The sequence below is a fragment of the Tenrec ecaudatus genome, chromosome 8 (assembly GCF_050624435.1).
Source record: "Tenrec ecaudatus isolate mTenEca1 chromosome 8, mTenEca1.hap1, whole genome shotgun sequence".
In the NCBI taxonomy this organism is placed as follows: domain Eukaryota; kingdom Metazoa; phylum Chordata; class Mammalia; order Afrosoricida; family Tenrecidae; genus Tenrec; species Tenrec ecaudatus.
The window spans coordinates 8,541,587-8,612,473 of NC_134537.1; the positions used below are offsets into that span (position 1 = coordinate 8,541,587).

The 70,887-nt window shown below is 52.4% G+C and overlaps 1 protein-coding gene across 1 annotated transcript; it reads right to left on the reverse strand.

Moving 5' to 3' along the window:
- Positions 1-1,757: 1,757 nt before the first annotated feature.
- On the reverse strand, positions 1,758-34,399 carry VIPR1 (vasoactive intestinal peptide receptor 1). Its single transcript, XM_075555858.1, has 14 exons — positions 34,367-34,399; positions 33,426-33,575; positions 19,312-19,420; positions 15,028-15,135; positions 10,890-10,996; positions 9,582-9,688; positions 9,120-9,252; positions 6,786-6,939; positions 6,031-6,091; positions 5,793-5,859; positions 5,194-5,285; positions 2,810-2,939; positions 2,598-2,639; positions 1,758-1,949 (listed from the first exon to the last, which is right to left on the reverse strand). Exons 1-14 carry the CDS (start codon positions 34,397-34,399, stop codon positions 1,758-1,760), a joined length of 1,485 nt encoding a protein of 494 aa, XP_075411973.1.
- Positions 34,400-70,887: the final 36,488 nt, after the last annotated feature.

A 70,887-nucleotide genomic window follows, 5' to 3' on the forward strand; every position in this document is an offset into this window, starting at 1 on the left:
GAAACAACCCAGGGGAGCCCTGGCGGCATCGTGGGTTATCCACTGGGCTGCAAGCCTCAAGATGGGCAGTTTGAAACCACCAGCCACCCTGCAGGAGAAAGAGGAGGCTTTCTATCCCCAGGGTGGGGCACCTCCGGGGAGGGAGCTTGCCTCTCCTGGCCATACTGGGCCATGGATCAAAGAGGGTTGGCTGGGGCTGGCCTTACCTGCCTCTCAGACCCTCTTGTCCCGCGTGACCACTCAGAGCGTGAACCTCTCCAAGGGGCTCGGTGGGCTGGAACAGGGCTTTGGAAGAGCTTTTTTTTGGTATATCTGAGCTTTGGGGGTTGGGAGAGAAAGATAGGCTGTTGGTTCCCATCAAGAGCAACAGTCTCCGACACTCACAGGGGCAGTTCTACCCTGTCCTCTAGGGTCACTATGAGTGGGCATCGACTCAACGGCAGTGGGTTTGCTTTGGGGAGTTGAGCTCTTACCACCTCCCATTCTCTTTTTATCAGCTTGGCATCTCTTCCTGGCTCCAGCCGGGGCGGCTGCCTTGCAAGTTCGTAGGGTGTTCGCCCAGGTTCATGGCGATCACATGCCAAGTGGTAGCTGTTTCTCAGCCTTCCTCTTAGCCAGACTGCCTCTGCTTCCTCCCTCATCTCCCTGGCACCTGCACCCTCCTCTACCTACCTGCCTGGCCCCATGACACGCCCATCTTGCACCCCATCGCGGGCACCTTCTCTGCAGGCACGATGAGGGCCTTTAGAATGAGCATCCTTGACCTTGTCAGGGACTCCAGCTGCTCTGCCAGCGGCGTTGTTGGAACAAAGACTAGAACTACCTCCTCTCAGCCACATGCAGGGCCATGAGGCTTGGGGGAGGGGTGGAGGTGTTGGCTTCTTCTGGGGGCCCCCTCTGGCATGCCTTGGTGGCCATCTCCTCACAATCAAAGTTCGCAGGGTGCTTGGTTCCCACCACAGGCAGTCTGGGACCCCCAGGCCTGTTTCAGAGGGGACTACAGAGGTGGCTGTGCACCTGCCCATAGAGAACTTCAGTGCTGCCTCACACCTGCAGCTAACTGCCTGAGCCAGTGACTCACTCACTCATTCACTTACCTGCCTATCACCTCATACCTAAACTGCTTGAGCCAGTGACTGACTGACTGACTGACTGACTGACTGACTGACTGACTCACTCACTCACTCACTCTCACTCACTCACTCACTCACCCACCCACCTATCAACTCACACCTGCAACTGCCTGAAGCAGCGACTGACTGCCTCACCTGACTACCCAGCAGCTCAGAGTTGAGTGGGTGTTGTGGGGTGCAGCTTCCGAGGGATGTATCATGGCAGTGCTTATCTCAAAGCAAGGCTGGGGCAGCAAGGTGGGGCAGCGCTGGTGGAATTTCAAGCACTTCAGAAGCAAGGTGGAGGCAGAGGGGCAGTGAGTGGCCTTTGGTTTTTTCTGGGCAAGGTCTTTCTCCACCCTCTCAGCTCACTACAGCATGGTCCCAGGATGGGAGGCTGCCTTCCATCTTTTGGTCAGGAGAGACACCCAGGACCAGGATAAGGTATGAAGATCCCCTGCCCTGGCACAGGGCCCATCGGTGCACCTTCCCGTCAGCTAGGCACACCAGGAAGGTGGGACACCAGGGCTGCCTCTGAACTCAGAGCTGAGTCCGGCAGCTCCCGGGAAGACCTCCGTCCCCAGTGCCACCTAGGGGGGTGGCTGGAAGAGGGGGAAGGCCACCCTGCACCGCCGGCCAACGGGGTCAGAGCAGAGAGCCCTCGGCCTGGAAGCTGGAGGAGCGGCGCGCACCCGGGCTGACGCGAGTCAGCATGGAGACCTGGGTGCTGCAGGTGGCACCGTTGCTACCTCCCGAAGGGTGCTGGAATTTGGAGTTGCAGCTTCGGAAGCCCTGGAGGTGCCAGCGCCGCCACTTCCGTCGAAGCTCAGCCTGCACCTGGGAGAAGGACGGGAGGTCAGGCCCCGCCCTGGTGCGCCCTCTGCTGCTGATTAGGCAGCTCTTGATTTGGGACACTGAGCCAGCCAATCATATCCTTCTCTGGGGGTCACACCGGAGAGCCCTGGCTGCTGCTTTGGGGATTGGGACTAGGGCTTTAGATTTGGGGCCGCAGACTAGGAAGGAGGCTTTCAGCTCCCATAAATTATGGTCTCAGAACCCCACAGGCCCTGCAGGGTCACTCTGAGTTAGAATGGAGCGAGGCAGCGCATTTGGTTTGGGCGCACACATTCTGTGTCTCCTAGCAGCAGCTCAGCCCTTGCTTGGTGGCCCTCCCGTCCTCCCTCACCCCCACCGCCAGTCAACAAGATGCTCCCCAAACTCTTATCTGTGCCGGAAGTTTGGCGGTGAGGGTGGGGGCTTCATTCCTTTTCCAATTCTGAGCCTGCAAGGCTGGAGTCAGCTCAAAATGCTGCATTTTTCACATGGTCCCCGGTCGGTCGGTCACGGGGAGGCTGCTAGGCTGAGAACCACGGGTGGGCGGGCGGGTGGGCTTGCAAAATTTGACCCGTCTTGTCTTTGTTGGGCACGGCCTCCCATTGGAATTTCAGTGCCCCCCACCCTCGAGGTCTGGGGGGGGGGACTTACCTCACCATTGAGGAAGCAGTAGAGGATGGCCACAAGAAAGCCCTGGGAGCAAAGAGGCAAGAGGGAGGTGGAGGAGACTGCGCTGCCCTGCCCTGCCTCCCCCCCCCCCCCCCCCCCCCCGGTGAAACACACTACAGGTGTTAAGGGAGGGGCCCAGGTGGAAGTCACTTAAAGGCCTGAGCGAAAGGCAGCCTTCCACCAACAGTTCCTACCTGGAAAGAGCCCACGACGAGCTCGAAGACCAATTTCACTTCAGCCTTAAAGTTGTCGGGGAAGAAGGCGAACATGATGTAGTGGACGCCAAACAGGGGGATCAGCAGGAGCGTGGACTTGGCCAGCCTCCTGGGGGACAGGGAAAAGGGCAGTCAGTGGGTCTGTGTGTCCGCCTGGCTAGGGAAGATTGGGCCTGGTGTATGGGGCAGCTGGGCACGGGGGTCTAGAAGATGGAGACAAGGACTCAGACTTGTGAGGACAGACTTGGCTCCCTGCCACCCCTCCTGAACTGGAAGGAAGCGCCAGAAGGAGCCCCTCGTTCAAGCGCTCAAGCGGTGAGGCTATAGAACAGAGGCTCTGGGGATACCGAGAAGTGGAGGCTCAGACACTGCAGCAGCTAATGATAGCCTCAGGCCACAGGAGATCCCCATTCTTCCTTCTCTGGCCTCACTTTCCCCATCTGTATAACACGTGTCCATGTACTCTCAACCTGGGCAGCTGGCAGATCCTGCAATCGCCCCTGTTCTGACTGCGGTGAAGTACCGTGCACCCTTGAGGCTCCCGTTTCTGACGGGAGGCCACTGACTTCTGGGAAGGAAGCCTTTCAAACAGGGGCTCTGGCTACATGTGCCCAAGGACACTGGGTAGGGTGACGGGCACCCAGCTGGCACTTGGTCACCAGGGAAGACTCAGGGTCCTGTTGTATCTACTGACATCTCCAGGGGTCACCACCTTCTCAGGGATCGCACCCTCCGGCACACAAATCGTACACCCCTCACCAGCCTGTGTGCTCGGCAGAGTCGGAATCCACTCCAAATGAATTGTCCCTCTCCCCCGGAGCAGGGCTTCATCCTGGCTTAGGCTTCCCACCCACCTGATCTCATAGCTGGTCCAAGGAGTGTGGGCCTATTGGTTTCCTGTTGGGAGAACCCTGGCGTGGGCGCTGGGGGGTGTCTCTGCTTCTATCTCTCCTGCCTTGGCAGTCTACCCGTGAGGCTGTGCCCTAGGCCTGAGGCCCCACAGCCAGCTGGGAACAGAGGAGCTGGCTTTGCCTTCCAGGGCATCCTGATTGTGGATCCCAGCCACCCCAAGATCCCCCCTCTCCAGATGGCTGCAAACCTATCCTGCCTGCCTGAGGCTGACAGATGGAGATTTTCTTTAAAGTGAAAGCTTATGGGGAGGAGGAGAGTGGGAGCTGACAGTGCCTCTGTGGGGAGGGGGTGCCCCACCTTCTACCCACCCCCCTTCTGCCTGCAGACAGCTGTTCAATTTCCATCTCGCCCACACAGCCCTGCTGATGACCAACTCCCCTACCCTGGATGCAAGCAGCTCTGAGTGATTGTGCATTGGGCAAACAAGGTCCCCCAAAGAAAGGAGAGGATGAGCGTGTGTGGGCCCCCGCTGTGCTGACCCCCGGGATATAGCAGGCTGAGACAGGAGTTGCAGCTGCTCCCCCCGCAGGGGAGAATTCTGCCCCCTGAGGAATGTGAGTCCCAGCCGTGTCAGAGCCGACCCTTCACAACGTTCCAGATAGAAGCCCAAATGCAGCAGTGCCAGACATCTCTGAAGGAGGAATCAGGCCCAGAGAAACTTCTAGAATGCAGGGCGGGAAGACCCTTGTGGAATGGCCCAGGCCTGTCTCATCTGCACAGCATGGTTACCAACCAGTCTCCTGGGTGTGCAAACCCCTCCACCCCCGCCCACCACCCGCCTCCCCCATCTTCATGTTTCTGCCAGTCTCCCTGCTCGCCTTGTTGCTCCCAAGAACGCCCACTTATTTCTCTAGCAACCCCCCCACCCAACCACAGAGAGCAGCCCCCACCATGCTGCACTGTCACATTGATACCACCCGTCTGCCCTGTGGAGATGGGCAGGCGCTCTGCTGAGGAAGAGGGAATGCCTATCAGCTTCCTCATGGGTAAAATGGGGATTTTTTTCACATGGGTGGGGGGAGGGCGGCTATGTGGATGAAATGCAGTGAAATACATGGAAATACCTTAGCCCGCGGCTGGCAGCCAGTCAACTGTAGTGGATGTCCTTCTTAGGACTGGGGACACTGAGTCCCGAGCACCCAGTCAGCTGTGGCCGTCTTTCTTATGGCGGGGGCATACGGAGTCCTGAGCATGGCTGTGTCTGTAAATGTCCCTCCCCCAGGACATTTGTCTACTTGTGGGGTCAGTGTCAGGCATATGCCAGGCCCTGGGGCCATGGTGTGAATGGGACACAGGGTACCTGCTGTCGTCTGAACCCCTAGATCACCAGCGTGGTGAGTCTAGGAGAAACAGACCTGGGCCTGGGAGGCAGTCTGGTAAGTATTAGGGCTGATTTGAGGACCTTGGGGTCGGGGTGCTGGGAGAGGTCAAGGCACTGGGCCCACACTCACGAGTAGGCACAGCTATCTTTCTTGCCGATGTCTGGGGGCCGCAGTTTCTGAACCAGGATTCGGATGATGCACATGAACAAGATGAAGTTCACCTGGTGGGTGGGGTGGTGGTCAGGAGATTGGGAGACAGAGGCATCCACCCCCCGGGGCTGATAATGAGCTGCTTTCTTCCTCAGGTCCCTGCTGCCCTCCCATCTCACTTGCCCCTGGCCCCTGAGATTCGGCCCCCTCTCCACAGCCAGTCAGGAGCTCACTTTGGTCTCGGGCAGTGGGAAGCCTGGGGTTGAGTTCTGATCTTAGACACCAATTCTTCTATGACTTGAGGTGACAACTCACTACCACCGAGTCGATTCTGACTCATTGCGACCCCATAGGACAAGGTAGAACTGCCTTGTGGGCTTCCGAGACTGTAACTCTTTATGGGAGTAGAAAGCCTCCTCTTTATTCTTCGGGGTAGCTGGTGGTTTCTGACTGCTGACCTTGAGGCCAGCAGCCCAGTGCAGAGCCCACCTTGCTACCAGGGCCCTGACTTGAGGAGAGCTGCCTCTGTCCTGTGGGTCTCAGTTTCCCCATCTCTAAGTGGTAGGAGGAGGCCTTACCAAGATGGAGGTGAGGATGGGGGTCTTGATGATCCACCACAGGGAGGAGCTGATGGTGTCCCAGCACCTGGGCAGGGATGGTGAGGGAGAAAGAGAGGGCTTGTCCATAGCCAGGGGGAGCACCAACGGGGCAGGCCCTGGGCAGAGTCCGTTGCTACCCTGGGCAGGGTGCCCTTCAGTTGCAGCCCTCCTCCTGGAACCAGTGTTGTATTGCTGGCCCTGCCAAGCCGGGGCTTACCCATAATCCTCCAAGTAGATCCTGACGATGGTCCATACCATTATGAAGGTGCTGGGGACCCCTGTCAGGGTCAGAGGAGAGAGAAAGCGAGGGGAGGACCCAGGAGCAGGTGGGGACAGGGGGGTGAGAGAGATGGACCAGAAGGACAATGCCGGAGACAGGGAGGGAGGGAGAGAGAAGAGGCAGGATTCAGACCGACACCTGCGGCTACTTAAGCTCTTGGCTCTGTCCACCTAGAACAGCAGTTCTCAACCTGTGGGTCGCGACCCCTTTGGAGATCGAATGACCCTTTCCCTGGGGTTGCCCAACAGTAGCAAAATGACAGTAATGAAGTTGCAACGAAAATAATTTCATGGTTGGGGGTCACCACAGCACAAGGAACTGCATTAAAGGGTCCGGGCATCAGGAAGGTTGAGAACCACTGCCCTCAAGGGTCTTCCTCCAATTTTGACAAATGCACCTTCTGGACAACCAATGGCCCTTTCTGTTCAGGGGTGGTGGTGGGAGAGATGCTGAAGGGGGACATGAGAGGATGCCCCCAGACCTTGTCCGTCCCCTTAGGTGCAGTCTCCGGGCACCTGCCAGGGCTCAGACATTTGGGAACCAGGATTTACCTTTGGTCAAGAGCCCTATCAGCAAACCTACAGCCCAGCAGATCATTAAGTTTGAGGGCTGGGCTGGCCCCCTTCCCCAAGTGAGCTCCCCAGCCCTGCCCACTATGTCCCACTGCTTGGCAGCCCTCCCGGGTACCATACCCCAGCCGATGACTATGTACCCCCAGAAGTACTTCCGCTCGGAGAAGAAGGAGACGGCGAGCAGGGTGTGCAGGTAGAGTCCCTCCACCAGCAGCCAGAAGAAGTTGGCCATGACACAATACTGGAACAAGACCACGGCTGCCTTACAGCCCACCTATAAGGAAGAGGGGCAAGGAAGACGCTGGCCGGGGTCCCTGCCTCTCCTTCCCACATCTCTCTCTGAGGGGCAGCCAATGACATCTGCTTGCCTTGTATTCTTTCCTTTAAAAGGCTTCTGTGATGTCCCCATCATCCCTGATTTTGAGCATCGGATGCTTTGGGAGACGTTGGCGATGTTAGTTGTCCACTCATTGTCTTTTTTACCTTCTCCTCTGTGTATCCATCTATCCACAGCCCCATCCAACCATCCATTCACCTACCTAGCCGTCTACTTCTTCACCAGACATGCATTACCAACTCACTCACTCACTTACCCATCATGTTTTCATCTTCTCGCCTGTGAATCCACCTGCCCACCTATGTCTCCATTCACCTACTTACTCATCTACTAGACACCTGCTTGAAACCCACCCACTTAACCGCCCATCCATCCTGTCATCCACCCATCCATCTGTCTACCCACTTAACCACCCATCCATCCTTTCATCCATCTGTCTACCCACCGACCCCAATTCCTATCATCTCTTCAACCTTACTCAGTCTTCCACACATCTACTCATCTGCTTAACCATGCCCTGGCCAACCAAGCCATGCATCTTCTTCCTGTTAGAATGGAGGATACTGGAAGAGGCATAAGGGAGAGTTTTTGCTTGAGTTTGCAAGAGTGTACTGGTTTCATGGTGCCATGGACTCTGATGGGGAGCCAGAGGGATGTGGCTGAGCAGAGCTAGGGACTGAGAAGCAGGCAGTGGAAAGGAAGAGAAGAGAGGTGGGCGGTCAGTCTTCCCAGAGCAGAAAAGTGGATGAGCATGACAGAGGAGTCAGCAAGGCCCCTGAGTGGGGCAATCTAGGGGCTCCGGCTGGCCCCCATGGCACAAATGGGAGATCTTCAGGGTCCTCCGAACTCCCTCAGGAACAGCTTTCCATTCCCATTGAACACAGATTCTCTGAGTCAGGCCTTAAAGACCCCCCCCCCCTTGCCGGAAGCTTCTAGCTCCCTCTCCTCCCTTAACCCAGAACATGGTTTCTCACCCTGGGCTTCGAGAGCCTCGGAAAGCAGCCTGTTTTCTCTGATAGGACAGCCCTCCCCAGAGTAAAGGTCGGTCTCTCTGGATACAGCCACTTTCATTCTCTCGCTCTCTCTCTTTTATTTTCTTATTCTACCCTCCCCCCCCCCCCATTTGCTTTCCAACAAGAATAAGTCAACCCTCTAACAGGCCAACGATCTGTGCTTTCTCTACCCTAGAAAAGTTTCTCAGAGACACAAATGAGTTGGGAAGCTGGTCTCCGTGATGATCCTCGAATGAAGGGTGCTCCCTGGCTCCTGGGCTCAATCCCACCCATCTGATCGGGAGCCCAGACCCTCTGAGGAGTGATGGGAATGGCCACTGCTGCTTTCTGGGGTTCCCTTTCCCCACTGTTGAGATGCATCGGAGGTTTGTTCCTGGGGGGAGAAGGTACGGTTGACTCTGGGCATCTTGTGTGGCTCTGGGGTCACCGGGGATGGCAAGGACTCCTTAACCAGAAGGAATGGGCCAGAGCCAGGCCTGGTCTCTGGCCCGAGCTTGGGGTAGGCCCTGGGATCCGTGGACACTCTCTGATGATGAGCTGGTACTCACTGAGAGAGGGACCCCTTAGCCACAGGGGTGAAGTCATTAGACGGTCCCTTGGTCTCCCTCCCATTGGAAGGCCCAGACTGGACTGACCGCAGGAGAAGAGCAGGAGATGAGGGTGGCATGCGTGTCTGCACGTGAACCTCACCACCCAGAGGGCAATTGGTGTGTGTATGTGTGTGTGTGTGTGTGTGTGTGTGTGTGTGCAGCGCTGGAAGTGAGGCATGCTGAACAGAGCCTTAGGCAGAGTTGGGATGTTGGAAGTCTTTGCAAGTGAGTCAGGGAGTTCCCCAAGGTGTTGACAACAGAAGTGGGGTGGGGTGGGGGGGAGGGTATGGCAAAGGCCCAGCAGCAGGGGTGGGGTTTGAGGAGCTGTCAAGAGGGGATGGTGGTGGTGGGAGGTGTTGACCACTCTTGAGGGGTAAAGAAGGGAGAAAGGTGGGCAAAGATGAAAGAGGAGGGGAGGGGGCAGGCAGAAGAGAGGGAACAGAGGGAGAAGGGAGGTGAGGAGGGATTTGGAGGGCAGTGGGGTGGGCATCAGGGCGGGGTTGGGGATCCTCACCGAGCCACCAGTGCAGGGGTCTGACTCCCCACTTTCAAAGAGGGCCAAGTCTTTGATGAAGACAGCTGCCGCCCTCAGGATAAAGGAGGTGAAGAGGTGCATGTGGATGTAGTTCCGTGTGCAGTGCAGCTTCCTGCGAAGGGGGTCGGGGGTCAGGGGCGGAGCTGGGCGGAGGGGCAGCAGGGGCCTTGGACCCCCGACCCCGACCCACACCATTCCGAGTTCTCAGCAAAAGTGGGCTAGTAGGGCAGAATGTAGGTCCCGCCCCAGGGGCCCAGTGCCTAGGTGTAGCCCCACCCGCTGGGACCCTCTCCCCCAGGCAGCTCCGTGCGCGCAGAGTTGGGTGTGCTGCTTGGAGGGGTGGGCGACTGTGGAGGGGACGGAGCATGCGCAGGCTGGGCCCCGTGCCGGAGGGGGTGGCTGGCCCTCCTGGGAGACCTGCTGTCCCGCTCTGGGCCTCACCTGAACAAGCTCAAGATAGCCATCGCCACCAGAAGGGCTGCCAGGGACAGGCTGTAGCCGATGGTGTAGCCCGTCTTCACAGCGCTGTAGAAAGCCGCCGCCTGCTGCTGCTAGAGGGAGGCGGGGCTGAGGGGCTGGGTGGGGGTGGGCTCTCCTGGGAGGGGCGTGGGCGTTTTCCAGAGGCGGGGTGCCCCAGGCACCGCCGCCTCCCCCCTGCCTTGCCTTGGGTAAATGAAGAGGCTGAGGGGCCTTCTTCAGTGGCCTGACCCCTGTAACACTCCAGATCCCATGGACGGGGCAGGATGGCTCCCCAGGGTCGGGGGGAGGGAGTGGACTTCAATTCCGTCTTCTGGCTCCTTCAGGAGGGCTTTTGCCAGGGGAAGGCCCTTCTGTTTCATTGCTGGAGCATTTGTTTGCTCTCCAGCCGTGGGGTCAGCACCCTTTTGCTGGCCAGCTCTGGGCCCAGCAGGCTAATTTCTCAGGCAATCTGAGTTTTAGGGGATGGGAGGGAGGTGGGGGATAAGGCAGATAGGTCTGGGCTGCTAAGGTCTTCACAGTTAGCTCTTTCTCCCCACACTCTCCTCATGGTTAAGCATTCACAGCGACAAGTCTCTGGGCCAGGTCCCCTTGTCCAGTCCCTCTCTCCTACTCCCCCTGGTTAGAGGCTAGTGGTAAAGGTCCCCCCCCCCACCGGGCTTGGGGGGGGGGTTGCTTTCAGAAGCCTCCTGCCATGCTGCTGCCTCCTTGGAAGAAGTGGTAGCTCCCTTTGAGGAGGTCGTTTGGGGGGTGGGAATGGGCAGGGAGGCTGCTACCTGAGGTACCCTCCACTGCGGCCCCCATCACCATCCCTAGAGACTGAGTTCACATCCCCTACACTGAACCTGCCCAGGGACTGAGGACCACAGGCTCTGTGCCTGGGTCCTGGCCCTGACCCTGACTGGCCCTGGGGCTGGGGGCCGGAGGGAGTGGGGGCAGCTGTAGCTGAGGCTGGTTCCCTCCAGAGCTGCGTCCCAGGTCCCCCTTGGATGTGATGGGCATGATGCCATCTGCCTGCCCTGCCACCTCTGGGGCTAGAGCGAGGCTCCCAGGAGGCAGCAGGGCAGTCTAGCCCAGGGATACTGCTTCATCTTCCTGAAAGCCCCTCCCTCCCTCTGTTGCAGATAGCCAGAAGGTTAGCCCCAGATAGGCTGCCTGGGAGAGGGAGGCATCTTGGGAAGGGGCAGGCCTCAGGAAGCCTGGCTCCCACACAGATAGCAATCTCATCCCTTGGGGGGCGGGGGTGGGGTGCTCCAGGGTGCCAAGGCCCACCTGGTGCAGGCTGAACGTGTTGTCATCAAAGCCACAGGCGCCACGGTAGGATTCGGGCTGCAGTTGTGTCCAGCCTACTTCTGTGCAGTTTCGACTCACGTTGAGGCCTGGGGCAGGATGGAGAGGTTAAACCTAGTCTCTGGAATAGGACATGGAGCCTGGTTGTCTAAGCCTGACTCTCACCAGCTCCTGGTGCTGCCAGGCAGGTCTTCAGACCATCAGAGGGGACCCTGGAGCAGGGGACCCCTCCAGGACCACTAGGGGACTCGCGGACACAGGAGACAGAGACAGACCATGTCCCTCAGCTCAGCCTTGATAGGGTCCAAACCTGACCCTCACAGCCGTCCAGCCGATTCTGACTCACAACAACCCTACAGGGTAGACTAGAACTGCCCCGTGGGGCTTCCAAGGTTGAACAATCTTTACGGGAGCAGAAAGCCTCATCTTTCTCCCTATTAGTGGCTAGTGGGTTTGAACTGCTGACCTTAACGATGAGTCATCTAACACATAACCCACTATGCCAGCGGTTCTCAACCTGTGGCTCAAGACCCCTTTGGGGGTTGAACGACCCTTTCACAGGGATCACCTAACCCCATCGGAAAGCACATATTTTTGAAGGTCTTAGGAACCGAGATATCGATCCTCTATCCATCTCCAGGTGGATCCATGTGGATCCACCCACGTGAAGATATGCTGATCTGGTGAGAAAGAAGCTATCTCAACCTTCACACTGACCTTGACTTTTTAAGAATACAGTTGCAAAATGTGGCAATATAGTTCACTGTTGTTATATTAAGACTGTTACCCATGCTACACCATGTTTCAAGACAGAATTTCATTTGTCATTAGAAGTAAATATTTCACAATATATAACTACAATGTGCTTTATACAAGTGATGTATGTATGGATTGTGATAAGAGTTGTATGAGTCCCTAATAAAATGTTTTAAAAAATTCCTAATAAAAAATAATTACATATTGTTTTTGTGATGAATCACGATTTTGTGTTCAATTTTTAACGATGAAAATACATCCTGCATATCAGATATTTACATGATGATTCATAAGAGTAGCAAAATGACAGTAATGAAGTAGGAACAAAAACAATTTTATGTTTGGGGGGGTGTGGGTTACCACAACATGAGGAACTGTATGAAAGGGTCGCAGCCTTAGGGAGGTTGAGAACCACTGCACTATGCCACCAGGGTGCCTTATACCTGATCCTAGGTGCAGTATAAACTGGTCACACACCAGCCTGGGTCCTTATCACAGAAGAACATCTGACACTTGCCTCTGGCTGCCCCTTGTCACAGACAGAGGCTGGACTGGCCTCAGGCTGTGGAGTGCTAGTGTGCCGGAGTGGCAGGGGGCTTTCTTTGTGCTGTGGGTTAGATGGTAGCCATCTGGCTGGGTTGGCCTAGTCTTCCTTGGTCAGCCTGCCTGGGGCCTTGGGTCTGGGTTACCTCCATACCCAGTAGGGCTCAGAGGTGCTGGAGATAACCGTTGGGTGAGGGAGACCCACTGTTAAGGACACAGCTCCTCTCTCATCAGTGGAGAAACGGGCTTCTGGCTGCATGTGCAAGGGGAGCGGGTTGCAAGTCCCTGCAGGGTCTTGGGGGTCAGAAACATGCTCAGACAGAGGCTTTGGGGCAGCCATGCTCCCTGAAGTCCTGCCCCACAGCTATAGGAAAGGGACAGGTCAGCTAAGGAGGCCCCCCTTCTCCCATCCTGAATGGACAATGGATAAGCCAACAAAGAATCCTCCCTCCACCCCAGGACTCATGAAAGGATCTCTCTATGACTTGACAGCAGTGAGTCTGGTGTTTTTTTTTTAAGTCCAGAAACTCTTATGATGTGGTGACTCACCACAAGAAATTCTTGTCACCCCACTTTATGCAGGAGGAAGTGAGGAACAGTGAGAGGACAGAAAGGACAGCAGGCAGGGGCCGTCCCTGGGGCTGGGGCTCTTTCTAGTGCAGGGCCCTGGGGGAGGGCAGGAAGAGGTATTGCGTTGGCCTGGTTTCCTTCCTTGGCAGCCTCTTCTCTGTCCACATGAGCTAGCTACACGGGGCAAAGGGAAAGTCCCCGGAGACAAGTCTTCTGCTGCCCCCACCCTGCCCCCAGGCTGCCCATCACTGCAGCCATCCACTGACCCTGCCTGGCTAGCACCGAAGTACTCACTGAGCTGCCTGCAGGAGGCCAGGCGAGGTGGGGGTTGACCTGGGTGATTATGGCAAACCTTAGGGAGGACCTGGGTCAAAGAGGTCTCTCCTTCCAGGCTCAGGTGGCAGCACCCACCACTGGAGGGCACAGGAAGGACAATACAGTCCACTCCAGAGAAATGATTGGGTCTACCTCCCACCCCCACCCCACAAACTTGGAGACTGAGGTCCAGAAGGGGAAGAACCCCAGAATGGGGCCCAGCCGTCTTTGTGCTCACCCTGGGCTCACCCTCTGAAGCAGTGGTTCTCACCCTTCCTAAGGCCGTGGCCCTTTCATCCAGTTCCTCATATGGTGGTGACCCCCCAACCATAACATGATTTTCGTTGCAACTTCATCACTGTCATTTTGTGACTGTGATGAATCAGGCGACCCCTGTGAAAGGGTTGTTTGACCCCAAAGGGGCCTTGGCCCACAGTTTGAGAACCGCTGCTCTGAATTCTTACGCCCCACCTCTCATCAATGGCCCCCCTTTGTCCTATTCCTTACCAACCTTCCCACCTGCTCCGCTCCTCTCCCTATTGTCTGCAGCCCATGCCTGCTCCTTGGGAGAGAGTCCCCCTCCCAATCTTCCTCCTTTCCAACACTCTCCTCTTAGTCCTCCTCACCTATCCTCCCCTCCTCCCCACCCCAGTCCTGCCCCTTCCTCCCCCAGTTCATTATACCCAAAGCTGGGTGGCCACCACGGTTGAGTCTACTGTCCTCCTGGCTTTGTCCCACGTTCACTCCATAGACAAGTCTCTCTTCCACTGTGGATGGGCTCCGAGCTCAACCATCACCATCTCCTGTCTGTCTGTCTGTCTGCTGACAGGGGCTTCTGGTTTACCCGAGAGCCTTTGAGTACAGAATCTGGAGCTCTCAGTTTCAGCCACACCAACCTTGAGTTTCCTTGAGTGCCTGGGCCATTAGATATTACTCTCTATCCCTCCCCCCAACCCCCATGGTATCTGGGGAGCCCAGGGAGGGTGGCTCCTTCTCACCCTCAGGTCTTCAGGGGACAGCTCAATGTCACTTCCTCAGAGAGACTGAATGCCAATGGCCTTACGTATCCTCTCCTGCCATCAGGTCGATTCTGACTCATAGGGAGCCCAAACAGGGTGCCCAAGGCAGTAACTCTTGACGGGAACAGACAGCCTCATCCTCTTCCTCATGGAGTAGCTGCTGGGTTTGAACTGCGGACCTTGTGGTTAGCAGTCCCCTGCTTGTTCAACTGCATTACTCTCCCTCCTGGCACTTCTTACTGTTTATGACGAAATAGCTCCCTGTGGGCTTGCTAAACCGCTCCCCAGCGAGAACCTCAGCTCTGTGAGTGCAGATGGGGACCTCGAAGGTGGTGTTCTGTCCCCAGCCTCGACAGGGCTTGGCCGCCCAGCCCAGAGGTACCTTAGTAGGTGCTCAGTCACTTTGCATGGGATACAAGAAGGGCTGAGTACACGCTAGCAGGAAGTCTCTTTAGACTCAAGAGCAAGAAAACCCACTTCCTAAAGAGCTTCACCTTCTTTTTTGCTGCCGTACACGCAGACATCCGCTTAAGCAGCACACAGCAAGGGGTGTAAGCCAGGCGCAGTTACAGCCCCAACGAGGCCCAACGCTCATCCGTCCCAGGAAGCTAGTGACAGAATCTCGACCAGCCCAAGACAATGGGAACGTGGGAACCACCATTGAATCAAGTACCCGTCAATCAATCGGTTATCAATCACTGCGCAAATATTTAGCGAGCCCTGCCCACACACTTATCTTTTCCTGAAGAGCTAATCAAATCCCACAGGTCCTTCAAAGACCCAGCTCTCCCAGGGCACCACTGATAGCCCAATCACACCGGCCTCCTTTGCCCTCCCATCCCTTGAGATGGGCGAAGCCCCCTCCGGAGGCTCCACGCACACCATCGGGCCCCCTCCCTCCAGCCCCTGTGTCTTACCATGACTGGAGGAAAAGAGTTTGAAGATGGAGGGGCAGCCCACGATGACCACCTCGCCGAGAGGGGTGGCTGGCCAGCAGGTGAGGTTGTCCCACATCTTGCCACAGCCTGTGAGGTGAAGGCAGAGGGCATGCGGTGAGCCTGGCCGCTGTGTGCCTTCTGCCTGGGGAGCCCACAGGAACCCGTTCTCCTCCTCCTCCTGGTGCACAGTCAGACGCCTGATGGGTGGGTACCAGGGAAACCTAGGTGGTCACACAAGGGTGGATTATCTGACATGACTTTCAAAGGAGCCAGCGGAGGAGAATTATGTGGGCGAAAACCATTTGTCCCGGCCAGAACCTAACTGCTTCCTCACTGCACCTGTACCCAAACCCCTCAATACCACACCGGTTGATGCCAACTCAGAGCAACTTCAGGTGTTACGGAGCGGTGCGGCTCCACGGGACCTTTCTGGACTGTGATCTTTGTGGAAGTAGGTCGCCAGGCCCTTCTTCCGTGGTGCTGCTGGGTGGCCTCAAACCGCCAACCTTCAGGCCGGTCATCAGGTGCTAACTGTTGGCACCACCAGGGGACTTTGGCACACCCAGTACTTACCGGGCTGCTCCAACATACAAAAGTGCTTTCCAAGAATGCAGTGGCCTGGCCAAGGGAGCGAGGACCACGCTTTGTTTGGTCCTGAACCTTACATAGCACCACTGTCTGACGGTTTGCAAAATCATGCTGCCGACAGCAGTACGCCGGTGATGGTTGACTTCCCGGCATTTATAGTGCCAGGTGCAACCTGCACATGGTGCTTTATCTCCTGTTGCCACTGTGCCTGAACAGGTACACATTTTATGACACGCTGCTTTCCTTTACACACGACAGCTAGAGGAATGTTCTTCTTCTACGTTACAGGATGTGTGGACTGAATCCTACCGGAGCAGGGCCAAGGGGCCTTTGGAAAGGAAGTGTTGGGTGACTTGAGTTTGGCCTACTGCTTGCGAGATCCTCACGAAATCGACAGAGCCCCTGATCGATGCCCATGCTCGTTCAAGTGAGAGGGGAGTTCAGAGGTGGCTGCGGCGGGCTGTTTGTCTCCGCGCGGTTGCTTGACAGAAAGAAGCACGCTGGCCTGGTGTCGTCCACTCGGGAACCAGTGGCCACGAGGGACTAGAACGCGTCTGAATTTGTCTTTATGATTCTGCCAGTCCTGTAGGTTTACTCAGAACACCCAGCCCCGGAGCCAAAGTCAATGCCAGCAAGCCCAGCCCAGCCCAGCCCAGCCCAGGTCCGAAGGTTTCCGATTTCTCAGGAAGTGGGCCTGGGGAGAGATGGTGGAGGACTGCCGCTGCATGGGGAGGAGCCCCGGGACTGTGGGTGGTGGGTGGGCTAGCAGCAGGGAGAGGTGTCTTCTGGGACTTGCAGCAGTCAGGTGGACCTGGGGCGGAAGACTCGCCATCTGGATCCTCGGGGGCCCAGCCAGAGAGTCCGGTGCCTTGTTCATTCTCCTGTGCTGCCTGAGGGCTTCCGCAGGTCCACTCTGGTGCCAGGCCCTGCCAGGCCTCTGTCAGTCTCCGTGGAGGCCATGCAAGGCCCGTCAGGCCAGTTTAATCAGCTCAGAGTTCAAGGCCCTGCCAGGAATATTGCCACACGCATAATGCAGCCCTTGCGCTTGGAGTTATGCTAACCCCTTAAAGGAATCACTTACTGAACCCTCTCAGGTTTTCACAGGAGGTGTGTGTGTGGGGGAACAGAGGCACACAGAGGTCAGGTCACATTGCTGGAGAGTACACAGCCTGTTGCCACGCTGAACCCCTATCCAGCAAGACTGCCCCACTCTTCCTGGCTAGAACAGCTCTGCCTCACATCTCTGGGCATGTTGCTGCTGTTGGACTTGGTTTCCCCCACTTGATGGCCTGGGCATACCCTGATCTGCGGGCCAGCTCCTAAACGGCACCCCTGGACTCAGGACTCTCTCTGAGCCCTGGGGTGTCCAGCACAGGCCAGGGAGGGGACTTGCAGTGGGAATGGGCTTCCAGTTCTGGTTCAGCTTCCCCAGAGGTGGGGGGAGGAGAGGGAGAAGGACCCTGCTTTGGGAGAGATGACCCTTGGTCTCAGGGGACTACTGTGAAGCTGAGGTGGGGGGCAGCACAGCGAGCAGGGAAGAGCAGTCAGGGTGTACCACCACTGGGGAAGCCCCCTACAGGGAGAAGAGGGGGCTGGTTTGTGACAACAGTGGAAATCCTTGGTTCCCGCCGCTGGTGCTATGCTGGCCAGGGCTCTGGGGGTGCTCCCTATCTGCCTGTTCAGGGAGGCTCCCTGGCCCGATCACATGTGTCGCCAACCCACAGAGACACAGGCCCAGGCTGCCTTTGTGCACCCACTGGGGACAGCAGACCAACCAGGGAAGGTCACCCTGAAGGACTCTGAGTGGGGGGCTGTGCTGGGTCATGTTGTAATTCTTGTGTGTGCAGATGAGTACATGCACACATATAAACAAGTGTACTTCTCTGGGTGCAGACCCCCCCCACACATGCACACACACACACACATGCACACACACAGCCTCTCAAGGTCATGGGAAGATCCATAGCCCTGCCCTCCTCTGCAGCTCGGGCTGGCTGCGTGTGACAGCGAGTGGTCAGCCAACAAACACCCTGAGCCAGCAATGACCTCACCGGGTCCATGAGGTGGCCTGCTCTCTGAGTCTGGGAGGTGCTGCCAGTGGGGCTGGAATTTGGGGTCATGGCATCTTGGGTTGCCCGCTGTCTGTCTGGAATGCCTGCCCTGGGTGGGTATACATGCTGCGGGCTGCTCCAGTCCCCCCTCAGCTGAGGCCTTCCACCCAGGGCCTCAGGAGACAGGACTCATCCCTCCTTGAGACTCTATCCCTGAGGTTAAACCGTACACTGAAGGCACAGGATGCAGAGGCTGGTCACCCCGGCTGCCAAGGAGCAGGAGTGAGGGGCCCCAGACCTGCTGATCTCAGACGGTGGGCCGTGAAGACATGGCGAAGCACCGCAACGGTTGCATAACTCCAGCTTCGAGCCCAGGAAGATGAACTGGGCAGGAGGCCCAGAGCTGGCACAGCCACTTCACTGCGACTGCAGCCAGCCCTCATTGCCCGCCCCACCCATTCCCCTCAGTGAGCCCTCCTCACCTCCCCAGTCTCTCCAAACCCTGCCCATCCTTCCAAGCCTGGCTCAACCGCCACCTTTAGAAGGAAGTCACCTGCAGTACCTTCTATTTTTATCCCGGGGCTATTGAGCAAGGGGCTGGGCTCCTGGGTGGGGGTGGGAGGGAGTGAAGAATAGAGACTGTCTGTCACTCGGCTTGATGGCCTCACCTGATCTGAGGCGCTGGGCACGCTGGGCAGCCTCACCCACAGGGTGCTTTCCCTGACCTCCCAGGGCGCCCGCCCCTGGGTCTGACCTTGGCTCATCTAATTAGCAGCGAATGAGCCTGGCTTGCTGCAGGTGGGTTGGGATGGGGAGGCTCAGTGTGTGTGTGTGTGTGTGTGTGTGTGTGTGTGTCCTAGGCATGTGTAGGCTCGGTGTCACTCCCAGGTCTTGGGGGTCTTGGCAGGTGGCGAACCCTCAGGCTGGGCCTTAGTTTCCCTGACCTGTGCACACCAGCCTGGGGGCCCCTTCTCTCTCTAGTTGGTCAAGATGGCGCTGAGCTCCCATGGAGGTGCTTGTGGGATCACCCATGGTCATCAAGTGCCCTCTGCTCCCCCTCTGTCATCCAATGCTCAGATTCCAGAAGGCAGGGTGTGTAAGGCCAGCTTTCTCCATTGCAGATCCAGCTGAGCTCAGGGGCTGAGAAACCCCGCCCAGGGTGTTCCCCCTATGAGCTGTTTCCGTTGTTCACAGGCCCCCACCACAGGGCACCTTGTGCTTTCTTACCCTGGATGGGGCGGCAGCCATAGACACCACCCTCCCAGAAAGACCCCCAAAGGTCGAGCTGGCTCCTGTCACTTTTTAGAACCCCAACATAGTATGCATTCTTCAGCTAAGGTTGGAGGACCTTGGCTGGAACCTGCGTGGATGGTGCAGGACTGTGAGGTCCTGTTCTGTTCTGACGTGCATCTTCATGAGTCAGAACCGACTTAACGGGGACACCTAACATCCCCCTCCCCATTCCTTCTTCCACCTGGCTTTCCCAATTCTCCCGGCAGGCATCTTTCCCTCACATCCCAGGGGATCCGTTCACTTGGGGCCCCATCCAACAATTGTGGGGCGAACGCCACGGGATCTGAGGAACCACGAGGCTCTGGGGCCCTGGCTCAGCCCGAGGTGTCACCTGCTGTCACGTTCTCCACCTGAGCCTCCAGGAGGCACTGCTGGCGGTTCAGCTCGATCTCCTGCAGGAAGACGCACTCCTCCCGCAGCAGCCCCGCGGCCTGGCCATCCTGCGGACAGAGAGGAGAGGGGGACCCCTTTCACCTTCTGCCCCTTGACCGCCGGCCGACTCCAGGAGCCTGGGGTCCGGCTGCAAGCAGGCACCTGACCAGAACCTGGAGGGCTTCCAAGTTCCAGTGGAGTCAGGGTCCTGACTTTAGACCCAACCCTGGTCCCAGACCCAGTCTGGGTCCCTACCTCAGACCAAGTGGCTGTTCCACTCCCAGTGTCAGATGGCCTTCTACCTCCAGGCCTAGCCTGACCCCGTGCCCTAACCCAGAATGGACCCACCACTCGTGTATATTATTCCAAGGACTTGGCCATCACTTCTTGGTTGGCTCCCCCAACAGTGTGGGGACTGTCACAACTTTGTCTCCTGATGGGACATAAAACCTTGAACAGAGCTTTCTCAGAGCCCAGAGCTGGTCCATCGGAGGCGACCACCTCCGTCTTCCCGTATGGGAGTGAGAGCAGCCAGTCTTACTTTGTTGTGAGCGGTTGTACTATAGCCTCCAGCTCCTGGGGCCAGGTCTACGGGATGGCCATATGTCTGGCCTTGTTTTCCAGCCTCTGTCTCCATTCTGGGAGCATGTGGTGAGTCCTTCTGGGTTCCCAGGTGGTGAAGGGGTCTCTCCCCTCTGGCTCGGCTTGCCACACCTCCACTGTCTCCTTCTTAGCACCTGAGCAATTCTAGGGACAGTGTGTGTCTTGCCGGGTGGGAAGGATAGCTAGGAGCTAGGAGCTTCCACCAGGGAGTCACTGGGCTGCTGGCAGCTGTCTGCTCTTTGGTTTTAGGGAAATGATGGCTACTAGGACCTGTTGACTTCCCCTCAGTTTCCTTATCTTAGCAAGAGGAGAAGGCCACAGTCCTTAGCAAGTGGGGTGCGGGTGGGGGATGTGGTAAGGGTCTACCCAAACCGCCCCACAATCAGAGCTTCTCAGTGTCTCCACCAGCTTGGCCCTCCCACCCTGGGATAAGGTCCTCCTGGCTATAGACCAAAAGGGCCTCAGCTACCTCCCTGCTGACTCAAAGGCTTGTTGCCATGGACTTAGGAAGAGAGCACCTGGTGGAGGGGGCACTGCTTATTTCCTTCCCTTAAGGGGTCCCTGCCTGGCCTGCAGGAACCAAGTGGGCGACTTGACTTCGACCATTGCCTTCAGGAAATCAGCTCTCCTGAGGAATCTGTGCCCAGGTGGCAATGACTGCTCCACTGCTGTGGAATAGGGGCAGGGCCCCAGCTTGGACATGCAGTGCCCAAAGACCATGCCACTGAGCCCTTCCACCTCTTCAGCCTCCCACCCCCGTCTTCCTGGGAGCTTTGATGGCACCTCATGGTCACAGAGCTTTCTCCGCAAGCACCCAGGAGATTTCAAGGAAGTGCGTCCCTTATGTGTAACGAATGGAATGATGTCCAGCCGTGAACCCCCAGCCCCTGAGCATGTGGGGCCCTTCCCTTGGGAGGCAGGCTTTCTGTTAGGTGAAGGAGACATTGCTCGTGTCAGGTAGATCTCTTTGGAGACAAGAGAGGGGTTTCAATCAGTGAGTGAGCTCAGACGGGGGCCATAGCACGTGGGAGCTCACCAGGGAAATGAGGCCCAGGAGCTAAAGAGGCAAGAGAGGACCTTCCCTGAGAGTGGACACAGAGAGAAGGCCTCCCCCTGGAGCGGGGACCATGAGTGCAAACGTTGGGTGCGGGACATAAACAGACTTTCCCCAGCTTTGTCTCCCCCAAATAGCTGCCTAACCTGAGAGGCTATTTGCCAGGACATGGTGGGAGGTCAGAGGCGAAGAGCTATCCTCCCTGTAGGCATTCAGCCGTCCAGAGCAACCAGGCACTAGTGTTTCTCCCACCATAGGGGTCTCACTCCCTGCTGTTGAGGGCAGTGGATTCTCTTCCGCAGAAAGCTTAGAATAAGTCAAGTCTCCAGCTCAAGGACAATCAGGTTATGCTCCATCTAGAAACTAGGATCCGCTCATCTTGTCACATGTGTACCCCTGATCCCTGTTCTTCTTATTGCGCATGTACACCTAGATCCTTCCCTTCCCATTACTGTATTGCCTCCTGTGACATAGGTCATGACCTGTAATCAGGAGGCTTGCATGCACCCAAGTATATATAACCTTTGATTAGAAATAAATCGGTCTCCCTCATGCTCCTCTGGTCTCTGGATCTTCACGTGGACCATCAAGAGGGGCTGAGGTGAGCATGCTACCATGAAATGTATCTGACTCCTTCATTTTACTTTCTCCCTTATTCCCTATGAATTTACTGTCATCTTTACATTTTATCGCTGGACAATTGCACCTGCCGGGCCGGTGAAGATTTGTTAGGGGCTGGTTACCCTGACAATTGGGCCTCCTAAACTGTGAGAAAATACATTCCTGTTTGTGAAATGCACCCACTTGTGTTTCTGCGAAAGCAGCCCTCAGATACTGCGGTTCCTTTCCCAGGCCACGCGTGTCCTGCATTCCTATAAGGGCCCCGTGGGCTGCCCTGCATGGGACACTCTGCCTCCCAAGGTTTCTGGATGGCTCACAGGCCCAGGCATGGGGAGTGAGGTCGCCAGAGGTGGCCTCTGCAAAGCAACACGACACGGGGCTGCTGGCCGCCCCAGCTTGTGGCCCCTCATTGGTCTACCTTGATGGTCTCGGTGCCTGCATCTCCCTGTGAAATCTCCCTCTCACCCACCAGAGACTGCCCTGCCTTCTGGCCCCTTCTCAGCCGCCTCTCCTTTTCCTGCCCACCCATGCCTCCCATCATACCACACTGTCAAAGCCGAGTGGATGCACATTGTTCCTACTTTCCGGAATCCTTTACCCTCCACTGGTACCTGGCTCTCTTTTCCCATCTGGGAAACCACCCCCTTTCTTGCTCCAACGTCATGGTTTTCTACTAACCCAGTGGTTCTCAACTTTCCTAATGCCGAGACCCTTTCATACAGTTTCTCATGTTGGGGTGATCCCCAACTATAACATTATTTTTGTTGTTTCTTCATCACTGTCATTTTGCTACTGTTATGAATTGGGCACCCCCTGTGAAAGGGTTGTTTGACCCCCAAAGAGGTCGTGACCCATAGGTTGCGAACCACTGTACTAAACTCTCTTCCAGGGGATCTACAAGCAACCACGACTTGAGCTAGTCAGAGCATTGTTAACTGCAGGGCTTGGCATATGGCCTGAGTCGGCCTACTCGGAGCCAGGAGACTTACTCCCGCTGCTGCTGGTAGGTGTTGCTAAGCTGGCTCTGAAGAGTGGTGATCCCACAGACAACAGAACAAGACACTGCTCCGCCCTGAGCCATCACTCACTGCGATGTTGAGCCCACAGCTGCGCCCATTGTGTCTATCCATCCCATTAAGGGGCTCGCTCCCTCTTTTGGGGGAATCCCCCCACACTTGACCAAGCTCAATGGCCTTCTTCAGGGAAGGGTCCCTCCTGATGACATGCCTAAAGCACATAAGACGAAGACTCTCTGTGGCAGTTACATCTCCTCCTGTCAACTTGCAATGGGGAGGAGTCTTGCCTGTCAATCAGGTCGCGGCTTGATGACCGCCTTTGGAGGCATGATGTAAATAAGGAGCTCACTGGAGGCCAGACACACTCTCTGCTACACAGTCCTGCTGACAAGCCACATGGAGCTACGCTGATGGAACCAGAGCCCTCGAGCTGGAGGAGCCACGTGGAGACCCACGCCAGTGCTGAGATGCTTCCAGGGCCACCCGATCCACAAGACTTTCCACCCACCGGCCTGTGATCTTCCTGCATTCAGCATCATTGCATGTGTTGCGTGAGTCTGATGAGGAATTTATAGACTGGTATCAGACATATGGGCTATTTTCAGACTTATGGACTTGATCTGGACTGGGATGTTTTCTTCATATATGATGACTCATTATATAAAGCTCTTTCTCTTACACATATGAGTTTCCCTGGTTTGTTTCTCTAGTCGACCTGGACTAACACACTCTCCATCCTGGCTTCTCAGGAGCATTCTGGCTATATACTTTCTAAGACAGATTTTCATTCATTGGCAGTTCATAGTATAATATATTGCCATACCAAAATTCAAAGGCATCAGGTCTTCTTTGACCTTCCTTATTCATCGTCCAGCTTTTGCAAGCTGATGAGGAAACTGGAAATACCACGGTGGAGGTTGGGCACACTTTAGTGCTCTGATTTTTAGTACTTGAGAGAGGTCCCTGACAACACACGGTTGATTTCATGACTGTTGCCCCACAGGCGTTGGCTCTGGATCTGCGTAAGATGAGAGTCTCTGCATCTTCCATGTTCTTTCCATCTATCATGACGTCACTTACTGGTGCAGTGTGAGGGCTTGGGCTTTCTTTTTGGGGAGTTGTAATGCACACCAAAGGGGCAGATGTTGATCTTCCTTAGCAAGTGCTTCAGACCCTCTTCACTTTCAAGAAGCAGAGCTGTACCATACGAGGAGTTGCACAAAATACACCAGATCCCCTCCCCCAAAGCTGTGTACTTAATTAACAAAACAAAACAACCTTAGTACCTTCAAAGTACTCTCCATTACCCTTCATACATTGGTCAAATCTGCGATTCCACTCTTGGAAACGTTTTGCAAACTCATTTGTGTGGACGGCCGACGGCCCCTCCCTCGTTTTTGGTTTTATTTTCTTCCCCTCTTCTACTTTGTCAAATCGCAGCCCTTTCATGCCCCTCTTCATTCTTGGAAACAAAAAGAAGTCGCATGGAGCGAGGTCAGGTGAGTAAGGTACATGGGGCAAGAGAGGCATGCTGGTTTTTTAAAATCATTTTATTGGGGGCTGTACAACTGTTATCACAATCCATACATCTGTCGACTGTGTCAAGCACATTTGCACATGTTACCATCATCGTTTTCAAAATATTTTCTTTCTACGTGAGCCTTGATATCAGCTTCTCATTTCTCCCCATCTCTCTCTCCCTCATCTTGATAATTTATAAATTATTATTATTTTTTCATGTCTTACACTAAGGGGCATGCTGTTTTTTGCCAGAAACTGATGCACTGAAATGGCTGTGTGAGCAGGAGCGTTGTCATGGTGACAAAACTGTCTGCCCTCGTCTGCCACCCATCAGGCCTCTTTTGTCACGCACTGTTACATACTCTTTTCAGAACCTCTAAATAGAAAGCTTGATTAACAGTCTGACTTGGCGGAACAAACTTCAAATGCACTACTAGTTGATATTTTCATCTGTTCAGGAACCTGGTGGACGTCCAAAACGAGGTATGTCATCAATCGGCATTTCACCTTTTTTTGAAACGAGAAAACCTCTTGTATACTTGAGTTTTTCCCATAGTGCTGTCCTTGTAAACTGTTCAACATCATAACAGTTTCTGTAACGTTTTTCCCTGAGCAGGAAAAAAAAATTCACAGCTGTATGCTTCTCTCTTAAATTGACCATAAACAAAAACAAAAACAAAACAAAAACCCAACAAAAAACCAAAAACAAGGTTTGAGCAAAAGGACTTTTACAAAAAAATTCACTGTGACCCGAAAGAACCTTCCCAGGTGATGCCACTGGGTGCACTAACTCAGAGCAAGTTGCTGGATGCTTACCTAGTGGGGGGGGGGGGGGGGGAAAGCACCCAGTGGAGCTTTTTTCCGTTTGTGTGGCGGGGATGCCCCCTTGCATAGTGCAGACAGCACATTATTCATGAGTCTTCCTCTAATCCTAATCCTGATGCTGCTACGGGCTTATTTGCTCAACACGCACAGTGCCTGACACACAGGGATCCCATATAGCACCAGATGTGAGGATGGCACAGGACTGGGCAGTGGTTCGTCTTGGTAGACTTGGGGGTCACCACTACGAGTCAGAAGCTACCAGTTGGCACCTAACTAACTGGGACTTTGAAAGAAGCCATTGGGCAAGTAGATTGGTTCTCTCCCTTTGAGGACTGGAAACCTTAAAGGATTGGGCAGCTGGAGATACCATTGCCTCTTATTGGCAAATGGAGCCCAATAATGAAGACCACACAGCCGACCGTCCAGTAGAAGGATGGAGACCTACTGGGTGTTGAGTCCCTGAGTGCAGCCGTGCCTGAACCGGTCTACATCTGGCAACATAAGACAGTCACCTTTTTATGGCCTGAGCTGGCTGTATTCTCTGTCCTAGTCAGCAACGGAGTCTAGACCGTGCTTTGAGAACAGGACAAAGGGCGTCGTCACTGCAGGGCACCAATTAAGTCAGCGCTGTGACTGTGTGGTTTATGGAGAGGTGATGGCCACCAGCCACTGCAGTCCCCACAGGGTGACTTACTGTCAGCTCCGGCCTGCTGTTCTTTGAGAGTGGAAGAGTGGTGAGTCAACTCCCCGGCCTGATGGTGCTTGCTCATGCTTGTGGGCACAGGGTTCTTTCTGACAGACTAAGGGAAGGAAGGAGACGTGACTACAGAGGAACCCAGGGGCCTGGGGTGTCTCGAAGGAAGGTAGGGAAAAATCTGAAAAATTACCTTTGTTCTCCCACCAATGGAATTGAGTGCTGGGCCCGATGTGGGAAAGGGAGAGAGGAAGTGGAGACCCAGAGAGGGGTCGTGAAGGCTCTAAGGTCAGCTAGCCGATGCTCATTCCCAAGCCCCGCTCACATAGAACCCGGCTCCCCGGTCACTGGTCTGGACTCTATCAATCGCTCTCCATGGCTTAGCCTGGGGCCATCTGGTCAACCATTGCCCTTTGGGAGCAAGTGCCAGGGCAGTTCCCTCCAGCCCTTATCACTGAGGAATTCAAGCAGACTTTGGACTTCCTCTCCCACTTATTTTCCTACACTAAATATCCTCCTTATCCCTCTGGATACTACAGGCCCAGAAAGAGTGGGGAAATTCCCTGACAGGAGACCGCCAAGCCTGCTACTGATCCGAGGGCAGTGATTTAGGGGGAGACAGAGCTGGAGTGTGGGCTTCCCAGGGAAAGGGGTAGGATACGTAAGGGTTTGACTGAGATACAGAGAAGAACGTTCCAGAAAGAAGGAACAATGTGTCGGAGCACAGGGCATGAGAACGCCTATGCCATTCCTGGGGTGTGAAGGCAGGGTGTCTGCCACTGGGGGTCCTGGGGCTCTTTAGGCAGGGGTGGGTTTGGGAAGCGCCTTGAATGCCACTTTGGGCTTGGATCCCTAGGCCAGGGAGGATTATAAACGATTCAAAGCAGGAGAGCGTGGATGGTGTCCCACACATTAGACACACTCCCTTGGGATCCTTTGGAGGAGGTTGCAGGCGGTGTGCCGAAAGCTGTCGCACCAGTCCAGGTAAGAAGTGACAAGACCTGGGTTCAGGCAGGAACAGAGGGAGTGCAGAGCGAGGGGCCCATGGTGGCATGAACACAGCAGTCCCCACCCTCTCACACCGACCAGAGACTCAGGATTTCCCATGCCAACTCCCTGCCAGTGACCTCCCATATCCTGGCCACCCCATGGCAGGGAACAGAAGAGGGGCGGGATTGGGGTGAGGTTTTAGACTGCTTTCCCTGCGCCTCTTCACGCAGACCTGGGGACTGCTGTCCTGGAGAAGGTGTGGGGGTCCCAGCTGGCCTTGAACACCCTCGTCTCAGCTTGCCCCCAGGGTCAGGCTGATTTTAGGCTCTAAGGCACATTCATTCCTTGGAGTTCATCCCACACAGAGATGTGGGGAGCCACTTGGGATAAAGGTCCCCTTTGGGGGCTTCAAAGGTCTGGGGCAGAGTCTAAGCCTGTAGGGGAGGTGAGGATAGGGAGGGCTGTCGCTATGGGATGCTGGGGGCTCTGAAAGATGGGGTGGGTTCGGCTCAGTTGTGGGCCACACCCATCTCCATATAGGAAGTCTGAGACCACTGAGACCAGCTGGATTTCAGAACCCCCCCGCCGGGTCCTAGCTGGAGACCAGCAGCAGGAGAGCCTGAGGGGGCTACTCAGTGGGATCACTGGGGAGCATGAGGCCCTCTGAGGAGAGGGGCGCGACACACAGTAGGCTGGGTTAGACAAGACAAGAGAAAGAGCTTTCTGCCTGCAAGCTGCCGAGTACCGGCCACCGTGGGATAATGTGCCTTCCTGAGGTTTGTCAGGTAGTGGGGGGTGGGAGGGGGGAAGCGGGGTTCTTTTTTCCTGCCCAGGCCTGGTGGAGAAGACAGGCAGGTGGGGGGGTTAGAGTGAAGGGTCTCCCCCTAATCTAGCTATGCCCCCCCACCCTCCCCATGGAAGGAGGTAGCAGCCAAGAGACTCACAGGGAAACCCACAGAGGAGCCAGCGGGAAAGGGAGCTGGCCAAAGTCTGCCTGTGGCACTGGGCTTTGGCTCTCTAGCGGTGGTTCTCAACCTTCCTAATGCCACAACCTTTCCTTTCACAAGTTCCTCATGTGCTGGTGACCAAACCCAACCATAAAATGATTTCCGTTGCTACTTCATCACTGTCATGTTGCTACTGTGATGAATCAGGTGACCCCAGTGAAAGGGTCATTTGATCTACAGAAGGGGTCGAGACCTACAGGTTGAGAACCGCTGGGTTTGAGGATGAGGGTTTGTAGTCAAGGGGTCAAGGAGCGAAGGGGACAGGTGAGGACAGGTTGGGGCAGTACACCGGAGGAGAATTAGTGGATTATAGAGGTCACAACGATGGGGAGAGGGGAGCATGCTCCCCGCTTGGTCGAAGGCGCTACAAGAAGTGGAAATAAGGGTGAAGGGGCCTGGTGGGGTACGGGATGCACCTTAGTTTGAAGGAGGGGGTGGCTACATAGGTGTGTTAAAGGCCAAACGCCATTCCTTCCGAGGGGCACACTTTGTGGGCTTAACCATCGCAGCCCCCCACTTGGGACCCAGGTCAGCTGATAGCTGGAAAAAGCAGTACTTTTCAGTGAAGCTACGCCGGAGTCTGGGTCAGGCTGCAGGTTCTGAAGTCTGACTTCCTGGCTGAGGGGTCTAGGAGACCCCTCCGTACAGTGGGGACCGCAGCACCCCCTACTTCCAGGCTTGTGGTGAGAAACACATGGAAAGGGCTCCAGGCGGGCACGAGGATCAGCGGTTACTGCTACGGTCAGAGCCCCAGACAGCCCCTCGCCAGGCTAATCTTGCTGTCTACACCCCGGCCCCAGTCCAGCCACAGCTTTGATTCCTAGCACAACCACAGCAGTCTGAATGTCTCACCCACGGACAAGTGACAGCCCTGCCCACCGCAGGAGTGGTGGCGAGGTTGGCAGTTCCTGCTGTCCCTACCGCAGTCTAATTTCTCTCTCCCTTCCAGTCTTCTTACATGAATATATCTGCCTGCCACACAGCTGGCCTCTGTCCTGGTGCTGAGAGGTACCCGGAGAACAGGTGTGTGGGGGTGATGGGGCGACCTAGGGGTGCACAGCTCATAGTGGGACCAGGACATCCCTTGGAGGAGTCCGGCGAAAGTGAGCTCTTGTTATTAGGAGAATCTGCTCATTGGGATGCTAACTTCAAGGTCAGCAGCTCAAATCGACCAGCTGCTCTGAGGGAGCAAGACGGGGCTTTCTAATCCTGTAAAGAGTTATGACCTCGGAAATCCACAGGGACAGTTCTGCCCTGTCCTACATGGTTGCTGTGAGTCAGCATTGACTCCAAGGCAGTGAGTTGTCCTAAGCAAAGACTGGAGTTAAGCCTGGTCCTCTCCCAGGTTCTTCTAAGGAGCTTTCCTTTGGGACACGAGACCTTAAGAGTTCTTCGTAGATGGTCCCTTCGGTGCTGGCCAGCAAAGGAGGGAGCCAGGGCAAGCAGGCAGTGTGAATCCTCTGTCCCTTGAGGGTCTTCCCAGGAACCCTTTGGGACAGAGCACCTAGGCTGCAAATCCAGAGCCTGGGGGTGACGTTAGCACTGGGGCCTGCAGCAGGAAGCCGGGCACATGGCTGTGAGTGCCCCCCCCACAGAGACTGGCTGGTGATCTCTCCCCCCTCCTGTGGCGGCCACTGTGCAGGAAGAACTTGATTTTAAAGCTTAGCAAAGATCCAAGTTTGATAGCCGGCAGATGCCGCTGAGAGCACTCGTGGAAGAATGGGGCCTTGCCCAGTGAAGCGCCTGGCCTTTCTCCTTCCTCACCCACCCTGCCAGCCGGTGGCACAGTCTCGGGACACGGACAAGGAAGCCCCTCACAGCTTGACACAACTCAATTCAGCACAACTCTGCCATCTAGTCCGTCCAACTCACAGCGATCCCACAGGACTGCGTAGAACTGCCCCCCCCCACCGGGGGGGGGGTCTTCTGAGACGGTTGCTCTTGATGGGAGGAGAGAACCTCATCCTTCTTCCTGGGAGCGGCTGGTGGGTTAGAACTGCCGACCGTGTGAACCCAGTCCAAAGCTTACCAGACAGCACCACTAACCCCTTACCCAAACAATTGATAATATTATCGCCTTCCCAAGGGAAGTGTCCTCTCTTCCACCCACCTTTGCTTCCTCCCCACACTGGTATGTGTGTGCCCTGCCATGTGTGTCATGTGCTGTGTGTGTGTGTGTGCGTGTGTTGGATATGGATGGCTCACCAGCTCATCAGAGGAGACCCTGATTAAGGAAAGGTTTGCATATAGAACATCTCCTTCCAGAAATAAGGACGTCCTTAGGAGTCACTGAGTCTGCCTGTGCCCACTTTACAGACAGGCAAAGTGGGGACCAGCGTTCTCTCCCTCTTGGTCAGATCTGAACAGAGCTGGATCCCCCCTTTCCACCCCATTCCCTGAAGGATCCGGGAGTACTGCACGGGCATGGCCTATATGCTGGCGGCACCTACTTTGTGGTGCCTGATTGAGGATATTCAGATATTGGAATAATAAGGAATCATTGCAACTTGAATGAGGTGCGACGAGGACGATGACGATGCATCCCTTGGTCTCCGAGTGCAGCTTGAAATAATGCAAATGTTCTAACATCCTGTCATTCCCTTAGGCAGGCAGTGTAAGCATTTGCCACCCAGGGTTAGCAATGGTCAAACCTGGGACTGGACTATTTGCATGCTCATTAGACTAGCTGCCCTACTTTTTTTTTTATAGGATTGAACATGCTTAGGATACACGTTTAAAAAGGGGGCATCACCATATGTATGGTGTTGAGAATAAATGGTTTCTTGTTCTTTCTCTCTGCAATACTGCTAAGGTGTGTTCGCCCAGGAGGGTCAGCAGAGGTGCGTGTGGGCTGCAGCCTTCTCAGACTGGGGCAGAGAATGCTGAGCTGAGACCCGCAGTCAGGGGAGGCTCCCTGGAAGAGACAGTGTAGTGCAGTCAGTTCCTGGAAGGTTGGCCAAACTGCCTTGACTTTTCACTCCAGACAAAACCATCTCTGCTGGCAGGGCCTGTAGGTCTGAATCTAGAAGAACGAGGTGGGTCCCAGCTGCCCCTGGAGACTGGGATGGCTCAATTGGCTTTTGCCTTTCCTCTTTAAGGCAGGTTACTGACCACCTGTCCCTGAAGACCTTGCCTTGCCTCCTCACTGTGGCCCTGCCATCTGCTTCCAAGCCCTCCAGTGGCTGTCACCCACTACCCTACTCCTCTTGGGCCCAGCTCACTGCCTAGTGGGCCTTTGGGAACATGCTGTGGCTGGGCCAGCTCTCTTCTCTGAGTGAGGTCTGACCTTGCTTACGCCTACCCAGGACTCCAGGAGGTCGTGCTGGAAAGAGGCCACGTCTTTAGAGGTTTTCTGTTCTTGGATCCAAGTGCCTGGAGACACCGGGCCTCCCCCCCCCCCCCACCTCCCACCCCAAGCCTGGTGGTCCACACCCTGCCCCAAGCCTGGGTGCTGCTCTGGGCAGCTCTGTTCCTGCTGTCCTTGTGTGTCCGTGTGCCCGTGTGTGTGTGTGTGTGTGTGTGTGTGTGTGTGTGTGGTGATGTCTTCCTCTGAGACACTAGAGCAGCAGTTCTCAACCTTCCCAATGCCGCAGCCCTGTCATACAGCTCCTCATGTTGTGGGGACCCCCAACCATAAAATTATTTTCGTTGTTGCTTCATCACTGTCATTTTGCTACTGTGATGAATCTGGCAACTCCTGTGAAAGGGTCGTTTGACCCCCAAAGGAGCTGAGACCCACAGATTGAGAACCGCTGCCCTAGAGGTTTTCTTTCCCCTTTATTTTTGCTTCCCTGTTTAGAGATTTCCTCTTCCCAGGCTGAGGTCAGGGGACCATAAACGGGAGTGATAAAGCCTCAGGGCTTTCAATCTGAACTTTGCAGCTGACAGTTTATGACTCTGATAACATCTGACCCCCACCCCACCCCACCCGCACCCCACCTCCCTTCTGGAGTTGGGCTGGAGCAGGATTGTCAGGTGTCAGTTTTGTGTCCCAACTGGTGGCCCGTGTGGGAAGACAGGGCAGCAGAGAGAGACCATGGGGAGCCTGCATTCCGGCCTGCTGTCACCCAGTCTGGCAGAGTCCCTGCTCCCACCTGGGCCCAGCACTCTTCAGCCCTTGCCCCCATGGGACTGTGAGGGCAGTCCAGGTTGGAAGGTGAGCAGGACTGGCAGGGGTAGTTGATGGGGGAGGGGGGCAGAGTGGGCTGGGTAGAGCAAGCAAGGACAGTAGTCTGGAGGAGCTAGAGCTGGAGGGTGTGGGAGCATAGGGAGGATGGACATTTGAGGAGCCCAGGCCTGGCTGTTCCAGGACAGGGATGGGGCGGGGGGGGGGGGGGGGGGGGGCGCGCAGATGTGACCTGGTGTGATGTGAGAAGTCACTGCAACCACGGTGTGCCCGGGCTGAAAGGTTCCAGAGACAGGGCGTGGTATGTCAGTTCCAAGGCCCCCTTCTCCTCCCCACCCGCTACCGGGACTCATCCAAAGAGTCTGAGTGGCCAGGGGCGGAGACTGGGAGAGCACTGGGGCTGCCAGGGGGAGCTAGGGGCCTCTGACACTGAGGGGCTGCAAGTGATGGCAGAGCTGTGCCCCCCCCCCCCACAAGTGCTCAGGATGTGGGTCTCAGGTCTATTAGGACTTCTGTCAATTATGGGGTAATGAGTTCTCAATGATGGAGCCCTGCCCCATTTAGGGTTTTGGTTCCCCTGATTGCTCAGGGGTTAGCGTGCAGGGGTGGGTGGTGGGTGGGAGGTGTGTGTGTGTCAGGCGGAATGCAACCTCAATCACTGGGAGAGGAGAGGACTCTGGGTGTTTGGTCTCTTTTGCCCATTTGTAAAGTGGTCTCAGGCAGTCCTGGGGCTTCCCCACGTTTTTTCAGGGAGATATTTCTTTTTTTTTTTCCAGGGAGATATTTCATGGAAGTTGGTCTACCCTGCAGTTTAGGTGAGACACACACACACACACACACACACACACACACACACACACACTCCCAGGGAACACGACACACATGCCTCAGTGGCACACACTGAGTTGGGAGGAGAGGAAGTGGAGGTGAGGGGAAGAGGACAGTTATTATTTACTGCCCGCTTCTGCTTCAGTCTCTGGAGAACCGCTGGCCGCTGCTGTGACCCGCCCCACCCCGCCCCCACCCCACCTCCCCTGCAACACCCCACGGCCCACTACCTTTTCTGAGTTCCAGAACTGCTCTCTTCTGCTCAGTTACGGGACACGAACCCCCACCCTACTTCCAACGACTCCATTCCAGATTCTTGGAGACCCTAGCGTGAAGGGTGCTGCTAAGACCCTCCCCTACGCGCGCGCCCACCTGCCGATGGGCGACGGCACGCAAGAAGGCTCCTCACAGCTTCCCTCCCACCCAACAGTCTACAATCTCCCAGACACTCCTTCCCAAGACACACAGCCCCTCCCCGCCTCCGTACACCTAAACATACACCGAAGGTAGGTTGGGGGCCTTTCCAATCCCGCTCGGTGTCCCCACTCCCTGCTGCGCTGTTGGGGACTAGACGCAACCGAGATCTCGGCCCGTGGGGCTGGATCCAGTCCTGGGCTGGGCGCGGGAGTGGGGTGGGTGGAGATGGGGTGCTCCGTGCGTGTCATTCCCCTAACACAGATGCAGGCATGGACGACCGAGCCCCACCGCTGCCTGCTCCTCCCTTTCAACCTCCCGTTGCCGGGATTCAGGGGGCTGGGGGGCTGGGGGGGAGGCGGGAGGGCACTCACCGCGGGGCTGAGGGCGCAGGCGAGGGCGCCGGCCAGCGCGCATAACCAGCTGGTGGGTGGCGGGCGCATGGTCCGCCCGGAGCCCGTGGGCGCCGCGTGCGGGTAATGGGCCGAGCGCCGGGCGGAGTGGCACGGCTGCGGCAGCCCCAGCTAGCCGAGGCGCGGCTCGGCGCTGGAGGCGGGCCCCGGGGGGCTCGACTTATGGGTGGCGGATCCAGCCAATGGCTCGGGGAGGCGGGGCGGGCGCGCAGGTATGGGGCGGGGGCGGGAGTCCCTGATCTGGCCTGGCCACTCCCTCCTCTCCTGTCCCCTGCTCGGAGCCAGCACCCCACTTCGCCCCCGGGCGGGTGGCACATTCCGGAATTTCGCGCCACTACCACGCCCCAGGCTCCTCTGCTTGACGCACGACTTTCCCAAGGGCCTGGGTGTCGCCTCCCCATCCAAAACACCCCCTCAGCCCCACCCCAGGGCTCCCTTCGCGTCTAGCTCCGGGGCCGCCTCCTTCAGGACGCTTGCCGCCAGCCTCCCTCTTCCGCACCTCGGAGGGTTCGTGCGCGCCCAGCGCACGACGGGATAGGAAGTGTCACTTCTCATCTCCTGGGGGACAGCCCACGCAGGACCGCGGTGGAAAGCGATTGGAGGTGGGGGAGTCCATGGGGCCCGCCGGAGGGTCCCCAGTGCTACCAGCTCTCCGGGCGCCTCAGAGAGCCTGGCGGTAGCAATGGGGTTTCAAAGGAGGCCGGGCCCCGACGCGCCCCAGCGGTCGGGCGCTCTAGCGCGCTGCGCTCCGCCCGGACTGGGCGCCCTGGTCCCGCACGCCCCGGGCCCCGCTCCATGGGTGGGGGGATAGCGCGTCCGCCGCGCAGCTCCCTGGGGGGAGGCCTGGCCGAGGTTCCAGCGCCCCCTGTGCCCTGCGCGCGGACCTAACTTCCGCGCCGGACCGCAATGACCGCGGAGACCTCCTTCTCATCCATCTTCCCTGCCTCTCAGCCTGGGGAGCTGAGGTCTGTGGAAGGGTCAGGGTTCGGGCCTCCTGTCACTGGCGCCCGCCTCCGAGGCTTGGCAGTTCGCCGACAGGGAACTTCGGCCCGGCCTGCTCCGCCGCAGTTTAGGGGACAGCAGAATGGGGCGCACGTTCTTGGGCGCCGCTCCCGTGAGCCCGAGTGCCCGGTTGACCCACCCGGTTTCCCAAGGCCCAGCTGGGCTTCGCTGGTTCCCTGGTTGGGCTGCTGCGCTCCAGGGACCGGCAGTTGGGCCTGGCTCTGTGCCCCTCCTCCATTCCAGCTTATTTAGAGCGCCCGAATTTGCTTTGTTTACTTCCTCCCCCACATTCTTTTCTTTCCTCTCTCCCAGTCTTCCTCCACCATCTTCTGTCTGTAACTTCTCCGGGTGCTACAAAGCTAAAGGTTTGAACCCACATGTTTGCACTGCACAAGAAAGGCCTGGCGATCTGCTTCTGTAAAGATGGCAGTCAAGCCACTCTGGAGCCGTTTGACTCCGTAACCCATGGGAGTCGCCCTTCGTGAGCCAGACTCCGATGGAGGGCACCAGGACGTATAGTTTTTATGTGTATCAGGGCTGTAAGGTGGTGGGGTAGGGGTGGGGGGTTATTGAATGGGTTAACAGGCTGTCCTTCCTGTCCCAGGGGGATGTGAGCATTAATTACCGATGCTCCCCACTATTCCCATCCCTTCCAGGTATAATCTGGGAGCCCAGACACCGGCCTTCCCCCAGTTCTGGGAACTCAGGCGGCACCTCTGCCCCGGCCTTTCTGGACCTTCATCTCAGCGGTCCGTGGAGGAGCGGGTGTTAGAACACAGTCACTGCCTCTTCAGCCACCCCACTCCTGGAAGGTGGAGCAAGGGGGAGGGGGGGCGGTTGCAGGGCCAGAAGTCTTTGCTTCTCCTTGTGAAGCTTGACAGTGCCCTCTCTCAGATCTGCAGACCAATGGCAGCCCCCTCCCCTCCCCCTCCTTCCTGGAAGCCACCTCTGTTGGCTAGGAGCTTCAGCTGGGAACTGCAAATGAAGGGGCTTTGGCTATCATAAATCCTGCCCACCCCACCCCCCAAGACACACACACACCCCACTGGCCAGGTGCAGAATGCTGGAGTCCCACCCACCGTCAGTGCGGACCTGTGGAGGCTCAGGTGGGTCTCAGAGGACAGTGCTTGGGAGTATATTGAGGAGGGAGAGGCTGAGGAAGGATGCAGCTAGTTTCCTTGTGGATGGAGGGGTGAGAGTGGGGCTGGTGGGGGAGGGGAATGTGAGGGCCGGGCATTTGCTCTAGAGAATGGTCCCCAGCAAAGGCCCTCTTCGGCTGGAGGACACAGGAGGAAGGAGGGCCAGATGGGGAGAGTGAGTGGCAGTCAGAGCTTCTGCGCTTAAAAAACTGAGCGGATGGGGGTGGTGGTGGAAGAGGGGGGCTGGGGAGGGAGGAACAGTTGCCCTGAAGCTTCTTTGTCGTCAAAAACACTCCTTGTTCTTTCAGAAATGTTCCCTTGGGGGACCTGCCCTTTCTTATTGATCAAAGAGCAGCTTTCTCTCTTGCACACACACACACACACACACACACACACACACACAGGCAAAGGAACAGACAAAAAGAAAAGAGTACAACCCCCCACCCCCCCAAAAAAACCAACCGTACACAAATTCAACCCAATCTACACTGGACTGTATCTCCACGGAGGAGTGTTCCCACTTGTTGTCCAGTGCTCTGGGCAGTGGGTTCAGCCACAGGCCTATTCTTGGGGAGTTATGTGGGGTCCCAGAGGGAAGGGATCCTTTTGCTGCCTTTCTGGGAGGAGGGGTGCTCTCAGAGCAGGAGAAGATGTGGGGCTGGGGTGGGGTGGGCTGGGGGTGGGAGCAGACTATCAGAAGGGGATGGGAAGCAGGGGTGCACATAACAATCTGTGCACTCCCCCCTCCCCTAGCCCCAGCTCCCTCCACCTAAAGCCCGAGAGCTTCCAAAGTCTGTCTTTGCCTCACCAGTTCAGGCTTGGAAAGGAGGCCCACAGCTGGCCCCTGGCCTTTGTTTCCCAGTGATTCCCCACTGAAGTGGTGTGCTCTGAGGTCCTACTCCCAGGTCCTTGGAACCAGCTTATGACCCACCCCCCACTTTCTAGATGCCTGGAAGCACAAGGGTCCAGAGGGAGTGGGAGGTGGGCACTTGCAATGCGGGGAGGAAATCTGTAGCTATTCATGGGGAGCCCACCTGGCTGCCTGCCTCATCTTAGAGGTGGGAGGCATAGCCCCCTCTGCCAGCCCTTCATCCACCTCACAGAGTCAGGCACTCCCAGCCTTCCAGGCACCGAGTGGGGCAGCTCCGAGCTGCCAGGTCTCATGGGGCTCTGGGAAGACTGCTGGCTGAGGACCACAGTGCAGCTTTGGCCTGTGGATCCCCTTCTAGAGTCGCCCACGTTGCTGTGCAGCTGCAGGCATGCTCTGCTGCATTTTTAGGGTCCTTGAGTTGGAAGGACTTAAACCTTTCAGTCTCTATCCATCAAAAGCCACTGACAGCCTCAGACTGACCCTGTTTGGGGAGGTCCTTCCCCGATGACCCATCTCAACTCCAAGTGGTGATGGAGGATGCAAATGCCGGGGTAAGTGTCTGACCGAGAACAGTGGCCCCTGCCTTCTGTCATGACCTTCAGTGCCCGTGACTTGGGTTTGAGCTGTGCCCTCTGAGGAGCCTCGCGTTTCTGGGATGGGGCCAGCGGGTGGAGGGGGGCTCGCAGAGGAGCTTCTGGTGGTTCTGCTGTTGCTCATGCAAGAATGACTACACCTCAAAAGAAAACGAAGCGGGCTGAGGGAGAATTGTCCTGACTACTGGTGGGGCATGAAGCTCAGGAACCAATTGCTCAGGTTCTGAAGGGCCCCCAAGCCTGAGCCTCAGAGCTTACCCAGCAGGTGTTCAAGGCATCCCTGGGTTAAGAAGGAGTCAGGAATGCGGGCAGTTGGTTGTGGAATGGAGGGGCTTTGGGAAAGGGAAAGGGGGAGGAAGCAAGACTGGCAGCTCCAGTCTGGGGCCAGATGCTCCAGTGGACCTTGAAGGAGGGCAGCCTAGAGTTGTGCTGATAGTGGAATGGAACTTCTTTCTTCCAGACTCACAGTGGCCGAGAACCCAACACCAAACCCACGCCCATGGAGTCCAACTCTTAGCAGCTCTATAGGACTGCTTAGAACTGTCCCTGCCAGTTCCCAAGGCTTTTATCTGCATGGCAAAGCTGCCACGTTCCCCCCCATGAAGTAGCTGGTGGGTTTGAAGCGCCAAACTTTTGGTTAGCAGCCCAATGCTTTAACCACTGCACTGTGCCAAAGGGCTCCCCTATGGTTGCCGCAGAAGAGAGACTGAGCTGTGGAGAATGGTCCCTTGGGGTTGAGGATGGGGGAGCTCCTTACCGGGATACAGAGAGGGATGGCTTACGAAGGATCTCTCTCACTACCCCAGGGCCGGGTTTGGCTCCGGGGTCAGAAGTCTTGTCATCACATAGCTGGGTGGCAGTGGGGGGGGTCCCTGCTACTGTTAGTCATGGAGGGGAGGGTGCTTTCTCTCTGTTTACTCTCCAGCAGCAGCGGTGGTCTCTTGGGTAAATGCTCATTGCAGTGTGTGTGTGTGTGTGTGTGTGTGTGTGTGTGTGTGTGTGTGAGAGAGAGAGAGAGAGAGAGAGAGAGAGAGAGAGAGAGAGAGAGAGAGAGAGAATGCATGCTTGCTGGATAGACATGCATCTGTACAGAAGTGTTTGCTTCTGACTGCAGTAAGAAGGCCAGGCTTGCCAGTATGTTATGGATGGGGGCACCGCAAGGGCCATGGGTTTATGTAGCTAGGGTCAAAAGAGGGATGAGTCTCGGGGGAGGATAGTCAGGATCTTGGACAGCATTTGGATGTCTCTTAGTTGGGTCATGGGACAGTAGACACTTGGAAGGATCGTGGGGGAGAGCCCAGATTGACTCTACAGAGGATCTCAAACTTAGCATGGTCACCTTCCCCACTTTCAGCCCTGTGACTAGGCATGAGGTTGTCCTTGAGGAGAGATTCCCGGAAAGGGAGACAATGTGGGCCGGGACAAAACAGGCAGAGAGGAGAACTATCATCATGGATGTCATCGAAGAGTCATGCATATGTTACAACCTGAAAGGTAAGAATAGTCCTTAGTAACTTCCAAAAAGCTAGAGGATAAATAGAAACATAACATCTGATATCAGGAGTGATTCTAAGCATTGATCATCACTATCAATGTGAACGAAAGATTTAAGATGGAAATTATGTAAGTCACAAGAGGACTAGCTCATAATAGCATCACATTCACTCTCTTAAAATAGCACACTCATCACAAGCATGCATGTCTCTAATGATACAGTTTCCAAATACAGAAACTTAGAAAGGATACACTGTCAAATCTGCTGTCCCGGTGGAAGACTTGGACACGCTTCTCTTAGACAAGTCATTCAGCAGTCAACATCCATGAACCAGCGCCACGTCTCTCTGCTGGGAGGTAGGTCTGAAAAATGGGGTGTTGAGCAACCAAAGCAGAGTCCAGCCCAGCATGACTTACGTTGAGTGCAACATCGACAGACAATGCCACGCAACGCTCATGGATGTACACATGTAGCCCAAAGAGAGAAACGTATATGGGAATGATAAATTACTCACGCTACGTTAGTGGTTGCCAGGCAGAGGGAGGGATGGGAGGGGGCATGATAATCTAAGTGCATTCCTTTTTCATTGCTGCTGAAGCAGAACAAAACAAAAATCACCACAATGCTCAATGACTTATGACGATGCCCTTTTGTGACCTAACATTTCAGTCTGTTGGCCATCTGGGTCTGGGTGAGAGGAACCCTCACCCACAAAGGGTTGGCTAGGACTGAGCTCTTCTGACACCCAGAGTCCCCTTTCAAGTTCCTTCAGGCTGGCGGTATGATTTAGTTCCTGGCAGTTGCAGGGCTGAGTAAAACACACACACACACACACACACACACACACACACACACACACACACATTTTTCTTCTTTGCTGGCTATTGGCTACATGGTCGCTCTCAGCTCCTGGAGGCTGTCCTTAGGCCCTAGTCACTTGACTCATTCCATCCAAAAAACCAAACCAGTGGATTCTGACACATAGTCACCCTAAGGACAGAGTAGAGTACTCCTTTGGGGCTTCTGAGGCTGCAAGTCATATGATGGCAGACAGCTTCATTTTCCTCCCACAGAGAAGCTGGAGAGTTTGAACCACTGACTTTGTGGTTGTCCAGTCCCTACCACAATCAGTTGTAGAACATGTTCTCCATCCTCGTACTCATCATGATTAGCTCTCCATTTCCCCCCAAACCCCCCTGTTACCGCCCCCCCCCCCAAGGAGCCATTAATCCAGGCACTACCTCTATAGATTTAGCTATCCTGGATTTCATAGAAAAATGTTAAAAAAAAACAACAGCAAAGTAAAACATAAAAATCTCAATTGAAAAGAAAGTAGAAAATATTAAAAATGAGAACACGTTTAAGTGGATCCTAAAGGAGACCAGATGACAGGCTGCTACATTTTAACCTAACCGCAGCTGCGACAATCCACTTTCCAATGTCTTCTGTGTGTTGGAGAGGCACGTGGCATTCCTGGTCCATGGTCAGTGGGGATCCACCAGGGGCTTAATTCCTGTGTATTTCCCCTTCACGGTTTTTTTTTTTAATAACTGGAACAGCTTTAAAATGGCTCAAAAGGGAGATCAAATAATATGAGATTACACTTTGACCTGACTACATCTACCGGAATCGGCTTTGCCATGCTGTCTGTCTGTTAACAGGGCTACTCAGATCCCCTCAGCTATCATCAGAGGGTATTCACCGGAGACTAAATCCATGTGTGGACCCTGTAAACGGATTTTGGGTTTCTAGAGTCGTCTGCAAACCAGGTGTTCACAATGTAAGCTCTGATACCCTTTCCTCCTTGAGATTTGGATGCTATAATTTGCAATCCTTGGATCACACAGGGGGGTGTGCTTCTCCCACGTGGACTTAGTTGACACATCCCTTAGATGGCTCCTTGTTTGAAAACAAGCCTTGAAGACCCCCAAAATGATTCTTTCTCATAGCTGGGCACTATTTACTTTCTTCACCACCCTTTGCTATAGCACCATACCTGCAGTGAACCCTTCATGAAGTTGAGCATCCAGCAGGGCTATGTCATAAGACCTAATCATTCTTCGATTGGGGCTAGAATTAAGTGTAAACCTCCAACCCATTCCTGCATCTGTGGTTTATATATGTCTCTGGTTCACCTCAGAGGCATCATCACCATTTTATGGTAAGAGATCATTATCAGTCATACCCCTGGGACATCGCTTCCACTGCCATCAGGTCGGTGCTGATCCTATAGGGCATTCCCCTGTGAGTCTCTGAGGCTGCAAATCTTCACAGTAGTAGAAAGCCTCTTCCTTCATTTGCATATCTGTCTGGTGGTTTCTAACTTCTGATCTTGTGGTTAGTTGCCTAGTGTGTAATCACTGCACATTGATAGTGTCATGAGTTTAGCTAGTGGTATGGGATTTAGTACACTGTTGAGAAAAGGAGATTATCTGAGGAGAGGCCATCTATGAAGCGCAATGCATAAATTGTTGAACTCTGAAGTGACTGGACATTATTTACACAAACAAGAGGGGCTGGTGATAGGGCACATCTTCCAGTAATATTCATTCACAACAACAGAGCCATGCCTGCCAGATTAGTACATGATATAATGAAGCAAGGAGGGCATTAAAGTAGTAAGCTACCATTCTGTTGGCACCTTCAGGCAAGAGATTTGAACCATAAGTCCAACATTCAACCCGTTCTGCACCCTTGGTCCAGTGGTCACCTGCTTCTTCTCACACTAGGGAACTTCAGCCTTCAGCTCAATGGCTACAAGGGTGTTTGAGGCAAAGCCTAGGCCATTTAGTGGGGTTTCCACATCGAGACCTTCTTATGTGGCCTATGAAGGGATGATATGTCTATAAAGTCCCAGTCATCTCATAACACACAGATTGGTCACCAGGGACTACATAGAAATTAGGTAAAAGTGTCCAATTAAGCATTCCCTTACAGAAGGGTCGCAGGGAGGAGATGAGCCAGTCAGGGTGCAGTGTAGCAATGATGAAACATACACCTTTCCTCCAGTTCTTAAATGCTCCCCTTCCCCCTGCTATCATGACCCCAATTCTACTTTACAAATCTGACTAGACCAGAGGATGTACACTGGTACACATGGGAACTAGAAACACAGGGAATCCAGAACAGATGAACTCCTCAGGACCAGTGGTGAGAGTGGCGATACTGGGAGGGTGGAGGGGAGGTGGGATAGAAAGGGGGAACCGATTACAGGAATCTCCATGTAAACCCTTCCCTGAGGGATGGACAACAGAAAAGTGGGTGAAGGGAGACGTCGGACAGTATAATACACGACAAAATAATAATCATTTATACATTATCAAGGGTTCATGAGGTGGGTGATGGGGAAGGAGGGAGGGGGAAAATGAGCTGATACCAAGGGCTCAAATGGAAAGGAAATGTTTTGAGAATGATGATGGCAACAAATGCACAAATGGATTGTGATGAGTTGTACAAGCCCCTAATAAATTTTTTAAAGCGTTCAATTAGGAACCTAGTACCAGGTATACTCTCCCCTTGGGCCCCACCTAAGTATTGTTAACAATCTCCCCCATCCCCTTTTAGGAGGTTGTTCTTCCTAGTTTTCCCGCCAAAAGAGATGTTACTTTCTTCTCTGAAAAGCACATGCCCCCTCCCTGATCTTGATTTGATTTTCCAGTAAGATTTCCTTGGGACTCTGGTGGGAGTGTCTATTGGATTGTCAGGGTGTGTGTGTGTGTGTGTGTGTGTGTGTGTGTAAAAAAACCTTAGTACCATTTCATATGGCAGCAACTGAATAATCTTCTCCCTCTTCCCAGATCTTGAAAATCTGGCCCCAGCTGAGGTGTCATCTGTCCAAGTGGTTTGTAGAATGTACATGTAGAGGGGATGATGTATGTATATCTCATGGACACTGGGCAGGCACTCCACCACATTGCTTAAGGGGCTGGATTAGAATACATGCCCTGGAATCAGTGACCTGCCTTCATCTTGGTGTATATCTTATAGTGGTGGACTCATTCGTTCTTTTGTGAAGGATTAACTTCACTGAGCATGATGGTTCCCAGGTCGCACCATGTCATGAGGTATTTCACGGTTTCATTGCTGTTCTCACAATTGTTCTTATGTTTGAGTCCATGGTTGCAGCCACTCTGTCAATCCAACATTGTTGTCGAGGACCTTCCTCTTTTTCGTTGCTCCTCCATTTTACCAAGCATGATGTCCTTCTCCGGAGGCTGGTCTTTCCTGACAACATGTCCAAAGTACGGGAGACAAAGTCTCGCCATCCTTGCCTCTAAAGAGCATCCTGCCTATACTTCCTCCCCAAACAAATTTGTTCGTTCTTTGTGCAGTTCATGGTATTTTCAATATTCAATTTTATTAATTAGTACCAGTATCAATTTTATTAATAAATCATTTTATTGGAGACTTTTACATATATTATAGCAATCCATAAATCAATTATATCAAGTGAACTTGTATAGATGTTGCCATCTCAATTTCACAATGCTTGATTTCTTTTTGAGCCCTTTAATAACATCTTCTCTTTATTCCCTCCCTCCCCTGTCCTACCACCCTTGTGAGCCCTTAATATATTATACATTATTATTTTTACATATCTTACACTGTCCAATATATTCCTTCACCTACAATGCTAACATTTGTCTCCCTCAAGGAGGATTATATCGCCATCGTTGCTGTCAGTTCCCCCTTCCCTCCTTTCCCTTCCCAGACCCTCATGGAATCATTACTCCCATTACTGTTTCTAAGGTGTTTGTTTATCCTGGATTCAGTATATCTAAAGCTCTTGTCTGTATTGATGTACATACACCAGTCTAGCATGATTTGTGAGATAGAACGGGGGTCATAATAGTGGTGGGTGGGAGGATTAAAGAACTAGAGGAATGTAGTGTGTTTAGTCGGTGCTATACTGCACCCTGGATGTATCACTTGGATGTATTGTGGATACAAGCAAGACAGAGTCTTTTTAAAAAAATCATTTTATTGGGGGCTCATACAACTCTTATCACCACCCATCCATCCATCCATCCATATGTCAAGCACATTTGTACATTTGTTGCCATCATCATTCTCAAAACATTTGCTTTCTACTTGAGCCCTTGATCAGCTCATTTTTCCCCTTCCCTCCCTGCTCCCCTTCCCTCATGAACCCTTGATAATTTACAAATTATTATTATTTTGTCATCTCTTACCCTGAAAACTCTTTAACAACTTCAATCTTTTCTCCATTTATCACGATGTTACCCTTTGGTCCAGTTGTGAGGATTTTGGTCTTCTTTACATTGAGTTGTAATCCATAAGGAAGATTTTGGTCCTTGTTTGTCATCAGCAAGTGCTTCAAGTTTTCCTCACTTTTCAGCAAGCAAGGTTGAGTTATCTGCAGATTGCAGACTGTTAATAAGCGTTCCTCTAATCCTCATGCCACATCCTTCTTCATGTAGTCCAGCTTCTCTATTTTCTGAGCATATGGATTGAATGAGTATAGTGAGAGGATACAACCCTGACGCAAACCTTTCCTGATTTTAAAACCTGCAGTATTCCCTTGTTCTGTTTGCACAACTGCCTCTTGATCCATGCACAGGTTCCACATGAGCACAATGAAGTGTTCTGGAATTCCCATTCTTCTCAAGGCTGTCCATAGTCTGTTATTACCCACCTAGTCAGTCAAATGTCTTCGTAAAGTCAATAAGACGCAAGGAAACATCTTTCTGTTATGCTCTGCTTTCAGCCAAGATCCACCCGACACCAGCAATGAGATCCCTTGCTCCAAGTCCTCACCTGGACTGGCCTGAACCTCTGGCAACTCCCTGTCAGTAGACGGCTGCAACCATTGTTGGATGACCCTCAGCAAAATTTCTCTTGCATGTGATATGAAAGATATTGTTCTGTAATTTGAGCATTCTATTGGGTTACCTTTCTTTGGGATGGGTACACATATGGATTTCTTCCAATCAGTTGGCCAAGTAGCCATCTTCCCAATTTCCCGGCACAGATGAGGGAGTGGTTCCAGTGCTTCATTAACTTGTTGAACGTTTCCATTGGCATCCCACCGTTCCTGAAGCCTTGTTTTAGGCCAGCGGTTCTCAACCTGTGGGCTGTGACTCCTTTGGGGGTTGGATGACTCTTTCACAGGGGTTACCTGATTCATCACAGTAGCAAAATGACAGTGATAAACTAGCAATGAAAACAATAATATGGTTGGGGGGAGGTGGTCACCACCACACGAGGAACTGTATGAAAGTGTCGCAGCATGAGAAAGGTTGAGAAGCCCTGCTCAAGCTTTTAGTGCAGCTTGAACTTCTCCTTCTTCGTTTTTTTTAAAATCATTTTATTGGGGGCTCGTACAACTCATCACAATCCATCCATCCATCCATCCATCCATCCATCCATCCATCCATCCATCCATCCATCCATCCATCCATCCATCCATTGTGTCAAGCACATTTATACATATGTTGCCATCATCATTGTCAAAGCATTTTCTTTCTACTTGAGCCCTTGGCATCAGCTCCTCATCTTTTTCCTTCCCTCCCTCCCTCCCTCCTTCCCTCTCTCCCTCCCTCCTTCCCTCTCTCCCTCCCTAATGAACCCTTGATAATTATAAATTATTATAATATTTTCATGTCTTGCACTGTCCGATGCCTCCCTTTACCCCATTATCTGTTGTCCACCCCCCTGTGAGGGGGTTATAGGTAGGTCATTTAGATTGGTTTCCCCCTTCTCCCCCTACCTTCCTCTTCCCCGCCTGATATGACTACTCTCAATATTGGTCCTGAGGAGTATATCTGTCCTGCATTTCCTGTGTTTCCAGCTCTTATCTGTACCCATGTACATGCTCTTGTCTAGCCAGATTTGTACGGTAGAATTAGGGTCATGATAGTGGGTGGGGGTGGGGATGGGGGAGGAAGCATTAAAAAAACAGAGGAAAGTTGTATGTTTTATCGGTGTTATACTGCACCCTGACTGGTCCGTCTTCTCCCCATGACCCTTCTGTCAGGGGTTACCCAGTTGCCTACAGATTGGCTTTGAGCCTCCACTCCGCACTCCCCACCTCATTCACATTATGATTTTTTGCTCTGGGTCTTTGATGCCTAATCCCTGATCCCATCGACACCTCATGATCTCACAGGTTGGTGTGCTTCTTCCATGTGGGCTTTGTTGCTTCTCAGCTAGCTGTTTATCTTCAGCCTTTTAAGATCCCAGACACTATATCTTTTGATAACCGGGTATCATCCACAGCTTGAACTTCTTTCTCAGCACCATTGGTACTTGATCATGTGCTCCCTCCTGAATTGGTGGAATGCTGACTGGTTCTTTTTGGTGCAGTGACTCTGTGGATTCTTCCCATCTTCTTTGATGCTTCCTGCATCATTCAATGCGCTGCCCACAGAACCTTTCAGTCTTGCAACTCAGCGCTTGCATTTTCTTCGTGAGGTCTTTCAGTTTAACATGAGCTACACGTGCTTTCCTTTAGGTTTCTCTAACTCTAGATCGTTGCATGTTTCATGATAATGTTTTACTGTTTGAGCTTCCCTTTGAAATGTTCTCTTCAGCTCTTTGACCTCATCCTTTCTTCCCCTTGCCTTAGCTTCTCTACAATTGAGAGCAAGATTCAGAGTCTCTTCTGATATCCACTTTGATCTTTTCTTTATTTCCTGTCTCTTTCATGATCTTTTGCTTTCTTCGTCAATGATGTTCTTAATACCCTCCCACAGCTCGTCAGGTCTGTGCTAGTCCAGGTTTGACGAGAGAAACACATTCATGGACACTCATATGTGTGTAAGAGAGAACTTTATATCAAAGAGCAATTGCGAATTAAGAAAATATACCAGCCCAGTCCAGAACAAGTTCATAAGTCCAATATTAGCCCATATGTCCTACAGCAGTCTATAGTTTCCTCTTAAAACTCACACAATCCATGCAATAATGTGGAACGCAGGAAGATCAGAGGCTAGTGGGTGGGAAGTCTTGTGGATGCAGTGGGGTGGAAGCATCTCACTCCTGGCGTGGGTCTCCACGTGGCTCCTCCAGCTCCAGGGCTCTGGTTCCATCAGGTGGTCTCCATGTGTATTGTCAGCAGGAAGACAAGCAGGGTGTCTTTCTGTGTCTGGCCTCCAGTGAGCTATTTATCTCCGTGGCACCTCCAAATGAGGTCATCAAGCTGTGACCTGATTGAGTGGCTAGACTCAACTCCTCAAGTTGACACCAGATTTGGCAGCTGCCACACAGTCTTCTGTCATTAGTGCCTAATGCAGCACATCTCTTTCTTGAGATGTTCTCGAAACTCAGGTGGGAGAGACTCAATGCTCTCAGGGATGCATTCTAATTTTCTTTAGCTTCAGCCAAACTTACATATTGATATTACAGCTTGCTAGCCTGTTACACAGTCAACTCCTTGTCTGGTTGTAGCTGCTGATATTAAACTTCTCCATTGTCTCTTCCCACAAATGTAGTCAATTTGACTGCTACATTGAATATTCTATGTTTTTATACAGTCCTTCTGGAGACGTCCATGTGTATAGTTGCAGTTTGTGTTGTTGGAAACAAACAACGCGGCATTTGCTATGATCAAGTTGTGAGTCTGGAGACTGAACCTCTCAGACCTTTTCTTTTTCCAACATCCAACCCTTTCTTAAAGGGCTCTCCTGGTTAGGTTGGGTCCACCCCCATTCAGATGAAGGGGCTTGTGTAGGTCAGATTTATTAAGAAGCAGGACTCTTTGGTTCCCATTTTAGAAATCTGTCAACTACAAGAGGAAATCCCAGGGGGCTTTCCACCTTGCCCATCTACCTCCACCCTGGTTGTGTCCTTTCAGATCCCCTGTCCCCACATCCAAAGAACATCAAAAAGGAACACCATTTGAGTCTCTTGGGATGCCCAATGCGCCATTTTGATGTGGTATTAATTGAAGAGTGAAGAACTCTTTGAGGAAGCAGAGCAGGACACACTACCTTCAGAAGTGTCTAGACCCAGAGAGAGGATAATACTGAAAAACAATAGCTTCCCATGTTGATATTTTTGTTTTTATAAAGGGCCTCTGATTTTATATCAATATTTCAAAAAACTTTTTTGTTGTGAATTAGGGAAGACTTACAGTGAGATAATCAGCTGTATATTAAACAATTCATACGTGTTTGTTTTAACTCAACCATTGCAATCCCTTCAACGTCCATCTCTTACTCTGTTTTCTCCTTGTGTTTCCAGTTTCCATTCCTCCTGGTTCCCTAACTGTGTCAGTTCAGGTTGACTAGAGAAACAAATCCAGGGACAATCATATGTGTGTAAGAGAGAGCTTTATATCAAAGAGCAATTGTACATTAAGAAAACATCCCAGCCCAGTCCAGATCAAGTCCATAAGTCTGATATTAGCCCATATGTTCAATTCCAGTCTACAAATTCCTCTTTAAACTCACGCAGCACATACGATGGAAGATCAGAGGTTAGTGGATGAAAAGTCTTATGGATCCAGTGGCAGTGGAAGCATCTCAGTGCTGGTGTGGGTCTCCACGTGGCTTCTCCAGCTCCAGGGCTCTGGCTCCATAGGCATAGGTCCTTGTGGCTTGTCATGTCCTTCTTGTCAGCAGGAAGACGAAGCAGAGAGTGTGTGTGTCCTGCCTCCAGAGAGGAAGACAGGAGTTCCAGAATCCTCAGGAAAAGGCCATGCCCACACAGAGGCATCGTTGGCTATAACCTGATTGACAGGGTAGACTCCACTCCTTCACTGAAGTTGACAGGAGATTATGTAACTGCCACACTAACCCTCTGAACTTTGTCCTTGGCCAGATGCCACCCTGTAGAACTTAAATGGATGATTATGCTGACACGTGGGTTCAATTCTAGATGTGCAGGATGACTAAAGGCCATAGTCTTGGGGAGTCCCACTCGTCTCGATGCAACCAGTAAACCTTGCCTCTGGTCTAACTCTGAATTTTTAATTTTTCTCCCACTATATCCAGGGCGTTCTAAGGTGATCCTTTCCTAAGCAATTAGTGGTGACAGCTGGTCACGAACTAGTTCTTCTGGTCTCAGGGTTGTGGATATCGGTGTTTGAGTGGGTCCTTAGTCCAGTGAACTAATTGTTTCCATATGTCTTTAGATTTTCATTGTTCTTCATTCCTCCAGACAAGGGAGACATTAGTGCCTGTACCTTAGCATCGCTTGAGAGCTTTTAAGGCCACCGTTGCTATTCACCCAAATAGGCTATAGAACAGTGTCCTTTTAGAACGCCGTTCTTGTGAACACTGTCCTTAGAAAGCAATAATTCCTGACTTGTCTACTTAGCTGAATATCTAGGTGAAAAGAATGATTTTCTAGAGAAATGTAGACTGTGAAATTGACTCCTAAAAAAGATAGTCGGCTTAAGTGATTTTATAGGCAAATCCTATAAACTTTCAAGAAGCAGATAACTTCTAAGCCATCAAACTGCTCTAGGCTTGCAGAGAAGGTGGGATTTGGCCAGAATAACACAGATAGAGAAAGCTGTAAATAATATGATTTTAATAAATAAATTCATATACAAAAATTAATTCCACCCCCTACAAAGATATCGCACTTCCTGGATGAAGGTCAGCAAGCCAAACCACGACTTCACCAAGGGGTCAGGGGTGCAGCAGATCATATCAGCTGATGTGCCTCAAGCAAGTCACTGCTAGTTCTTGTATGGGAGGTGTGGACACTCGAACCCAGGAGGTATGTCTGCAGAGGGAGGACCTCATTCACCTGTCTGGTAGAGGTCAAGACAGGAGGAGCCAATCTGGGGTGGTGACACAGAAGCTGCTCTTGATAAACCATATACTCCCAGGGGATGAGTACAAAGTCTGGGTTCCCATGGGTGGAGAAGGCCCAGCCCAGCCCAGCCCTGGGAAGTGCCAGGTTCGGCTACTATTCTGAACCCAGACTTTCACCTGACACCCTTGTAGGACCACTGTGTGACGCTCCAGGACTCAGGCCAGGCTTGTGACCTGAAGACAGGAGAATAGACGGAGAGAGTTCAGCTCTGGTCCCTCCTCTGTTCTTCTGCCCAGCACACATGTCCAGTCAAGGGGCCTCTGGAAGTCGTGCAACCTGAGCATGCCCACAGACAAACTCCCTAAAGGCTTTTTATTAATGCTATGGTCATTGTGGTTGTATTCAGCGCCCCGGCTCTGCCTTTGGTTGTGAAAGGCCCTTGAGGGAGTGGCCCAGACCTGGACAACGTCCCACCACCCCCGGACGCAAGCGGTGGCCTGCAGCCTGGGGTGTGGTCAAGCCTGCTTTCTGGTCTTCCAGAGCAGGAAGCCCTTGCGCTGACTTTCTGTGACATGGTTGTAAATCTTAGTTCTTCCCCCTCTGAGGCACAAGGAACACAGCTTCTCTTCATTCCCTAACTTTCAAATGAATTTGGGGGTCCGTGGCCAGCTTCCTTCCAGAGATGGGAGTCCCAAGATGGTCAAGGGAGGCAGTCTGGGGGAGTCGCAGGGAAGTCCTCCCCCCTTCATCTGTGGGGCCCTTAGATACAAAAACAAAGGCCTGGGCCGGAAAGCCCACGGGCCACTTCTGCTTCCCACGCATCTTCACTCAGCCTTCTTTGCAGTTGAGAAATCTTCCTCTTGAGCGAAGACTCATTTCCGCAGAGGAACTGCCAAGAGCACTTTCTGATCTTCTCTCACAGTTGGGTCTGGAGGGCCACTCTACGCATCTCTCTCCACTCCACAGGCCTCCAGGGAGCAGTCCTGGGCTGGGCTGGTGCCTGCTCTGAGGAGTGAGGCACTTGCCTCTGCAGAAGGAAGCTTGGAGGCCAAAGTCAAGGCCTCAATGAGGAGAGAGCAGGCCTTGGAGGACAGGCTGGGGTCAGGGCAGGGGAATCAAATTGGGGCTGCCTGGCAACCCAACTGCCGAGAAAAAGTTGGTTGTGGGGACCATGAGGGCTGGACTGGGAACTAGGTCTGGAAGAAGAGAGAGGAGGGAGGTGGAGTGACTCTGGAGGAGTGAAGAGAGGGAAATGGGAAGGAGGGAGGAAGAAACCCAATACTGGGATGAGGGAGAGGAAGGAACCTCTTCCCTGGTCAACCTGCCCACTGCTTCCGGTCTCAACTCTCTATGGCTCACCCGCTGTGCTCACTCTAGCTGCTTCCTCCTAGGATCTGGCTCTTCTGGACCCCACCCCTCAATCTCAGCAGGCTGGGGTGAGTACTATTGTTATTATGTACTTTATTAAGAAGAGCCTCAAAGTACCCAAAGTAGTTAAAGTCATATTCTGGACCTCCCACGTCCCCATTCCTTAACTTGTTTCCTGCATGCCTCCATTCCAGCCTCTGACGTTTGATGTGAAAAACTGGTGATCATTTTATCGGTCAAGACTTCAGTCCATGTGTTACTCTGGGTAGACTAGTGAAACAAACTCATGGAGACACTCATCTGTGTATAAGAAAGAGCTTTATAGAAAGAGCAATTGTATATTAAGAAAATATCCCAGCCCAGTCCAGGTCAAGTCCATAAGTCCTATATTAGCTCATATGTCCTATACCAATCTATAAAGCCCTCTCAGACTCACAAAACACATGCAATGATTCCAAGTGCAGGAAGATCGCAGACCAGTGGGTGGGAAGTCTTGTGGATTCAGTGGTGGTGGAAGCATCCCAGCGCTGGCAGGGATCTCCACATGGCTCTTCCAGCTCCGAGGCTCTGACTGCCATCAGCCTGTCTCCATGTGGCTTGTCAACTGCAATGTCTCCAGGGAGTGAGCAGAGAGTGTGTCCCACCTCCAGGGAGGAAGACAGGAGTTCCCAGAATCCTCAGGAGAAGGCCATGCCCACAGAGGCCCCATTGACTATGACCTGATTGACAGGCTAGACTCCACCTCTTTGCTCTTATTCCTCTCAAATTGACAAACAATTGTATAAGTACCACAGTTCATCATGGAGCCCATGCCTAGTCTTAGTGACCCTGTAGAACAAGAGAACTCCCGGTTTCCAAGACCGGTAATTACACACACACACACACACACACACACACACACACACACACACTCCATTTCAAGACCTCCTTTCTCCAATCCCCACACCCTACCTACATCACCCGTACAGAGGATTCTGGTCCTCTCAAGGCAGGGTCTGAGTTTCTGCCTTCTCCCCCAACACTTCCCCTCCCACTGCCTTGAGGAGGGCAGAGCTAGGTCTGGACCCAAAGGGGGATGATGAGTCACCTCCTGTCTGGAGCCACCTGGAGGCAAGAGAAGCCATCACCCCTCCAGGTGGCCTGCTAGAGGCAGGGCAGGTGTCAGGGTTCACTTGGACATAGTCAGGGCACCTATCCCCATCCTCTTGGGCCCTATGCCATCCTAGGAGAGATGAGGCCAAGGGGCGGGGACAGCTGGCAAATGTCTGGGACCTGGGCAGGAGCCAGGACAGGGAGGAAGCGAGAGAGGTTTGCAAACAGAGGTGTGGGCTGAGCTGGCCTGTCCTTCCCTCCCCTGACCCCTTCCCAGGGCAGACGGAGGAGACAGCACCCTCGGTTGATAGCCCCAGGGGATGAGGCATGCAGAACAGGCAGGTGTAAGAAGTGCTCCTGAGGGCCCCAGGGCCCCCCAACTTTGAGGTCCTGGCTCTCTCCCTTGTCAGGGATTTGACCTATAAGCAGAAGCCTGCTGCGTCTTTCCACTTCCCAGAGTGATCCCACCCTCCTCCCATGCCCTGTAGGGGCTGGGGTTGTGGTCAAGCTCAGGGCTCAGCCTGGGCTCAGATCAGGCTACAGGGTGAGGGTCAGCACAGGTTTGGTGTCAGCTTGGAGTCGGGTCAGACCAGGGGGGCTGAGGCTGAGGATCAAGGGTCAGCTTGGACTCAGAGGGCACCTTGGGTGCAGGCCTGTTATTGGTGAAGGATCCCCTGGGTCTTGGTGTTAGCCTCTGGCAGAGGTCAGGCTTGGCCAAGGCTTCAAATCCGAGATGAGTTGACAAGGCCTCTTGAAGGAGTTCCAGCTCTCTTGCTTGTTCAACTTTCACTAGCCCCCCCACCCCCTTGTAGGTCCATCATCCCAGCAGAGGCCCCAGAAGGCCCCCTGGATTTAATGATATGAAGTGACTGGCACTCCCTCTAAGCCTTGAGGCATGACAAAGGACCCCCTGAGATTCAAGGTGTGGGGAGCACCCTGGCAGAAGAAACGGCCTGAGCAAAGGCACAGAAGCAAGGCAGTGTGTGGTGTGGTCTGGGCAGTTCTGTAGTGCAGAGCCCAGGTTTAGGGGGAACAGGTAGGGAGGTGGGGAGTACAGAGCCCCGAGGCCAGGTCAAAAGGGACCCTGGAAGAGTTTCACCATCAGAAAGCTTGGCCAAGGGAGGGGAAGTTTTAGCTCTGGGCTTCAGGACGCGCATTCTGGTGTGTATGCTGCGAATATGAACAGGGAGCTGATGTGTGACAGGCACCTAGGAATGTGACACTCTCCCGAGTGACCAAACAGCCAGAAATTGCTGCCCTGGTGGAGCTCATGTTCTAGCTCGGGGACATAAAAATAAATATTATATTCTGTATTCTAATATCTGAGGAGGCACCTCCCCAAAAGGAAGTTTTTCCTAAAGCTATGTATTTACATTTTAAATAAACAAAACATCATTTAAAACGGGGTTCAAGCGAAACTGCTTTTACGAAAGAATTCACTGTGACGGGAGAGCACTTTCCCAGGCAATGCCACTGGGTGCACTAACTCAGAGTGAGTAGCTTGATGCTCAACTAGTGGGAAGAATAAGTCCTACGAAAGCTTTGCCCAGAGGAGCTTTTTTCTGGTTTTTTTTTTTTTTGAGTGGTGGTGGTGGTGAAATACCCCTCATATCTATAGATGTCACGACGTAAATTCACAAATGATTAGCTGGCATATGACTCAGGGGACACGAGCCATGGGAAAGCCTGGGCATGGCAGGAGGCTCAGGAGTTAGAGGGGAGGGGCGCCCAGGCTGCTAAGGGGAGAGAGCTGGGGAGCTACAGGGATCCCAGAGGAAGATCAATCCTAGTAGAAGGAATTGCAAAGACCTGAACAGGGTGGGGGGAGGGGCAGGAAGAGCCAGGGGGCCAACTAGGCTGCAGTAGATGAGCAGGGAGGTAAAGAAGGTGAGGGGAATCACAGGGGGTCCCTGAAAATACCTGGGCAGTGGCTACCAGTGAGTGGTACTTTCAGCTTAACAGGGTCTCACTTTTGTTTTAAAAAATCAGTCTTAAATGGGTGCATAAGCAAATGTGGTGAAGAAAGCTGATGGTGCCCGGCTATCAAAAGAGATAGTGTCTGGGGTCTTAAAGGCTTGAAGGTGAACAAGCGGCCATCTAGCTCAGAAGCAAAAAAGCCCACATGGAAGAAGCACACCGGCCAGTGCGATCACGAGGTGCCAAGGGACCAGGTATAAGGCATCATGCAAAAAAAACCAACAATGATACAAGTGTGTGTATATATGTGTATATGTATATGCATATATGTACCATATTAAATGAAGGGGGAAGTGCAGAGTGGAGACCCAAGGCCCAAGTGTCGGCCAATGGAGAGCCCCTCATAGAGGCGTTTAGGAGAGGAGATGGGTTAATTAGGGTGCGAGGTAGTATCGATGAAGAACACAGCTTTCCCCCAGATCCTGGATGCTTCCTCCCCCCAACTACCATGATCCGAATTCTACCTTGCAGGCCTGGATAGGACAGAGGCTGTACACTGGTGCATATGAGGGCTGGAGGTACAGGGAATCCAGGGTGGATGATACCTTCAGGACCAAGGGTGTGAGGGACGATGCTGGGAGAGTGGAGGGTGAGTGTGTTGGAAGGGGGGAACTGATTGCAAGGATCCACATGTGACCTCTTCCCTGGGAGAGGGACAGCAGAGAAGGGGGGAAGGGAGACTCCGGATAGGGCAAGATATGACAAAATAACGAGGTATAAATTACCAAGGACACATGAGGGAGGGGGGAAAGGGGAGGGAGGGGAAAAAAAAAAGAGGACCTGATGCAAGGGGCTTAAGTGGAGAGCAAATGCTTTGAGAATGATTGGGGCAGGGAATGTATGGATGTGCTTTATACAATTGATGTATGTATATGTATGGATGGTGATAAGAGTTGTATGGGTTCCTAATAAAATGTAAAAAAAGAAAAGAGGAGAAAAAAATGATTAGGGCAGGGACTGTACGGATGTGCTTTATACAATTGATGTATGTATATGTATGAACTGTGATAAGAATTGTATGAGCCCCTAATAAATTGTTAAAATAAAAAAAAAATCAGTCTTATAGAAATACATTCCATCACACTGAAGCACCTGCCATGCAGCCCCATGGCTAGAGTAGAACTATCCTAAGGTTCTCTTAGCTGGAATCTTTATAGAAGCAAACTGCCACACCTGTCTTCCACAGCGCCTCTCAGTGGTCCAAAGTACAGACTGTTTGCATCCTCCAGGGACCTTGGACAGCAGGAGTCAAGGATACAGGACCAGCAGCCTTGTTTCCCCAAAAGAGAACTTGTTAAGAGGGGCACAGGCTGAGAGATGGAGGGGACCCCTGGACTAAATTCAAATGTGTGGACTTCATTTAAGCAGACAATTAGGTTAAAAATCGAAATGAGGAATTAAAGTCAAGGAATGAAAACACACGATGACTATCGTTAACGTGATTGAGGAACCATCCTGTATAATTTAGGTGCTCTGTGGTAATGATGTTGTGGGTATTGTGTTTAAGCTTCCATGTCCTTTAGATGGGTGCCTTGCTGGAAGAGTGGGTTACATGTTGGGTTATTAACCACAGACCAGAAGTTCAAACTGAGCAGCTGCTCAGGGGTGGGAAAACGAGGCTGTAAAAATCCATAGCCTCCGAAACCCAAAGGGGCAGTTCTACTCTGCCCTGTAGGGTAGCTGAAAATTGAAAGCGATTCAATGGCTGTGGGCTTATCCTGGGGATAAGAGGTATCAGTGGAGCAAGGGTATGCAGTTCCGAGGGAGCAAAGACCTAGCAATCCACCGCCTCCCCCAAAGAATACCTCCGAGCAGTGGCTCCCAGAGACAAAGACAGAAGCTACAAACCCTTGGGAGTCGCACCCTGCCACTCCTACCATCTTTTGATGGTCACCTAGGCCGGTCCTCATTCAATGTGGGAGGCTGTGTGAGTCCAGGTAGACTAGAGAAACAAATTCATGGATGCTCATGTGTGCAGAAGAAATAGCTTTCTTTATAAACAAGCGGAATTGACTATTGAGAAAACACCCCAGCCCAGTCCAGATCAAGTCCATAAGTACTGTATTAGCCCATGTTTGAAACGAATCTATAAAGTCCTCTTCAGACTCACGAAACACTTGCAATGACACTGAATGCAGGAAGCTCCCAGGTCAGTGGGTGGGAAGTCTGGTGGATCCAGTGGCATTGTAAGCATCTCAGCGCTGGCAGGGGTCTCCACGTGGCTCCTCTCAGTCCAGGGCTCTTGCTGCCATCAGCATAGCCCCAGATGTCTTGTCATTAGAGAGTCTCGCAGGGAGTGAGCAGAGAGAGAGAGTCTCCCGCCTCCAAGGAGGAAAATGAGGAATTCCCAGAATTCTCAGGAGGCCATGCCCACACAGAGGCCTCATTGGCTATGGCCCGATTGACAGACTAGACTCCACCCCTTCACTCTTAATCCTCTCAAGTCCCAAATTGACACCAGATTATGTACCTACCACAGAGGCCCACAGGAGGGGAGGGGTACCAGGAGATGAAGATCTTTGGGTCAAGCTGGCCCGCTACCACTTCTACATTTCCATCTGTGGGAAAGGGGAATGAGGGCACTCCCCTTCCTATTAACTGTGTGACCTGGAAGTTATCCGGCCACCTCTTCTATACCACCTGCCACAATTTAGTCACAAGGGCACATCTTGCTTGCCAGGGTGGCTGGAAAATGTCAGCCTGGATAGATTCTGCTCTGATGCATGTTGATTTGGCTTGTTTTGAACATGGACAGGGCCTTAGGTAGGGATAGGAGGTTAGAGGTGATTCCTGGGATCAGGGAGTGTGCTACCTGAGCATGTGTCACCTGCAGGCCAGAGGCCTTGGGAGCGCTCCATCCTTTACTTTGAGGGCCTCTTCTGGAGATGATGACGCAGGCCTTCTGCCCACCCCCACCCACATGAGTTAACCTTGACTATGGGAGGTGGTGCTACAAGGGCGTTGAGGTGAAAAGTCTCAGTTCTGTTAAAAAAAATCCGTTGTCCAGCCAGGAAATGCAGATGCTTGCAGCCAAAAAGGGTCACGAGTGTTTGGGGAGAAGGGAGGGATAAAAAAATGAGGAGCTGATACCAAGGGCTCAAGTAGAAAGAAAATGTTTTGAAAAGGATGATGGCAACACATGTCCAAATGTGCTTGACACCATGGATTGATGGATGGATGGACTGTGATAAGAGTTGTACAATCCCCCAATAAGATGATTGAAAAAAGAAGAAGAAGCTATTGGGTGGGGAAAGGGGGCACCCTCCCTTCCACGCACATCCTTTGCCTGAATGGTGGAGACAAGGTCCCCAGGCTGAGGAGACCGGAACAAAAACATCTCTGTGCTCTGACTTCCAGCAGGGCTGCTCCTCCCTGGGCCAGCACACATGCTTGGGAGTGGAGCTCTGGACCCTAGATGAAGGCGGAGCAATGTGGAGCCAGAACCAGCCCAGGTGGTAGGTGTGGCTCAGCCTGGGAGGGACTAGAAGACGCAGATATTCTTCTCCAAGGCCCCACATAGGACGCTGTGGCACCTGCCAACGAGGTCATCAAGCTGTGACCTGATGGACAGGCTGGACTCTACCCCTTCGCAAGTTGACAGATTATGTAACTGCCACAGCTGCTAATGGTGAGTTCAGTAGTTTGAAACCACCAGCCACTCCTCAGGTGAAAGATGAGGCTTCTACTCTCAGAAAGATGGACAAAATTGGGAGTGTGCATACAAACCCCACCACGGCCTGTTACTATGAGGAGGATTGCATGAAAATATGGGGGTACAGAGCCAACCCCAACCAGAGCCAGACTGACCCCCTCCCTAGAAGTACATGTGACAGAGAACAACACTAAACCTACAGGTTGGGGTGAGGGGCCAGCATATCATGCCCACACGGAAGCAAACCAAGAATGAAAGAGAGGGAGGAAGGGTCAGTCTAGACCCCATATGGGCACACCAAGCATGGAGGACGACGTCCCTGCATGGAACTGTTAAGGCACAGAGAGGACAGTGGGGTTGACAACAGCTCATGCATGTTGTCCCCTTGCTGGAGCATACTGTGACAGAGGAGAATGCTGGGGGCACATGGCAGGGAGGTAGTACAGTCTGAAAGCCCCATACGCGGGGAAAACCAAGAAGGGAATATAACAGATCAGCAACGGGAGACAAGCCAAGCCACAAATCCCCTAAAGAGCCCCCAAAATAGACTTCATGATAGTAGGGGCAGCTCCTGGAATCCCCCCAGGACCAGTGAGGTGATAGTCATAAACGTCAGTGGACAAAGCTGAGGGAAGCGTGCGGTGAGCAAGCAATGGCATAGACAGAGGATCAACTAGGGAATTAAAATCAACAGCAAGGAGGATAGAGAGATCCTGGGGGTGCTGGCACAACAGCAGTCTAGCTGAGAGGAAGTACTATGAGGCAGAAGTAAAGCGAGCATGAGGGTGGGGCAGGAGGAAGGTAAAAGGAAACAGGAATGATCTAGGAAGCAAAGCTATGGATAGAGGGATAAGCATAGGGGTGTCCATATGTAAATGCATTAATTTATAAAAATAGAGGTAATGGTCTAGGTACATATCTTTATATGGCAATACAGTGAGGTAGTGGACGGACTTTGAGCCCCTGCTCATACCCTCCCTCAATACAAGAACGCTTTGTTCTAGCAAACTGTCGTTCTGTGATACCCACTCTGTCAATATAATCGCTGAGGAAAAGTGGGTGCATAAGCAAATGTGGTGAAGAGGTGGATGGTGCCCGGCTGTCAAAAGATATAGTGTCTGGGATCTTAAAAGCTTTAAGTGAAACAAGCGATCATCTAGCTGAGAAGCAACAAAGCACACATGGAAGCACACCAGTCTGTGTGATCATGAGGCATCATTTGGACCAGGTAATAGGCATCAGAAAACCCTTAAACAAACAAACAAACAAACAAACAAACAAAAACATATTGTTGAGCACGAGAGGGGTTGGAGCAGAGACCCAAAACCCATCTGTGAACAATGGAACATTCCCTCACAGAGGGGTCACAAGGAAGGGATGAGTCAACCAGGGCACGGTAAAGCACCGATGAAACACAATATTCCTCTGGTTCTTTGAGGGGTTCCTCACCCCCCCACTATCATGACCCCAGTGTTGCCTCTTACTTCAGACTAGACTGGAGCATGTACATAGGTATAGGTAAACTATAAGAGCTCACAACACATGCAATCCAGGAGCAGGAATGGGAATAGCAATACCAGAAGGGTAGGGAGAAGAGGGGGAGGAGGGAAGGAAGGGGGAACTGATTGCAATGATTGATAGTCAACCACACTCCCCTCCAGGGGGAAGAACAACAGAAACCATGGGGGAAGAGAGGCAGCAATTGGTGTGAGATATGAAACTAATAATAATTTATAATCTATCAAGGGGAGGCGAGCAATTGCATACTTTGTCTTGTCTGATGGCTCTTTAATTTTACCCCGCAATTACACAACCGCCTCTTGGACCTAGTCGATTGTGGGAGCTGGTACCTCACAATGGCTCAAGTGGATGCAAAACTGACATTCCCGTAGGGAGGAATACGTCCCTTCACCACACAGAACTTAATTATGTGTCTCGAGGCAACAAAGTTGTACAGCGAACTGCAGTAGCATCGATGCCGTTGGATCGTGATGTTGCAGGAGAACATCGCAAACATCACGGGCTGAGAAATGGCCTCAGAGGAGGAGGTGCAGCCCGAATGCTCCTTAGAAGTGAGGATGGCCAGCAACTTTGATCATGTTGTCAGGAGACCTCAGCCCCTGGAAAAGGACTCATGCTTCGTCAAGGGAAGAGAACAAGGGGGAAGACACTCCATGAGCCGGATCAATAACAGAGGCGGCCCCAATGGGTACCATCTTATCAACCATTGTGGAGATGGTGCAGGATGGAACCGTGTTTTGTTCCACTCCGTGGCACCCAATAACAACAGGGAAGACAAACTTTGCATTGATATCAGCTATTGAGTTGCAAATTAATTTCCATAAAATCAGAAATAGCTTATGCAAACCAGTATGCTCCAAGCAGTTTGCATAATTTTCCATGAAATACACATTTTGTCCCCCAGTTCTGATGGCCAAGTGGGTTTCTCGCATAAACGCAGAGGGATTCTAACATCATAAACCCTCACAAGCGCAGGCATTTCTCTTTAGGGCAGCGGACTGACACTTCATTGTGTGCGTGCCCACACTTGGTTCATCCATCCATGTGCCGGTGGGAGTTTAGGCGGCGGCATCCTTTGGACTGTTGTGAATCGTGCTGCCATGAACATCGGTGCGCCCGTCTCGGTGTGTGGTCCTGCTGCCCATTCTTTGGGGTCCATGCGCAGGCATGAAGTGGTTGGTAATTCGATGCTTAATTTATAGGAAACATCTAGGATAGGCCAGGATATAATTGCTGTTGCCGTTAGGTGCTGCAGAATCCGTTCCGACTACAGCAACCTCAGATATCCCAGAATGCAACCCCACCAGTTTCCGCATTATCTTCACGAGAGCTCTTATGTTTGTGTCCATTTTTTCGGCTACTGCGACAATGTAGCATGTCAAAGACCTTCCTCTTCTTTAGCTTCTCCTCTACCTTACCAAGCATGATGTCCTTCTCCAGGGACTGGTCTCTCCTGACAGCACGTCCAAAGAGCCCACATGTATGTGTAGTTACCAGGGTGGGTGGAAAGCAGGGGGAAAGAGGAGTCAATGTTTAGGGGACACCAAGCCTCTGTTAAGGGGGATGGGGAAACTTGGAAATGGGTTGGGTTAATCTGGGTAGACTAGAGAAACAAATTCATAGACCCTCATATGTGTATATGAAAGAGATTTATATACAAGAGCAACTGAATATTGAGAAAACATCCCAGCCCAGTCCAGTTCAAGTCCATAAGTCCAATACTACCCTGTATGTCCATAGATTCCTCTTTAGACTCATGCAACCATGCAACAATGCTGAATACAGGAATATCATAGGCCAGTGGGTGGGAAGTCTTGTGGATCCAGTGGTGGTGGAAGCCTCTCAGTGCTGGCAGGGGTCTCCACGTGGTTCCTTCAGCTCCAAGGCTCTAGCACAGCTCCATGTGTTTTGTCAGCAAGCACGTCTCACGGGGAGTGAATCTGTCTCCCGCCTCCAGTGAGCTCTCCATTTCCTCAGTGGCTCCAAATGAGTTCATCAAGCTGTGACCCGATCGACAGGCCAAACTCCCCCCCTTCACTCCTAACACTCAAATTGACAACAGACGATGCAACCACCACGTGTTTGGGGGCGATGGTTGCACAACACAATGAGCATCGTTTGCATCATGGCAATGCCCAGGTGAAGAGCGTCAGAATGGTTTGTTACATACATGTTTACCACAGTGCATGCCGGAGACACACACGAGGGGCTGCAGAGTGCCTGGGCAGGGGTGGGGGTGGAGGCTTCTGAGAGGAGGTGATGCTGGAGCAGGAGCAGGAGCAGGAGCAGGAAATGCCAATGTGCTAGGATTCTCTACAGGAACACAACCAGGTCACTTAAGATTTTTGTGCAAGTCAAGGAAGCGACAGCCGAGTCTTCTGTAGAGCAATACAGGCAGTCCGGCCACAGGCAGCAAACAGCAGGGTGGGTCACCAATTGTCAGCTAGATGACAGGGTCCAACAGTCCCCAGCTTAAGTGATGTGTACACCAGCAGTGTGGTGAAGCAGGTCTTGAAGGAACCTCAAACTAGAGCGACATGGTCCATGGGTTGGGTGTCCCATAGGTAGTGTAGCTCACAAGTTGAGGCAGAGAACGAGCTAAGGCTGGTTCGATCATCAAAGCACGAGAAGAAAGGCGAGGCTCGCTGAGCCATTTATCTCTTTACCCTTCAATTAAACTGCGACCTTACTAATCCCACATGTGTTCATTGGCCAGGTTGGGACAATAAACTTACCCATCACAGCCAGCAAATGCTGAGTTCGCTGCAAATCACTGGAATTGCCATGAGTCGGCTTAGGCATGAAGTTGGGATTCATGACAAAGTCACAAAATGTTTCCTGGAGCCCAAGGGGCAGGGGCAGAGCAATGCCTGGAATAACATGGAAACAGGGACTAGGGTGCTGGCAAGGAATGTCCCCATGTTCCACCCCGACTTCTTTATCCTCTCTCCATGGTGGACTGGCTTCCTTTGCTCTCTTGTCTGTGGGTTTTCTTTTTATGAAAACAGAGCTTGAGGCAGGGGCTTAGTGATTTGTTGGGGGTAGTGCTTGCAGATGAAGTGTATAAGGGAGAAAGGAAGAAAACTTTCAGGGAAGGGGCAGGATTAAGAAAGACCCTGGTCTTTAAAACTTCCTCCCCCCAATCCCACTCTCAGGACCACAGTTCTAATTTAAAAATCCGGCTAGACAGGAGCATGTGCTAGACAGGAGCTCTCAGCACACAGAATCCAGGACAGATAACCCCCCTGGGAACAGTAATGGGTGGAGTGATACCAGGAGGGTAGGGGGAAGGTAGGGGCCAAGGGGGGAAATGGGGAACAGACTATAATGATTGACGTATAACACCCCTCCCCCCCAACGGAGGACAAGCAACAGCAACATGGGTGAAGGGAGAAAGCGGATGGTGTAAGATATGAAAATAATATGAAAATAATTTATAATTTATCGGAGGTCCATGAGGGTGGAAGGGTAGGGGAGGGAGGGGAAAAGGAGCTGATACCAAGAGCTCAAGCGAAAGAAGATGTTTTGAAAATGATGATGGCAACATAGGTATAAATGTGCTTACTGTAATTGATATATGAATTGTTCTAAGAGCTGTAAGAGCCCCCAATAAATGATTCATGGATAAAAATTCATTAATAAAAATAAATGATTCATTGATAAAAAATAATAAAACAAAGAAGGGCCCGGTCTAGGGGTGGTGGAGGGGCAGTCTCCCTGCCCTGGGGTTGTTCTTTTGTAGCCTCTGTGAGAGGAGGATAGACTCGGTGTAGCATCTCCCAGAGAAGGCAGCTCTCTGGCAGCAGGGCATTTTCTCAAGAAGGGGTAGCACTGGAAGGCTAGCAGCCAACCTCACAGCACACAGTGCAGGGGATGTGGCCAGGTCACCCACAACACAGAATTCAGGGCTGGGAGTTACTTCTTACCCCTTTCTCCGAGGCCCTAGTCCATCCGAGCTCGGAACCTCTCCTGTCGACTTTGTATTCTGAGTGTGGAGCTCTCTGGTGCTCATGGTTTGGCTCCCTCACCAGACCAATCCGTTATGGTCCTGTAGTCAGGTGACTGTCACGATGCTGGTGGCACTCTGGCACCCTGGTCATGGTAGGCTTCGCACAGTCGTCCAGCCCCCAGAGCCGCTGTTCACACGGCCGTGTGTGTGTGTGTGTGTGGGGGGGGGGGCGGCTGGTGCCCCAGGGAGGCCCTCCACAAGGAGCACCGCGTGCAGGACTCCCTTGGAGGTGAACTTAGGGAGGTCCTGGTCTGGGCAGTGAAGGGAATTTCCCAGAAAATGAGTTTGAGGGTGGAGTCTGAGTAACAACAGTTCAGCTAATGTGTGGAGTCTCTCTCTCTCTCTCTCTCTCTCTCTCTCTCTCTCTCTCTCTCTCTCTCTCTATCTCTCTCTCTCTCTCCCTCTCTATCTGAGAGGCTGGACACAGGAGGTCCCAGAACATGGGAAGGTTTGTGCTCCTGCTTCAGGATGTGAGCCACATCCGTGCACTGAGCTGGTGGAACTGTAGAAGCCAGGCCGAGCGCGGACAGCATTATCAACGGCCTTTCACACCCATGCCCCTCTCTCAAGCCGACTTTGCCGGCGCTGCCCGGGCACCAAGACAACCTGGATTCATCTTTCGCATAGACGTACCCACCCACGTCCCACCACCCTACTATCTTCTTCACCCATGCCACAGAATCTGGCACGCTATCAACGACCCGAGCAAACCTTCCAAGGGCTGATGTCTAAGTGCCTATTTGCCAAAGGGGGAGTCCTGGTGGGCGTGGGGGTTAAGAGGTCAGCTGACAACCACAGGGTGGGCAGTTCAAACCCACTAGCCCCTCTTCGTAGCAATGATCGCCTTGAACACCCTGTGTGACGGTTCCACGTCGTCCTATGGGGTCGCTGTGGGTCTGAGTCAACTTGACGACAGTAGGCTTTCTGGAAGAAGAGACCTTAATTGTGGGGTACGGAGTTGTCTGGGGGAAATGCTGCCAGAGAGATTTTAGGAACATGTGGCGTTCTGTGGGTCAGGTGGCCCTGTGGCAGTCCCCCAGTCTAAGGACATTGCCTTGTCTGGACGTCTTCAGTGGGAACCACAGCCACGGGCTATGTGGTGGTACCACCACCAGGTGGCAGGGACGCCACGTTCCTAAGGCCTCTTTCAGAACTCATTCAATCCAGACAGGTTTTTGCTTTTCGTTTGGATACAATGAAAAGGAAGCGGGGGATCAGGAGCAGCGCTGACACTTAGCGACTCTGGGCGCAGACACAGGGCTAACACTGTCCTCAGCTCCCTGGATGATCCGCTACTCGTCACATCACTGCTCAAGTTCCAGCCTGAAACCTCCGGGAATCAGAATGTATTGAGGGATTTCTGGATTTTGGGAGCAAGACGGGGGGGGGGGGGGAGAGAGAGACTTCTGCTCCCTATTACGGCTCAGTTACAGCTCAGAAACTCACAGGGAAGTTCTACCCTGTCCTACAGGGTCACTATGATTTGACATTGACTTGATGGCAGTGAGTTTGGTTTTGCTAGGTTTCAGGCCTTCTCTACGATCTCTCTCTCTCTCTCTCTGGACTCATGGACTTTTCTAGAGTCTGTGAAGGCGAGTCTGTCCTGATGCTCATTTTCTGGACAAGGACAATGGCGGTGCAGAGAGGTTCCGGGACAAGGTGACACAGCTATGTAAGGCAGGATTTGAACCCTGGCAGGCTGGCCTCGGAGGTCCTCTGGCCCGGCTAGGGCTACGAGTCTGTCTCCACTCTAACCCTAACAACGGACCCCCAGCACGTGGCCACCAGCCCTCTGCAGGTGGGATGCTTTCTGAGGGAAATGGAAGTCAGAAGAAAGCTGAGGCTTGATTCTGAACTGAAGACGCCTGAGGGAGAGTCTTCTCAAAGAACTTTCCTGGCTTTTATATCCAGAAAAAAAGACCCCAGCTTCTAACATCCTTGCAGATTACAAAACCTCCGCTCCAGAGGAGAGAGGGCCGGACACTAGGACGTCATAGAGCATGCTTGGGGTGGGCTGGGGAGTCATTTCATTGGGGTCCTTCCTCCTCCTTAGTGCCCACCCTAAGTGCCTGAAACTCATGTGTGAATCCCCCAGCAGGGGCAGTGCTGGTTCAGGGATAGAATCCTTGCCTTTCAGGGAGGAGCCGGGAGATGGATTCCTGTCCGATGCCTCAAGCTACTCAGCCACCCACTGTCCTTCTCCATCAGTGGAGGGAGGGTTGTCTGTTGCTAGGATGTTGAACAGGTCTCACCTGAGCTTCCAGATTAAGACGGACAAGAAAGAAAGGCCTGGCACGTGACTTCCAACAACCAACCGATGGAAACTGTGATGGACTCCCAGGTCACAGCTGTCCTATCCTGCTGTGCACGGGGTGAACATGAGGTTGAGAATTCACATCCTAGCCTGGCTTTTTGCAGGCTTCCCTCCCCCGCTCTGGAATCCCTTCACCCAGCACCCTTCTGGTTGCCCCGTAGAAGAATGTCCCCCAAGGGTCTCCCACGTTAGATCTACACAGGGTGGGCTTGTGAGTCCCAAGCCTTTGGACCACTTGAGGTCAATGCACCTCTCCTCAGCGCTCCTCCCTCAAGTTTGCCACATGAAGCTAATGGCACATCCATGCCATGCCCAGGGAGTGGAACCTGACAGACCGCTTTGCAAGAACCACTACTTATGCAGAGAATGAAATGTCCGTCTGTCCTGTCATTCAGCCATGTCACAGGTGTTTACCCAAGAACTGTGGGAAAATGCCAGCAAAAAGCCTTGTGCAGGAATTTTATTCACCATCGCTTCACACTGGAAACAGATCCACCCATCAACAAGCGAGGGAAGAAACACATTGTGGTCCACGCACCTTGGGCGGGGAGCACCACCCTGCAATCAGGAGCATGATGGTGGAGTGGGCTGTGCACTGAACTGCTAACCTCGCTGTTTCCAGCTACTCCCTGGGTGACACAGGAGGTCCCTGCTCCTTTAAAGATTTACAGCCTTGTAAGCCCCCAGGGCGCTTCTGCTCTGTTCCTTAGAGTTAGGAGTTGGCATAGACTCCATGCGGCGAGTTTGGTCTGTTTTGGGACCTCACAATCAGAAGTATGAACTCCTGACACACACCATATGGGGATACATCTCATAGATGAATGCCAGGCAGCACAACAACATACAGTATAGTGTTTATGCATTGGGCTGCTAACTGCAAGGTCAGCAGTTCGAAACCACTAGCCGTTCCTCCGGAGGAAGAAGGTGCTCCGTAAGGAGTTACAGTCTTGGAAACCCCTAGGGGCAGTTCTACTCTGTCCCGTGGGGTCGCTGTGAGTGAGCATTGACGCAGTGGAAGTGAGTTTGGTTTTGGTTTTATTAACAGAAGTGTGGGGCTGCCTATGCTGTACATGGTCAGAAATGGAACTGGGGGCCTCTTGCATGGGAGGGAGCATTCTACCACTGAACCGCCCTTGCCTTCGCATATGAACGGACCAATGGGGGTGACAATCGGGCATTGGCTGCTTCAAGGTGAGGATGGGAGATTCACCTGAGACTCGCCCACAGCACAGCCTCCAGCCACCTCAGCTTCTGGTGAGTGCCTTGGGAAGCCACACGCATTGTTTGGTTGGCTTCGTCATGGAGAAAAGGTTGGGGCAGCAGTCAATCTACTCAAGGCCCTTGTTACAGGAGCTTTACAACTCCAAGGGTCTTGTAGCAGGGACTGCTCTGCGTCATGATCACCATCCTCTTTCTCCCTCACACATAGCAGGGAGCCTTGCCAACCAGCCAAGAGATGACTTACCTACCCCGGACTCTTTTACAGCAAGAGGTGGCTGCATGGCTAAGAAGCTGTGTATGACTTCTTGGAAGACTTTATAAGGAGTTTGTCCCTTGGGACTCCTGCCTCTGTGTTGCCACCTGTCTCTTGCGGGTCCCTGGGATGGACAATCACTTAACTTTTTTTGTCTCTGTTTTCTCCTTAGGAAAATGCACATAATAACATACCTACTTGTGGTAGCTATATAATCTGTTGTCAATTTGAGAGGACTTACAGTGAAGGGGTGGGGTTTAGCCTGTCTGTCAATCAGGTCATAGCCAATTAGGACTCCGTGTGGGCATGGCCTTCTCTTGAGGATTCTGGGAACTCCAGAATTCCTCCTTGGAGGTGGGAGACACTCTCGCTCCGCTCACTTGCTGAGAGACTCTCTACTGACAAGACACAGGGCACTACGCTGATAGACCCCATGTCCTGGGAACCAGGGAAGCCATGTGGGGCCCCTGCCAGTGCTGAGATGCTTACAACACCACGGGATCCACAAGACTTCCCACCCACTGGCCTGTGATCTTCCTGCACTCGGCGTCATGGCATGGGTTTCATGAGTCTGAAGAGGAATTTATAGGTTTGTATCAGACTTATAGGCTAATATCGGATTTATGGACTTGATCTGCTCTGGTCTGGGATGTTTTCTCAATAGTTCATTGCTCTTATATATAAAGCTCTTTCCTACACACATATGAGTGTCCATGAATGTGTTTCTCTAGTCTGCCTGGATGAACACACTACCTCATGGACTTGCTGCCAGGAGTAGAGGAGCCGACAAGAGGAAGTGGGATGTCATTCTCACTCGCTGTCACTGAGTCAATACTGACTCCCAGGGACTCTACAGGACAGGGTACAACTGCCCCTGTGGGTTTCCGAGGCTGTAACTCTTTTCAGGAATAGGCAGCCTTGTCTTTCTTTGGCAGAGCAGTCGGTGGTCCTGAACCGCTGACCTTGTGGCCCACAGCCTAGCACATAACCACTATACTACCAGGGCCCCTACTGAAAGTATTCAACATACAGCTCTGTGAGCAGTCTCTGGTGCATAACAATCGCTAACTAAAGCAACACCAACAGAGCCCCAAACTAGCTGTTGTTGATGGCATTCCTTATGTCATGAGGTGGGCCAGAGCAGCAGTACTCACCCCTCTTTCCGGGTTTCAGTCAGTGGCTCTGAGTTTTTTTAAGTAGATCACCAGGACTGTCTTCCCAGGAGTTGTTGGCTGGATCTGAACCACCAACCCTTTGGTTAGTTGTTGAGTGTGTAAGCGTATGTGGTATGCACTACGCAGGGGCCCAGCTGCTCAGTCAATGTGAGTTTTTACCGTTTTCTTTCTTCCAGAGCCACATGGTATGTGTGTGTGTGTGTGTGTGTGTGTGTGTGTGTGTGTGTGTGTAATCAGGCCGAGAGATGTCATCATTCCCAGGAATCCACTACTCTCTGAGGAGGCTCACTCATCTGGCTCTACAGATGGTGACGGTGACCTCCTCCTCTTTCTGAGGCTGAAGGCTGACCCAGAAACTGGCTCTTGGGACCACCAGCTGCTCCCTGAGACAAAGACAAGACTTTCTACTCCTGTAAAGAGCTACAGTTTTGGAAACTCACAGGGACAGTCCTACCCTGTCCTGCAGGGTCACTATGCGTTTCCTATACTATAGGATCACTATGAATCAGAATTGATTAGAGAGATGGCAGTGAATGGGAAGCTGTGTCAGTCCAGGTGAATTAGAGAAACAAATTCATGGACACTCATCTGTGCAAAAGAAAGAGCTTTATATAAAAGGCAATTATTATACATTAAGAAAACATCCCAGCCCAGTCCAGATCAAGTCCATAAATCCAATATTAGCCCATATGTCCGATACCCATCTATAAATTCCTCTTCACACTCATGCAACACATGCAATGACACTGAATTCAGGAAGATCACAAGCCAGTGGGTGGGAAATCTTGTGGCTCTAGTGGCGATGGAAGCATCTCAGCACTGACGGGTCTCCACGTGGCTCCTCCAGCTCCAAGGTTCTGGTTGCCATCAGCCTGTCTCCTTGTGGCTTGTTGACAGGAATACGAAGCAGAGAGTATCTCTCAGGGATTCAGTGTGTGTCCTGCCTCCAGAGAGCTATTTATCTCCTTAGTGCGACCTGATTGACACGCTAAACTCCACCCCTTCTCTCTTAATAGTCTCAAGTTGACAACAGATTATGTAACTACCACAGAAGCAGAGAAACCATTTTTCTTCTGCCTCAAGTCGTGGGGGAGTGGGGACAATGCTTGGAGGCCCTTCTGCTATACCTTGTCTTTGGCTTCCTCATAACTTGGGGTGTAGAGTTGGGTTTTTTGTGTGTTTTCTAAATATTTTATGAAACAAATAAAGTAACACAGTTATGAAGATAAAATTTTTGTCTCCATGTAGTATGCGTATTATGAAATTAGAAAATGGCATTTTTTCAAGCCTGAGCTCTGCTCGTGAAGCAGGTTATGTGTTGGGGTGGGAACCGCAAGATCAGCAGTTTGAAACCACCAGCTGCTCTGAGAGAAAAAGATGAGGTTTTCTATTCCTGTCAAGAGCTACAGTCTCAGAAACCCACAAGGGCAGTTCTACCCTGTCCTGTAGGGTCTCCATGAGCCAGCATCTATTCAATGGCAGTGAATTTGTTTGGGTTTTTAATTTCTTCAAAGAGCTTACTCATTTGGTTTAAAGATAAATAGGTGCTTATGAATTAGAGAATCAATTCTATAAAGATTTGATGAAATGAATTCATTTTTTTTGACAAAAAGTTTCTATGTTTATGACAACTTGGGAAATGAAACATTTTCAAGAAACTTAAATTAGATATTACAGAATATACTTCATTTAAGGAAAAGAGATATTTTGTCGTCTTTTTTGCTGAAGATAATTTTAACAGTTTTATGGACATATAATTCATATATCATACAACTAAATGATATCAGATTAAAAAGAGTTATGCAAGCATCACCACAAGCAATTTCAGAACATTTTCTTCTGACTTGTATTCATTATTAGCTGCTAATTTCCCCCAACCTCCCCTGCCACAACTGTAAGAAACTATTAATCTAGTCACTTTCTCTATAGGTTTAACTTATCCTAGATTTCATTTACATAAAAACATAGCAAAAGTTCAAAAGAGCTGAAGGACAATAGAAAATTAACCTCGAAGGAAAAGAAAGCAGAAATTATTAAAATCTATAACAAACTTAAAATGGGTCAAAAGGGAGAATAAATGATAAGGCATTAAGCTTCAATATAACTACATCTGCCTTAATTCACTTTCCAAATGCACTCTGTCTGATGACAAGGCTATTCATAACACTGGTCAATGGTCAGAGGGTTTTCACTGGAAGCTCAGTCCACATGGGGACCACACAAATGGATTTTGGGCTTTCTGCACTACAGTCTTCTGTAAACTGTGTGCTCAGAATTCAAGCTCAAATGCAGTTCCCTCCTCTGGTCTTGGATTTTATTATTTGTCATTCTTGGATCACACAGGCTGGTGTGCTAATCTGTGTGGATTTAGCCGACACTTCACTTAGATGGTTGCTTGCTTGTTGTGTTTGTTTGTTGTTTTTTAATTAAAAGATCATTTGATTGGGGGTTCTTACCACTCTTATAACATCCCATACATCAATTATATCAAGCATATTTGTACATATGTTGCCATCATCACTTTCTAACCATTTACTTTCTATTTGAGTCCATGGTATCAGCTCCTCTTTTTTCCCTTCCCTCCCCCCGTCTACTCTTGTGACCCCTTGATAAATTATAAAGCATTATTGTTTTCATAGCGTGCACCAAGCACTGTTTCCCTTCCCCCATGGTTTCTGCTGTTCATCTCCCCGGGTGTGTGCATGTGTGTGGTTATGTGTCGATCACTGTGATCGGTTCCCCCTTCCTCCCCGCCTCTCCCCTAAGTAGTATCACTACTTCCATTCCTGTTCTTGGATTCCATGTATCATGAGCTCTTATCTCTTATCTGTACCTGTGCACATCCTCTGGTCTAGCCCACAGTGAAAGGCAGGACTGGGGTCATGATGGTGGGGGCTGAGGAAACCTCAAGGAACCAGTGGGATATTCTGTGTTTCATTGGCACTATACTGTACCCTGGTGACTCATCCCTTCCTTGTGACCCTTCTGTGAGGAGATGTCCTATTGTTTACAA

What these genes read in the sequence shown, in the direction of transcription:
- VIPR1 (XM_075555858.1), bottom strand. Translation starts at nt 34,399, where the DNA reads ATGGATGAGAAGGAGGTCTCCGCGGTCATTGCG. An exon ending in ACTCTTTTCCTCCAGTCATG is followed by an intron (nt 10,997 to 15,027) that starts GTAAGACACAGG and finishes ATCCTGCCCCAG; the next exon opens with GCCTCAACGTGAGTCGAAAC. An exon ending in ACCCCTGCACTGGTGGCTCG is followed by an intron (nt 6,940 to 9,119) that starts GTGAGGATCCCC and finishes TCTTCCTTATAG; the next exon opens with GTGGGCTGTAAGGCAGCCGT.